The sequence below is a fragment of the Haplochromis burtoni genome, unplaced genomic scaffold (assembly GCF_018398535.1).
Source record: "Haplochromis burtoni strain Fernald_Lab_line unplaced genomic scaffold, NCSU_Asbu1 Contig_158, whole genome shotgun sequence".
NCBI lineage: Eukaryota > Metazoa > Chordata > Actinopteri > Cichliformes > Cichlidae > Haplochromis > Haplochromis burtoni.
Genome location: NW_024582519.1, coordinates 1,203,955 through 1,268,623, shown reverse-complemented (window position 1 = coordinate 1,268,623; position 64,669 = coordinate 1,203,955). Strand labels below are relative to the sequence as shown.

At 40.9% G+C, this 64,669-nt stretch overlaps 1 protein-coding gene across 9 annotated transcripts; it reads left to right on the top strand.

Annotated features, from left to right (window-relative positions):
- Positions 1-4,789: 4,789 nt before the first annotated feature.
- On the top strand, positions 4,790-63,725 carry gab1 (GRB2-associated binding protein 1). Of its 9 annotated transcripts, none has more exons than XM_005932325.3 (13): positions 4,790-5,299; positions 5,434-5,589; positions 44,877-45,005; positions 45,434-45,599; positions 50,046-50,247; positions 51,061-51,743; positions 53,009-53,103; positions 53,194-53,494; positions 55,586-55,669; positions 58,846-58,939; positions 60,428-60,503; positions 61,259-61,387; positions 61,483-63,725. In XM_005932325.3, exons 2-13 carry the CDS (start codon positions 5,518-5,520, stop codon positions 61,639-61,641), a joined length of 2,190 nt encoding a protein of 729 aa, XP_005932387.1. In that variant the 5' UTR covers positions 4,790-5,299; positions 5,434-5,517; the 3' UTR covers positions 61,642-63,725. The 9 variants fall into 9 exon arrangements, 8 of the variants coding, with proteins under 8 accessions (XP_005932387.1, XP_005932386.1, XP_005932388.1 ...); XM_005932324.3 differs by lacking the exon at positions 60,428-60,503 and adding an exon at positions 59,472-59,598 and having other exon boundaries at positions 4,791-5,299; XR_006054899.1 differs by lacking the exon at positions 60,428-60,503.
- Positions 63,726-64,669: the final 944 nt, after the last annotated feature.

The following is a 64,669-nucleotide window of genomic DNA, read 5'->3' as shown; positions in this document are numbered from 1 at the left end:
GTGTGTGTATATGTATGTGTGTAATTATATATGTCGTATATATATATGTTGTTTTTTTTTTTTTTTTTTTTTTTTTTTGCCTGTCCCGTTTGGCTCTTTTGCCATCAGAATTGTTGTCTAAAGGCAAAGAAAGATGCCCAACGGATTTACTTTACCAAATTGACCATCCCAGCCTTGCCGTAATGGTCCATTTGATTCACCTTTTATTGTTTATTTTATTTTCACTTACTGAATACGGGACAGACTTGACTGGGGGAAAGAAGGGGAGAAAGAAAGAGGGAAAGAGAAACAGCTGAGAAGAGGGACGGGGGAGAAGGGCAAAAGACAAAAACCAACAGAATGAGCAGAAAAAAAAGAAATAAAAAATGCATATATCAATCACCTGGATCACCTGCTGAGAAAGAAAAAAGAAAACAAGCAGAAGAGAACAAGAGTAATAGAATAAACAGACATCACAATGATATATGGGAATATGACAGTAAATACTAAATATTAAACATTATTGTGCAGCACATAAGATCAACAGAACACAGTGTGCTTTGAGGTAGGAGCCAAAAAGGGTGTAGTTTGTGGGTGTGATCACCCGTGTGTACACCTGTGAGCATGGACGCGCTTGTTTTTTAAAAGGTTCCTTCATGTAATGATCTGCTAGAGGGTGTGGGGGGGCCACAGCCCCGTCCTCCAGGGCATGAAGCAGGTATGGAGGAGATCAAAACTCCAGACATCCAGAGGCCCCCAGAACACAAGAGACCAAGGAAGACCAACAGAGGGGCAGCCGCGCCACTGTCCCAGAAAGAGCTGAGGAGAGTCCCAGATGAGGGCTCACTCAGCAGCCGCGGAGCAGAAGCCAGGGGGAGTTGCAGTGACGCGCCCGTGAGCTCCGCCGGCAGCCAGCTGTGCCTGAGTGACCGAGCCCCAGGCCGAGAGGCCGGGGGCACCCCACCTCCGAAGTGGCCCGAGCGAGCCCCAGGCTCCAGGCCCCGATAAGCGGCCGCCAAGGAGTGAGCCGGTGTGTACCTGGACGCCCATCCCCGGACACAAAGAACCACCAACGCACCGATGTCTGAGGGAGTCCGCCACTGGCAGGGGAAGTGGTGGTAGGGGGAGATAGGCCTCCAAACCTTGGAGGGCCTAAGATGTCCCCAGAGAGGTGGCGCCTGACACCCAACCTGACATATAGACACAGACATACAGGCACACACATATACAAACATCCATTCCCACCCTCATGCTCTCATATGCACTTACTCCACACTCAACCAACGTGGAGACAGACATAAAGAGACGCTGTACACACGATCACACTCCCCAAGCGTACTCTACAAACCGGGTCTAGGTACCCTTGCCCCTGGAGGGGGGAACTGCACCCAGACCCAGGTGGTGTTACCCTTTTCCCTGCGGTGGGGGGAGGCAGACCGCCCCGACTCCGCAGCAGCAGGGAGGCCCCACACTCCAGACCGCAGTCGGACGGCCAACTCCTCCTCCTAGCCCCCCCGCTCCAGCAGGTCGCAGAGAATGGGGGTGAGAGAAGACTCCAAACCTGCTCACCTCATTGTCCTTAACGTTTCAACAGTACATATAGGTATATACTGATATATATATATATATATATATATATATATATATATATATATATATAGATACTATATTGCGGGATAGTCATCCTGCCTGGGGTGTCTGTATCCAGTAAGGGTCCTAAGGCTAGACCCCCTATGCTAAGCAAGCCTACCGCAGACATGAGCGAGACAGATAAATATGAAGGCATGCCGGCTCGGACGTCGCCCGGATCAACAAGGTCCGCGTCAGGTGTTGAGGAACCAGGGCACCCTGACGAAAAGTGGGCTACTGGAACAAGAAGGCATCGGTGGGCAAGAGACTGAAAACAGGGCGTTGTTGGAATGCTACTACGCAAGTAACCCGGCGGAAGGGGCTACATGAATAGGATGACGGACCTATGGATTCTTCGATGGGGGGGGAGTATATACAGCAGGTAATCATAAAATCTAACTTGGCAGGAAAAGAAAAGATGAAAAGATGATTTTTTTTCTTTAGTCGTCTACGTTTCTTTCTTAAAATACTGTGTGGTTGCACTGAGATTTACCTTCATTTATGCAACACTCTTCTCAGAATTAATAGTATCAGCATTTCCATTGCAAGAAATATACTGACCACTTGGGCATTTAGTTCTGCTGCAAATGTTTGTGGGTGGGTGTGGGTGGTTTTTTGTTTTGTTTTTTTAATTGTATATAGGGGCGGATGTAGACAAATTTTCTTAGGGTGGCATGAGAGTGGCATGGAAGTCAAATGGGCTGGCAAAATCAGAGCCTTTTCTTAAAAAACACATATGCAGGTGTTACATATGGTTATAATGATTCAAATGCAGCAAGTATACACGTTTCATACAAATATAGTATATAACTTAATTATTTTCTTTAGCCTACATAATTCAGTTACATAAAACGTAGGAATTTTGATTCTATGTACTGTATAGCCTGTATAATAAGTATGATATAAAACTAATAATAATAATGAAATAATCAAATTGTTACATGCTTAAGTTTACACAAAATGTCAGAAATCTGCACCGTCATGAACAAAAATTTTATATACACACACATATATATATATATGTATATATAAATATATGTATATAAACTCTGGATTTAGTGGCCTATCAATAAAATTTTAAAACTAGTGTATATTTTTAAGTCCGAACTTTCAACACAAGCTGAAATACACTCAGCATGGCTGCAGCTTGTTGCTATGTCAGCTTTAATGGGTCATGGGATTTGAAGACGCGGCACACAGAAGGTTAATAACACTCACCTTCATTCCATTTCCAGAGTGCAACAACCAACCACCTGTGTGAAATCTGAAATGCCTTTGGTGTTGTTCAAAATGTGCTTTGGGACAAAACAAACAAACAAAAAACAAAACAAACACATATGTGTGTGTGTGTTCGGTTTTATTTTTTTAAGTTGAATAAACTAATCAAAGAGCTCTATGTTGTTGCATAATTGGTCAAAACATGTGATGATTCCTCTTTTCCGTGCTTCGATTGCAAAATCGCTTTGTCAAATGGAGTCTAGTATTGGAAAAGGGAACTGCAGAGTCACATGCCATCACATACTGTTCCCACAGGCAAATTATAGTTGTCTTTTTTTATGCAGAAACACAAAATCATTAGCAAATGTTTACTTTTTACACATTTTTAATTGATGTGGTAAATACACAGTGGCATGTGAGCCTTCAAAGGACATTTGGAAAAGAAAAAATCTCAAGACTCCTTTTTAAGCAAGCAAACCTCCTGTTTGGTGGAATTTTTTGCTTTTTGTGGATGTATTTTCAATATTCTGTATCCATTCAGTAGCCTGTTACTATGTTAGATAATTTGCAGACAATCTAGAGCTCATCTGGAATATACTGACACCATATCTTAGGTCTGTCTTTCTAGGTAATACTGAAAAGCTGGAAACAGATAACATAATACCCACATGAACCTTTAAATCTTAACTCTGGAGACTCTGGGCCTTTGCTTTTTGATGATGTGCACATATGGCTCTCAAAGAGAATTAATTGGGGTTGCTGTGTTGTGTCTGCAGCCTTTAATTGCTCCCTGTTTCTTCATCAGGACTAATGCTGTGGAAACAGGCCATGTGTCAATAGACTGGCAAAGTCATTAATCACAGAATAACAGGGAAACATCCTTTCGGAGAAGCATAACCATACCAATAGGATTCCTCAAATTCCACTCGGATTCCATAGGAAACACGCCTTTGCCAGTAGAAAGGACCAGTTATAGATGGTCTTTTTGGTCCCCCGGGATATTGACATATTTCTAGTGAACCACATCCAGGCTTACAGGAAAAAACATTTTCTAACAGCTTTGGTGCTGGACTGTAGCCTGTGAGGAGATTGCTGGTAGCTTTAGGCTCTGTGGATTTTTAGATTCAAATAAATGGTATGGGAAGTAGATTTAAATTTAGCAGTGACAGAGATGATATAGCTTTGTAAATAAATAGAGACACGGATTCATAGATAAAAACGTTAAAAAACTATCATGTAAATAGACTACTGAGTCTATTTTAACATGATTGTATACAGATTCCTCTCTGGGGACTCCAGCAGCATTGTGGATAGTGTAGTCTAGACATGCAGTGATTTGTTGGGACCCTAGGGGTTGAGGCGGGTCCTTTCATTGTCGCTTTTTTTAAGCTCATTGTCTTCACCAAGAGGTGCATGCTTCTGTATTAACGTTATGCGTCATCTACAAAAAAGCTAAACAACACTTCACTAGTGTTGTTATTTTTTTTAGGAACGGGACACAGAGAACTGTTTGAACTACATGTCCCATGATGGAAGCTCTACAGCTTTCCCTGCACGCCGCCGCCTCTCCAGTTTGTGCTCTGAAGAACCGCATCAAGCAGTCGGAACAAACATCAACTTCCGACTTTGAATTTCAAAATAACATTCTAGAAATTAAACCACGTTGAGTCGTGCCTCGTATGTGCGAATATTACCATGAAGAAATATTCTGGAGTGTAAAAATGAAAATATATTCTATTTTCTTTATAACAATGTAGCCTTTATCAATGTACAGAACTAGCCATAGTACTGCAGTATTGCTTAGATGAGAAAAGGTAGATGTCAACCTGTCAATCAAGACTAAAAATAGCAACTTACACTACTACGTTTCTAAACTAAAGGCAGCTTCAAAGCGTGCTAATATTATTTTGAAAACAAACCAATAACTTCCGGTCCTCTCGCCTATGCGGCTGTTAACTCCATTCAGTAGTGTTCCAGAGGAGGGTGAGTTTAGGGAAAGACGGAGCCACCCTGTCAATCACAATTAAGGAACCATGGGAGTAAACTGGTAGGAAAGCTAGGCGAAACCACCGTGTTTACGGTCGAGCTTGTTTTAATTTGCGTTCAGACGACAACTATGCACCGGTACAGTGTGGGACATGCACACCCGACCTCTCCAGATGGGAATCGCTTCACTTTGACGGGAATTAGCATGAGACGTTAAATATAACAACAACAAAAAAAACTTGCCGACTTTCATTTGTCTGCGCCTGTTTTTTCTTTTCTTTTTTCCTCTTTTTTTTGCCCCCACAGCCTTCCAGTTTGAACAAAATACAAAAGTCACCGCTGATATTTGTTCGAAAGGCGGTGCCGCCGGGGTTTATGTTTACTCCAAGCTAAGGAGACACGTTTATTTGAGTACAACTCGTGGAAATCTGGTCTGTGCATTTCACAGAACTGCCGTGTCGGCGAGTCCACTTTCGGAGGAGTGACGGTTGGTTATTGCGCCTTTAAAAACACACATACACGCACAGCATTTTTTTTAAAACAAACTTTATATTCGAAGTATGTTTTGACTTCACCGTCTTAGCCTCATATTAACTGTTTTATTGTTATTTTTTCCCCCAGGTACAAGAAGACACTCCCGAAAACAACCAGCGCCAAGCGTCAATCCGGGCTCAAACTCCAGAGAGAGCAAGAAAAGGAGCAGAAATGAGCGGGGGAGAGGTGGTGTGCTCGGGGTGGCTGAGAAAGTCTCCTCCTGAAAAAAAGTTGAGACGTTACGTAAGTGCGCTTTATATCCTCTTTGTTACGTTGTAATAAAGTAACCTGTTAGACCAAAGGGAGGAAAAAAACGTGCATGCTTTTCCCTGGAGGCTCTCCCCGGGTGCAGACGATGTGTAGGCCTCATCTTGTGTGCATTGCAACAATCAGCTTTTCTCTCTCCCCCCCTTACCCTTTTTGTTGGTGAACCTGAAAGTGTGCGTTACTTATATAAAGTAAAGTTACTTAAGCGTGACTTAACAGGCTTTGCTCAAGGGCACGTCAGCGGGGCGCATGGCCGTTGTTTGGGAAGCAAACATGAGACTCTGGCGAGCATTATCTCGGGAGAATTTGATTGTCTTTGACCAGTAACGCAGTGCTTTGATTACCTTTTGAAGTCACGCAGTCAAGAGTATCAAAGGTGGTCGCTGAGAGTTAAATGATTTACAAATCAACTGCAAAATCAGAGCTAGTTGTGGCTGTCATTACATCTACTATATCTGCCATTGTTTACATCCCTGTGTTGTCTTATCTGCAGCTCTGTCAGGCTCTACTCACACCTGCTATTCAGTCTTACATACTTTTAAAACGATATGCAATCAGTTATGACATGCCATTGATTTTTTTTTTTCCCCCCCACACTTGAAGTGTAACTGACAGTTGTATGTTCCTATTCTCTCTGTTTAATTAGTGTGCTATTGGAAGAACCTCTCATATAAGGCTAAAGCAAATAACTTGATTAGCTGCTTTGTTAGCCATCAAGCCCATTTGATTTCTTTGTGCACGGCATCTTTATTGATACAAGAGCTGTAAGATCAGAGAAGGGATGTTTTTGCAGAAACCAGAAGTTCAAGAGAGCATAAAATATACACTTAGAAGCAGGGTTCATTGAGTGCCTGCATCACATCTATTACAGAATAGTGTTTTATTTGATGACAGAGGTCACCTTGTTGTACAGTACTTTGTGACAACAGTTTCCAGCTGTTTTTTTTAAAACCAGGACCCTGTTCATATCTGGAGTTGGCCAGGATTTGATCAGGAATGGACAATCCTTCTCCAAGTGAGATCAGGTGCCTTTACTGACCACTCATAATTAAGTGTACCCCACCCATTGCATATGCATGCTCTGACGCAGCATGAGAAAACATGGGGATAGATGCAGAGAAGACAAGAATCCTGTTCGTGCACAAAAAACAGCTAAAGAATGAGGCAATCAAGAAAAACTGGACTTTCCAATGCTTCCAGTGTTTGTTATCTTTAACTGTCTGCGGATATCTTGCAAAACTGTGTGTGAAAAATTTAGTTTATTGAACAGATTCTGGTGCATAAACTGCAAATAAGCAAGGCAGACATGCAAACTATTTTGTCATGGGTACTCATCCAGGAAACCTCTCAGCTGCGAGGGGGAAAAACCCCTGGTCGGTGCAGCTACGCGTGCTGAATAGTCATCGACGAATGCTTTCTTGTAAAACTAGCATAGATTTTATCAGAAGTTTAATAATTTATGAATGTGCTCGAAGCGAATATTTAACCATTTCCTTTTTTTTTTCTTTTTTTTCCAACTAAACCACAGAAATTCAAAGAATGCATACAGTTTGACATCATCAAGTTAAAAATTCATAGGAAAAACCAAAGATTGATGAATGAAATCTGTGTTTTGCTTATTAATGTAGAAGTTTAGAAATTTTGTTTGCAAAGTTTGCATTAAATGGAGGGGTCCAGTTCTGTAAACCTGCATCTTGCCTGTAGCGGCAGGCTTCGGTATCACTGTTGTGTTACCTGCAGTCAGCATCTCGTATGGTCATTACAAAAAAGTCTTTTGTTTAGTTTTTTCAAAGTTGCACTATTTCCCAACAGCCTTGTGCACAACTAATGGCTAATAAATGAATCATGAAGCAACAGCAATATAACTCCTCATATTGATTCCTGACTTACTTTAATCAAACAGAGTCATGGTGCGAGGGAATAATACAATATGGGACGCTTAAAAATATCAATGACTAAAACATGCTATTTCTTTCTTATTTTGAAATGATTTGAAATAACAATAATGTTTGCATCCACAATACAAAAGTTAATATGACCCCAAATGTTAGTTTCTCAGGAGAAAAAAAGAAGTAGGCTACTGGAGGACCTAGTTATTTTCAAATGGTTATGACAACTTGTTGCTCAAGTTGTGTAACTGTTTTAGTGTTTTAAGAACTCTGAGGAAACTCGTGATTTTGTGAGGTAGAAGTTAAGCTGTTTAAAGCTGCGAAATTATAGTTGTTGTTTTTTATATCTGCATAAACTGCATCTTTTTTTCCCTGTTTAATGTTAAGAAAACATTTTTGAGTTAAATGTTGGCCATTGCTTTTATACAAACAAGGAACAAACTGCAAGCTGGTTTCTTTCGTTTTGGGGGGTTTATCAACGCAAATGCCACGTTTTAGTCTTTCTGTCACAGGTAGCGACATAATCCTGTTTGAAAATATATTTCTACACTTTAGATTTCTGTTTGACTTATTGAGGCCATAAGAGTGTAACAGCAGAGTTCAGCTAAATCTTTCGAGAATACAGCTTCAGATTGTGGGTCATGATTCTTCCTCTTCATTGTTCGCTCTTATTAGATTTTCTACGGCTGCTACAGACTGAACTCCTGTGGATAAACTGTACATATCAGAGTTGTTTTTCAGTGACTAATACTCTGATCTAACTTTCAACAATGCCCTCTATAGTAGTGCAGCAATCTAAAATCTAAAAATACTGGGAAACACAGCAGGGTGGTTTGAGCAAGCTCGGTCACATGAAGCTGTGTAATTAGTAGAAGTACTTACAAGTTGTTCAGATTATACTAACTCAAATAAATAGAGAAGTTGATTCTCTCTTGTTTTTCTTTTTCTTTTTTAAATTGAAACAATTCAGCTGGTTATGAAGCATGAGAGCTTTTGTGGGATTAGATGAGACATTCTTGAATTGTTTTACTTCCTTGCTGCTTCTTCTTCCTTTTCTTCTTCTTCTCCTTTTCGGTTACTGCCTTAATGGGTCATCGCAGCAAATCATCACCTTCCCTCTAACCCTATTCGGAGCGTCTTTTGATGTCACACTAGACTTCTGCATGTCCTCCTTCGGGACATCCACAAATCGTCTCTGTGCCTTTCCTCTTTTCCTCCTGCCTGGCAGCTCAATCTTCAACATCTTTTATCTAATATATCCACTATCCTTACTCCTCAGCAAACATCCAAACCATCTCATCCTATCTCTCTTTAACTTTGTCTCCAAACCGCCCAGACTTAGCTGTCCCTCTGATGTACTTCTATCTAATCCTGTTCAGCCCCAACAAAAATGTTAGTGTCTTTTAACTTTGCTGCTTGCAGCTACACCAGCTCTTTTTTTTTTTTTCTTCTTCTTCTTCAGTGCCACTGTCTCCATACCATCACATCCTGTAAAAGTTCCCTTTTAACTCTAGCTGCTATCCTTCTGACACAGCATTTAATGTAATCGACACAAAGGTCAGCGTATGTTTCGAGCTGCAATGGTGCAGGCAAACCTGCAGCTCTCCCCAGGGCTTTTGTAGTTTATTTTTTTCGAAGGTGGATGAGTTTGCTGCTATGTGGGCGGCCCTGACTCTATCTGCAGTTCCCCAAGCCACTTTTTTTTTTTTTAGGTAATTATTTGGTTTTCAGCTGGACTAGGGCTGTTTGATATAACGATATATATCTGATGATAATATAAAAACTTCTATCGTTTCATTTTACGCTATCGTTTCTTTCGTGGTGTCGCAAAATAAACTGTTTACGGCAATATTTTTTTCATCGTTCTGATGGTCACTGTAGTGGCTATATTAATTTCTTAAAGTTCTCTCTTTCTTTATATTTAATATAACCACTCTACGGACGGACAAGCACCTGTTTTTATGCGTTGTCGTTAGCAACAACTACGGTAACACCATCACGTATCTGCTTGTTTATGTTCCACATAAATCTTTCACAATAAAGCTCAAGATCCTGTTGAGACTTTTCAAAATAAACTGAATCACGTGAAAGAGCAGATTATTTATGGATAAGAATTAAAAAAGAGCCACCAGGTGCTAAAAAATAAACCTTAGACTCAAACGTTAGAACAGGCTTTTCCCCGCAGCACGCCGTGTAATAAATACTCACAAAGAAAACGGCGGGCATTACAACTTACGTCTAAAAATGTATCGTTTCATGCATCGGTTAAAACACTCGACTCCAGCTACATGACGCGCAGCTGGAAACACTTCCCGCAAGACGAGCTGCCCGAGATTCACAGAATTTACAGAAAATGTTACATTTTTGTGATTTTTATATCGTAATCGGGACGATAGAATTCTTATATCGGGATATGAGATTTTGGTCATATCGCACAGCCCTAAGTTCGACTGATGTTGGTCTCACTATTTGGCACAATTGAGCAGTCCTAGATTAAATGTGAGTTTGGTGCCACATGCTACATGAGGTTTGCTGGCAAAGTAAGCTAGTGATTACTGACTTTATTTTTTTTGTGGTAAAATCACATTACAGCTACATTGGTGCAAGCATTTTAGTTTGTCAATGTCCTTTGAGAACAGGGACCAGAATAAACTGCTGTCTGTACGCTATTTAGTACCAAACCGATGTGGGCATTTTGTTTTTTGTATCTAAAACTACTCACCTCAGCTTTAAAAAATACAAAATATACCATAGGGTCAGTACAGCCTTGCTCCCTGGGGTTTTCCATTTCATTGGCACTGCATTTTTCCATCCATTTCTCCTTTTTCTCTTTCATTTCTCTTAACTAATGTGCATATTTGTCTCAGTGTCCACTAGTGTAAGCATCCTTAAAGGAACAGCTTTCGAGATGGATGTCTTCAGGACATCTGTTGTGTTGTTACATGGACCCAAGGAGATGCAGAGATTGAGTTGCAAGGTTGCTGTCGTCACTGCTCGGTTAAATGGTGTATCTCAGTTAATTCTGCCACCACATCATGGAGGTGTAGGTGAAAACGGATAAAGGAAATGAATAAGGATAGTTACTGGTAACATTTTATTGATACCGATGCCATTATTTATTCTAGGTCTGTTTTTACGGATTCTCTCATTGATCGGTGATCAATATTTTGCGTTGGGGAAACATGTAGGTCTACAAAGGTTTTCAGCATCAGTGCTGCTGGTTATCATCAGGGTCTGATGTAGGATGTAGAAACCAGATTTAAACAAACAAAAAAACCCCAACAGGTATGTATTTCAGGTGTGGAAAAAGCTCCACTGCCGGGGGTTTGACGTCATGCTTTATTATGTGAAACTGCAAGAAACAAGATGCCAGCACTGATGAAAGCAATTGATAAGCTCGGAGACAGACAATTAATATAAACTGGACAGTTTGGAACCGGTTCTCTGTCGAGAATCTTTAGTTCTCAATCAGCCTCTCTATCTAATCTAGAGTTGATCGAGAGATATGTATATAACTGCTTCAAACGGCTGTTTATGCGTGCCATTTTGAAGCCGCCATGTTTCAATTAAAAGTCATTGTTCGGCTTGTTCATATTACAGTAATACAATTCCTATTGAAAGGAATCCTTAATTTTAGTTCAAAACATTAATTAAACAGCAGCAGTTTTGAAAATTTATGAAATAACTTTCTCCTTGATTTTTAATAATTTTGCTTAGCTCTTAGTTTCTCAGTTCTTGCCTTCCGGTGCACATAGCTTCATAGACCATTGTAGTCCCTGTAGTTTATTGGCATGCACTTTCTGAAAACAGATTAGGATTTTGCTGAACACTTTGTGCAGCCCTTACAAGGGCCTCAGAGCAAGAGCACAGGGCTGCAGGGTAGACCGGATGAAGGAAAATATTGAACCCTGAAGGTCCTCCTCTGGCTCTAAAGGGAGACTGAGGACCTACTCCGTGCTGGTCTTATGGCCTCTTAGCTGGAAAACAAAAAAGCATTTATAGTGTACATCAAAGTGGCTGTTAGCTTTTGTCTGTGGCTGACTGTAAAAAGTTGTCATTTACACACAGTTAAAGAAAACTGTATGCCACCAGTGTGACAACGTGGTCGAACGAAAACAAAGGCATAGCTCTATGATTAAGTAGAGGATTCATTAAATCTGCTTAGCAAGTGGAACAGAGAACAAACGCTCACTTTCTGTTAACCCTCCCCCCGCCCCTCCCTACGTGCTTGAAGAAACAAACAAACAAGCTACCCAAACGGGATGCAACAGAGGGGTACTTGTGCAGCATTAGCCTCTTAGGCTAACAAAGAAAAATTACTGGACTGTGTCCTCATCGCAGCAGCACCAGCAGCACAGCTCTCCATTTGGAGCAAGCAGACTACTGTTGTGTGATCTGCCACAGCTTGGAAATGGGTTGAATATGCCATTAATTATTCAATGCCCATTACAAACAAATAAGCATTAATTATTAATATATGTGCTACTACAGTAGTTGTCTCTTTTATCCCTGACACAGACTATCGTCACTGTGTTATACATAGGCGGTGTCATTTTCATCGTAGCCTAACTGTTGGTACAGCAGTTTAAAGGATAAAAAAAAAAGCTGTGGGAATGAGGGTGGGGGGAAATGTGTAGAATCTGTAATATTCACAACCATTTTCCCCCCAAAGAACTGAAAGCTGTTCTGAGTCCTGTACTGGTGTTTTGGTCTTTTGTTTTAAAACACAATCGAAGTAAACATGAGTGTGGTTGTTCTGCATTTTCTTCTGGGTATTTATAGTCTTAAGCATGAAATCAAGTCATTGCCTCACAAAGAAAAACACAGCCATGAAAACAAAACATTCAGTTGGAGCCAGCCCTTGGGGAAGTTGGCAGCACAGAGCAATTTTTTATTTTTATTTTTTTTTTGGGGGGGGGGTATAGTAAATCACTGTCAAACCTGTCGCAGCATTACTCAAGTGGTAATGTATACAAAAATATGACACTTTTTATTTTCATTTTTTTTCATCGGTGCTTCATGTGACATCAGTTTTGAGAGTGATGACAACACACATGGTGCATGCCAGTCACCTAAAACATAGTCTGTGTTTTTGATCGTCTCCGTGGGATCTTAACAGCAGCGTTTGGTGCTGTCGATCTTTGTGAGCGCATGCTTCATTGTCGATACAGAAGGTCTCTCATCTCTTATGCAGGCGTTTGCAAGCAGCGTCTGATATTATGTGCATGATGACGAAAAAAATGGGTTTAACGCAACAAACGTGAACTTGAGCTAACCTCGAAATCACGTTCTCATATGTATACTATTATGTCCTGTTATGTAAACTAGACACTTGCATGCATAACCTTTCATGCAAATTCTTGAGCGACGCAGCTGCTTTTCAGAGCACAGTAAACCTTTGTTTATACCAGCATGCCACTGCTTCAAAATGAAGCTGAAGTTTAAGATGATTGTTTACGCGTTACAGACTAAACTTTAGTGTGTGCGCTCCAAAAAGAGTGAGAGGTTACAGTGAGTATGTTGCTTGCAAATTTATTTTAAGCTGAAAGGGGATGGAGGATGTAATCGGTTAGGAGTCATTAAGAAAAAGATTTAAGAAGTTCTGCTTTTGAGTGCACGTCAGCGCATAGTTGGTTAGATTTCAGAAAGAAATGTCATTTCTGTATGAGAACAAAGGAAATGTGATCATCATTGTGATCATGTCTGTGTTAGGCTTGTTTTTGATTCATAGGTGGCGCTGTGTGCTGATAATGCTTAGAGTTACCTCCCAAAATCTTAACTTTCACTTGTATTATCATTTGTGTATGCCCCTTTAAACTTAATTTGTTACCTTAGTGCAGAAATGACACCGTTGATTTAATTGGTAGGTCAAGGCTAACATGGAGCATTTTGTAAACAGATGTGGCTCTTTTTGCCTGGCGCAGCTGTTTACTGTGTCATGTGCCAAGTCCGCAAAGCAACTCGTGGAGTGGCTGCAGAAAAGCGGTTCTCATGCAGGCTTGGATTTGCTGTGCGAAACCTGGGAACAGATTCTGAGTTGTGTTTTCTGCTGTAAAATGATCCTTTTATTCCTTTTTTTTGTCACTGCGCCAAGTCGAAGAGTTTCAAGAGAAGCTATTATTAAATGCAGATGACAGAACCCTCAGAGCTTTGCTGCTGGGCTAATTGCACACGTCATCATGCGTCTTATTTTCTGATGACTGACGGTTGTCTCATATGCAAGGAAGTGACACAGGCCGAGGTTAAAGAAAGCTGAACGTTTTTTTTTTTTATCACAATTCTCATTCCTGGTTTTCGTGTTGCGACTTGCCAGCTAATGACACGAGGCGGTAAAAATAGGACGTGTCATAAGGCTGCTTCTATTTCCAGGGTGTAGTTGTAGTCTTGTGTGGAAATAAAACAGTGCTAGTAGGGAGAACACAGAAGGCCCATAGATGGTTTACAGTAAATCAAACACAAAGGCCGAAGGGGTCCCTCTTCCCACCAGATTGGCGCACGTCATTTGAGGGAACGAAAGCTATCGCGAGTCGGGCCAAATGTCTGATTATTTGCATTTTCTGGATTCTTGCAAAGCGCGCAAACATTCTCCAAGATTAAAGGTGAAGGACCATAAATATGTGTGCAGGAAACGACAGGCGGGCAGGCAATAATTTTATTGTCATTGCGGAGGAGAGCAAAGCTTAAAAAAAAAAAAAAGCAATCAAGATGAAAAAGACTGGAGTGCTTCTCAAAGCCCCACCATTAGGCAGCCTCCAGTGAGAGCAGCTCTCTGTTCTCTCCCTCTTTCTTTCCGTTCCCAGTGCTTCTTGGCAGGCTCAGACAGCAGGAATGCGAGGTTGCTCTGTGCTCCTCTTTGCTGGTCTGCAGGGGTGTGAGCGCCTGGTCCCTTGCTGCTGCTGCTGGTGGTGGTGGTGGTGCCGCTGCTGGCTCCTCAGCTGAGGATTGAATGGGCTGGACTACACTACAGTGCACTGCACTGCTCTGCAATGCAATGCGCTGGCTGATTGTTGTTTCTCCAGCACCATGAGGGAAGAGGAGCCGCTCCCTGGCGCCCCAGCAAGGCATGGCTGCTACTTCCTGTGTGTGGTGTGATGGCTACCAGATGGCGAGTGAAGACAGAGGAAGGGTCCCCTGCTCTCTTCTTTTTCTTTCCTTGGCTATAATATTGTTAACTCCTGCATATGTCCTCTGCTGCTCTCTAATATGTTTTATATATATAATATAGCTGCAAATGTTTATGTTAATAACAGATAATGAGAAGATGAATTTGGAACCTAATGTTACCGAGCTGTTTATGTACCTCCGAGTTATACTCACGAAAGACTCCACTGTGACTCACTAGTGATCTGTGACTCACTGAAGAGTTGTATACTTTGAAAAGCCATTCTTGACACACTCTCTTTTAAAAGTCACTGCAGTGTTTTTTGTTTTTTTTTTGTTTTGTTTTATTTTCTTGCACCGTAGAAGCACTCACTGCTGGTGTCTTTGGACACACCTGGAGTACGACAGCACATATTTTCATGGTGGTACATTGAATAGGTAAAACAGAAAATAGGAAGAAAATGTAGCCAATGAAAGCGGGGTGCTTTTTGTTTAAAAATGTCAGTAATATCCTAATTAATTGGCTGCCAAATGCTAGATTATTTTGGCACCTTCAGATGTGTCCTTTTTGCAAGCAACAACTAGTTGTAGTTCTGGTATTTTGAGGTTGTTTTTGGTACTACTACTACTACTACTACTTCATACGGAACAGATTATTATTGAATTTGACTGAATTTTAAATCAGCAGTTGACCCATATATGCAGCCTGAGGCCTGTAAATACCATACAGGAAACAGTATCTGCTAATGTGATGTTTATCGTCACGTTAGCTCGACAAAGAGAAGCTTTTGCTGCCACGTCTTGTGATCTAAGCCTTAAAGAAAAAAAAGGCAACTTCCTCTTCTGTTTTTTTTTCTTTTCCTTTCACAAATGCCAAAGATAAACAAGAAATTTTCCATTGTGTCAAAACTTGTAGTTGCACATCAGATATTCAAATGGCTTACACAAGTGTTACAAATAGGTCCCAGAGGTTCCCGTGGATAATTGGACATGTGCTGTGCGTTTGCAGAATCTCCGAGCTTGTTCCTAAGACTTTTGTTTTATTCCAGAGTTTGCACTAGATAAGATGCTCTGTACTGCAGCTGTGGTTGACCTGTAGGCTACAGCAGTGAGAGTGAGAGCACAAAAATCATGGTTAACCTTGTTCACATTCAACAATGAATGATTTAGTCTACCGCAGCCTGTGTAAGTAGGAGGATGGAGAAGAAGATAAAACGGTATCAAGTCATAACAACCAATTTTGAGCTGTTTTATTTGTATAATAATTGTATTTAGCTTAAAAAATATGCCCAATACAAAGTCCCCCTGGATGGTGAACTTAGGCACCGCTGGGCTTGCAGTATACTCTGTATTGCTCTTCCTGAATTGAGCCCATGGATGAATTTAATACTTGAATATGTTGGATGGTTTGAGGGTTGCTTTGGAAGGTAGAAGTATGTTTGACTGTATCTGTTCCCATTTAACGCTTCACCTGTTGCACACACATACACAGCTGGCACTCGAGTTATGCAGTGCTGTGTGATCTGACCCTAGCCGCTGTGTCTGCAGCCCCTTAATATAGCCCGCTGCTGTCATGGTACTTTTTTTTTTTCTTTGCCCCTCTTCCCTCGCTCTGCGAGCACCAATTTGTGTGCATGTTTGTCCCACTCTTTAGACAGGCTGAGTTAGACATGTGGGTGTTGACAAGTCAGCTTTGAGACTAGATGCGAAATATTCCTACTGACCTGTGTAATTTCCTAACTTACTGTGACTCACAGGCCGCTCTTACAGTGAATCTTATCAACTAATAGTCTCGTTCTTCATTTGGTCTTAAACATCGTATTTAATAAGAAACCAAAACATCAAAAAAAGGGTCTCTTTGGTATTTACTACTGCTGCTGTTTCTTCTACTGTCCATAATTGCGTTAGTTATGATGGTACTACCTAGTATCTTTGCCCTGGCCTCCAGCCAAAGGACGTTGTTAAACCTGTAGTCATGTACACACACACAAACACACCTACACACACACACACATGCGCGCTGAGAGAGACAGAAAAACTCCTGCTCTTGTAGACGATTCACTCGTAGCCTGATTGGAAGCTGAGAGTCTGTAGGTCCTACCTTTCTTGTTTAGCTGTGTGTAAAGTTTCCTGGGCACGCTTCTCTTCCTTTTACTTTTTTTTTTAAAACAAACTTGTGGAATACCTTGACGTTTTTGCTTCCACTCTAAAACGATGGCATTTGGATAACCCAGTCACATTTGATATTCAAGGTTGGTGTATAAGATAAGTTGTTTTCCTTTGAATATAAGCAACTAATGCTTGTAAGCGTTTGCGGTGAGTGAAAATGAAAGTGTTTAAATCCATAAAACTTGATTTGGTGTTGCATTTCTATTTTAAACAGTGTATTTGAAGTTTAAGGTAACCTTTTATGTTGAATTTTGAGCTTTTAAGTCCCGTGTGAAACAAGCACAGTTTTAGTTTCTATTAGTTTTAAAGGATGATAAAAACGAAACATTTGTGTTCCTTATTTTGCTGTTTCTGTCAGATTCCCGTTTGCTTGCACTGCATTGTTTATTTTCGGTCCAGCGAGGGCTGAAAGCTGAATTGTTTGAGCCCGTCTCGTCAGCGGTTAAGAAACGGTATGCTCATGTGAACAGTCTGCTATGCCAAAAGAATGTGTTGAATTCTAACCATGCGGCTTTGACAAGTGCATGTGACTAGAGCAGGGCGATATGGCCAAAAATATTTATCACGATATATATTTGAAAATTTGCGATAACGATATAACTGACGATATAATTGATGCGAGACAAAATACAACTCCACAACATTACTAGCGCAAAAAGACAACCTTCCATCTATTTTCACTTAAACAAGAAGCTGGTTTTTATGTACATTAAAGCTTTATAAAAAATGTAACAGTGCAAATGCAAATTCCTTGAATGAATGTGCAGGTAATCAAAAATGATGAATGTAATGGGTAACCATCTTAAAGTGTCAAGGTTGTGGAGTGGCAAAGTGTGCATACTTTTGACTTTCTGCTTATCTGGGAGGAAAAAGTGAAAAACTGACAGCCAACATGCCAAGGAGATATGGCAGGAATATGATAAACTTGTGTTTTAGGGAGTAATGTGTCCTGAAGTGAGAAGCAGATGTTATCTGTGCTACAGCTTTAGTTCTCATGGCCGAGAATGCTGCCTGCATTCACAAACCACCCTCCCTGTATGAGCAAGGTTATTTCAACACTGAGTCTGGGAATAATTTTCAGCTACCATTCTGATTGGTTATATTTCAGTTGTATTTGGTATCTGTTAGTGACTCAGCAACCATAACCTTTATTAGAGGAACAATTCATCAATTTATTTGGCAATCATGAAAATGATTGGAGGTTATTTTGTCATTTTCAGGCATGATTGTGAAGAACATTTCTGTGGTGTGTCGGCGTGCAGAGTGGGAAAGAAATTAGTTTGAAAAGCTCTGATAATGTTTAAAATGATAACAAAAACCTGGCCTAAAGTGCAATAGATGCACAGTCTGTCTTTCTCATGTCCTGAGCTGTTTTCTTGCTCAGTCGGTAATAGGCATTGATTGCTAACCTGGATTTTGCCCTTTCTACCACAAGCCAGTGTTGATGGTCGTTTACCATGGCAGAGAAGCAATAGTATGAATTACAAGAAAGTGAGAAGGATATTAAAGTAATAGTGAAGATGTCTTTTAATGATTTGGTGAATGCATTTCAAATGCGCCTCCGTTTTCAATTTGAATTTCACAATGGCATATGTAGGTGATACATGTATCTTGAATTTTGACTTTGCATTGTTTGTATACAGGCTTTATTTTTTTATTTTACAATTAGTTTATAAAAATGCATTAGGGACAACTATGGGTTTAGCCTTTCCCAATGATACTTCTGCATGTGGACTGGAGGAGTCGGGGATCGATCCACCAACCTTACACTTATCAAATGACCCCACTCTACCACCTGAGCCACAGTTGCCCAGTTGGACTATTTAAGAAAGACTACAATTTTGCATTAAGAACTTTTTTTCTTCTCTAAGAAGTAATTAGTATTTCCCCACTGGTTGTGAGTGGTTGCTGGAGATTCAAATAAACTACCAAAACCATGAGTCTCACAGTCCTAGAGACTAGTCAGTGACATCCCCCTGTGTATTCCCCAAATAGCTGCCAAGTGACTGCTTGAGGTTGCTTGCTGTCAATGAGTGCAATTGTTTGAGATTTAGGGCGCTGCACTGAAAACCTCCGTGCAATTACTTTAATCTGCAGCTGATGCTATGATCACCCTGTAGTTTGCGTGGAAGACTGTGGACACTCGACAGCTACTCACTAAACCATCGTCAAACTGTGAATAGTGGGACGCATACTTAAAAAGGAGACCATTTGCCCTCAAAGAAAAAGCTGCGTCTTTTGAAAGATGTTGGTTTTAATATTAAGGTACAACTTTTACTTTGAAGGCAAACGTTCTATTTCCAGTTTGTCTCTCAAGTTTCAGTGTGGCTTAGTGGTTGGTTAGTGACTGTTTGCACACAAGTTGGTGTCTTCCATGCAAACGCACAACCAAAGCAATTGTACGGTGGTGCAGCTAAGGATAAGAACAGGTTCTCTAAAATAACCGGTTCTTAGTTGAATTCCTTGGAATTGTTTGTCTGCTTGCCTGTCTATCCCGCTTATCAGTTCTTGTACTTGCGCTACAATCAGCTGATTTCAGTTGTTGGAGGAGGAAATTAGTAGGCATGTTTACAGTGTGGATATGGACATAATTTTTATTTGCATTGCACAAAAGGACAAGAGCGTGATGGTAAAGTGCAAACTGTATCCAGGACAGAAATGGCTGCATCGTGCTGGTAACACAACTTCAGCTCTTTGCAAGTACCTGCACAGACAGCATGCTAATGCTAAGCTAGCCACTTAACCTTATCAGGTAACAAACAGTAAGGCTGAAGCCTCTGTTTCTACCTGTGTTTTTTGTTGTTGTTGTTGTTGTTGTTGTTGTTGTTTAAAAAAAAAAAACAAAAAATTGTGTCCAGTTTCACCTAGTACAGAAAGCAACCTTGAGTGATCGCCAACTGGTCGGGGAATACACGTTTTTCCCCCAACAACTGGTCGTTACCAGGTGGTCGGCACCCTGTCTCTAGGTTTGTGTGACTGAAGCTTCAGCTCATTCAGCTGGATGAGCTGATGAGCTTATGCAATGTAGAGGCATCTGTCCGTCTGACCACAAGTCACAAAATCACTACTCCTCTTGGAGCATTGGAGATTTTAGTAAAACAAGATTATTTTGTCCTGACTATTAGGGATTGTTTTTACAAGGGCGATTTATTTGTTTATTTGCCCATGAGTACGCTTGCTAATAATGATGGAGCTAATAGAAGCAGTCAACATAAAAAAAAAATAATAGCACTGTTTTAACAGCAGCCTCTTTTATCTGTGATCAAATGCTCATGCAAGTTAGTTGTGTTTGACTCCCTTGCTCGCACTATAGGTCTGCACAGGCACCACACCGCTTTGGTTACATCCTTAGGTTTACCTCTTTCATCCAGTTTAAAGCCAAAGAAATCTAGAATTGGCGACTCTTTTTTTTTTTTTTTTTTTTTTTTTTTTTTTTTTTTGGGCATTATTTCATCCATGTTTGGACTCCTTCTGTGTTGTAAACGTGTGAGCCTCCTTCAATTTAATTCTCATTACTTTGTACAATAGAGCCAACCAGTTCTGACTAGAGATGGACCGATCCGATATATACGATCGGTCCGATACTGACCTAAATTACTGGATCGGATATCGGAGAAAAATAAAAAATGTAATCCGATCCATTAAATATCACGAAAGCACCTCACAAAACTTGCAACACGCCGTAACTCACCTCAGAACGTTAGCACGTCGGAGCAGTATGCATCACGTGATAGAGCGGCTGTGGCATGCGGGACCTGTCGGTGGTCTGGATAGCATTTGGAGCTTCGCTAGCAACCCGGCATTTCATCTCCGACAAAGTTATCCCCGAGAGAAGTAAAGCAAGTGTGTAAGTCCATCTCTGAATGTTTGTAAAGCATTCCTGCGTTAAGCTTAACAAGCGACTGCCTCTTCTTGCTGCTACTTCAATCATGAAACTGCTTAATGATCAGCTGATCGGCTTTTCTGTCGCGAGTCCGTCTCTCTTGTTTGTTTTTGGCCCACTTTGCACCAGAAAGAGGAAACCAGCGGCTGAACAACAGCAGCACGTTTAAGCTTGATAAGCTGTTGTTAGAATTTATTTAATATTACTTTCTACACCAGGATCTTTTTCTACGTAGCTGACGGCTGGTAACTGTGCAGGGGCGGATCTAGCAAAGTTTAGCCAGGGGGGCCGATAGGGCATTAACAGGGAAAAGGGGGCACAAAGACATACTTTTCTTTCTTATTCTCATTTAAAATGTCTAGCTTTTAATAAATAATTATCTGACACCCAAAGTTTTAATCTGATGTAAAATGATAGAAGTCAATTACTGTATATAGTAGACTATTAAGTCTAATAATATACCCTAGTAAGCTATAGTACTTTTTCCTTTGGGAAGGTACCATCTGTGCAGTCTGCAATTTTGTTGAAGAAAGATGTTGAATCTATTTAATATTTCTTGAAAAATAATTGATTTCTGTGCATTTTTTTTCACACTGCATCAAATTAAGGTTGATTACGTCGATTAAGCATCATGAGGTGGAGCGTGAGGGGTGGTTCCCTATTTTTTATTTATTTATTTTTGTTGTTGCTGGGAGTTGGAACCCTATTAGTTAGGTTGCTTAATATTTAGCTAAGTACTCTTTAAAATACCAGAATAGGGAGGATGGTGTAGGTTTAAGTTTATTAGATTGATCAGTATTGCTGAACTATGAAATTTTTTGCATACAGGTATAACAGAATAGCTTTAGTGTAGTTGTTGTTTTAAACTTGAGTATGAACTTATACAAAATGCAGCAAGATATTTAAAAAACAGTTTTGTTGATTAAAAAACACTATATCGGATTCATATCGGTATCGGCAGATATCCAAATTTATGATCGTATCGGTATCGGACATAAAAAAGTGGTATCGTGCCATCTCTAGTTGACAACTTAATTTTCTTTATGTACTTCACACAATTCAGTAACCTGTGAATGGTGATGATCGTGATGAATCAGATGAACCACTGTGTATTAAATTCTGTTTGAAACCCCCACCCCCCCCCCCCCCCCCCCCACCCCCCCCCCCAAAGAAAAAAAAAAAAAAATTGATTGAGATCACTGGTCTAAATTAGAATTATTTTAAATGAATAAATATTTTACAACACGGAAAATTTGGAATTTCTGTGAAATCTTAGCTATATTGTGGGAGTGGGAATGTCTCAGGATACTTCATAAGTTAGTCTTACTAATCAGAAACTGTTGACAGCTGTCGGCAAACAGTTGAGATAAATAAATGGAAATAAATGAAAATGGCACTTCAGTCACTTTACTCAGCCGGACATCCTTATATCCGCTCTCAGACACAAGTTTTCCTCGATCTATGACCACGTTCTTGTCAGTCTCATGAATCTTGATCTCGTGGAGTCAGGCCTTGTTGGAGAATCTTCACCATAAGCTCTATACAGTCACGTTCCCCGAGGATCAAAATATGCAGCATCGTTGTTCTGATTTTTATAGTCCAGTCGGTCAGATTTGTGACCTTGCCAGCTCTGGAGTCAATCTTTTCATGCACTTTTAATTACACTTCGGAGATGTGTTCATAATTGTTAGGATGACTGCATTTTCTATGTGCTGTTTTTTATTCTCCTCGTCCCTGAAGTGAAGGTTGTGGAGCCGGTAATAGGCGGCTATCAGTTCTGCTTATGCAATCAATACACTCCCCTGATTATTCTTCCTTCACATGCGATGTGACCATGATTGTCACTAGTATATCTTAAAGTGTAGCTTACTCTGATTGTACTTTTTAAATACTGTGTAATCTTATAGAGTTGCATTAAACATATGAATTTGTAGGAGGGTCATCCTGTCGCCTCACAGCAAAAAAGTGCGTTTTTGCGTGGAGCTTCCACGTTCTGTCTGTGCTTTGGATTCCCACAGTCCAAAGACATGTTTGTTAGGTTAACTGCTGATTCTAAGTTGTCTCGAGGTGTAGATGTGGATTGGAATGGTTGTCTACCCTTTTGCGTCTAACACAGCCAAGTCTAACACAGGACTAACAGGGTGAATCCTGCCTCTTGTCTGAGTGACCGCTAGGATAGTCTCCTGATAAATTGGGCATCTTTTTGTAACCATCATCAGAAGCAGCAAAAATGTTATAGTTTATGAATAAATCCTCATTGTCCTGCAATTTTTTATATTTTTTCATATAAAAAAAGAGGCAGTCTGTGGTCAGGACTATTGAGGTGAATGGTAAATTGTTTATTAAAGGGTATGGGACACCACTTTGTTTTTAATGGAGACAGCTCTTACAAAGGAGTTAATGCATAATTGCGGTTTAAGTGGTGGATCAAACTCTGGCTTTCTCGCTACAGCATGCATTAGATGGCCATAAAACCTTGAAATGCACAAATGCATGGATTTTTTTTTCCCCGTTCCACATTACAGAGCAAGATCTTTATATATAGACTATACGTTTTAGGAAGTTAAACCTTTTGTATAAAAGGTTTAATTTGTAGATAAGTGTCCCATAAGTGAGAATAAGTCAGCAAACATGTAAACGCTTAAAAAAAAAAAAAGCCACATTGTTTTGTGTAATAATTTAGTTGGAAAAATTGTTGGCATTGTTGTCTTTGCCGCTTGTAGTGTGTACAAGAAATTCCACACATTCTTTGGTAAAGGCGAACCAGTGTGTGGGAAGCACACAGCCACTGATGCAGCACACAGCCTCTCAGGTATGTGTTTACAACATACAAATTTGCTTTCAGCTGAAAGTAAAGTAGTATCATCTGAATGTAACAACAGAGAGCAGAGGTGTGTACCAGTTTCAGGGGACTGGTGAATAAAGGAGGTGTGTCTTTACCTTGGCTGAGAAACAAGCCCGGGCATGCTCATCAGCTCTAAGAACAGGACACCAAACACGTTAATGAAAATAAGAATCAACAAGGTGCGCTTCAGATCTGTGAAAGGCAGCTTAGTGAATTATCTTTTGCAGCAGAGTCATTAACTCGTAACTCTGATCTTTATAACACCGAGCTTTTTTTTTAATGTTTTTCCTTCTTCTGTAACCTGGCACCACTTTTTTGAAAGCAACACCACTAGCCACACAGAATTACATATCAGACTCCATTTCCTTATCTCTGCGTTCGGCATCTCAAGCCATTTCCTAGTGGACAGACTCTTCCAAGGGAGCGACTAATTAGATCACGTCTAAGGCAACCTCTCACTGGCCACTAAATCTGATTTGGAATAATTTTCATTGGACTGATTGGATTAGACTGCTACATGGATAAGAACTGGGTTAGATGCACACATGCAGTGGAGTAACACAGTGTCTGTTACCCAGCTTTTCTTTTTTTATACCATTTTTTTAATAGTAATATAAATATCTTTATTTTTTATAGATATCTTGCCGGGGGTTCATTGGTGTATACTTCATTTGAGGGCAAGCATTATTAACATAACAAATAAGCCTAACATTTACACACATACACCCACACAGGCACTCACAGATGCTTTTTAGTCCTGACTGTGGAGAGGTCATTCATCTCACTGTGCAGTGGGGGTGCAGTGGGATCATCATGAGTCTGCAGCACAACCTGCTGTAGTGTGAAACTGAAGACTTGATGTATAAATATACCAGAATATCCACGATATTAATATATAATATCATTGATGTCTCTCTTTGTACTGCAGGAGTGAATAAAAAAAAAAAAAGAAAAAAAAAAGTAGTAGTCATGCTTGGAATGCAAAGTGGGACGGTGCACTTTGTGGCGTGTGGGCACATCTTGTTGAGTAGTGGCTGATATTTTTGGTTCTACCCACCTATCTTGAGCCAGCCTGTTGTAGGTGTTCTGCAGTGTAGAAATTGTGTGCAGTGGGGGGTTTGCGGTGGGCAGTTGTTGCCAGGGGAGGTGGTGTGTTATTTTCAGTCCATTGTGTCTACTTCCTGTGGGTCAGGGGTTATTGGAGCAGGGTGTTGGAGACTTGACAGAGTGAGAGGAGGGGAGGGAAGTCAGTAGGGTAGGCAGGAAAGTGACCAGACTCACTCGACAACAGTGGCTGGTCAGCGGCTTGGTTACCTTGCTTCTCTTGCACCGTTTTTTTCTTTTTTATCTGAGCTAAGCTTGGACTCGTCAGAACCAGGTAAAGATATATTAATTGCTCTTTAGTAACCAGCCAGCTTCTCATTCAGGATTCTGTTTTGTGTCATTGTAGATTTGCTGCTTTGCTTATTTAACAAACAGCAGTAGCTTTGTAACCCTCTGCAGTAGGTCAGAAATAGAGTCAAGTATTTATCAGACATTCAAATTGAAATTTGTACTTGAGGCAAAGTATGCAGGAAATATAGAAGACAGGAAGTGGGTGGAAGTTTTGACGACTCTTAGGTAGCCTAAATCCCACTTTATGGTTGTGTATTTGGACCAAATGGTTGTGACTATCACTGATGGCTACACTTGTACACAAAAATGTGTTGTTACAGCACAATTAATCTTTAAATAAACCATATGTAAACAACTGAGTGTAAATGAACAACCTCAAGTGCGCCTTGTTGAAAAGTTATGAATGAGTATCACAAAAAAGTGCTCCCAAATGAACACAAGGCATTTTCTTTTTTTGTTTTGTTTATCACAGACAGGGCCAGGTGTTCAAAATGGCCACAGTTGTGTTGGAAATTCTTTAAACATAAGCGTGAGCTTTGCCTATGCAAAAGGAAATGACCATCATTGACTGCAGCAACTTCCAGCGAGTGCTGTGACAGCTCTTGTGTGAGAAGAAACTGTCTTTAAGAGCAGTATTGAATGCATTAGAGACACTTTAAAGCCACCTGAAATGGCAAGCACCGTTTATTGGGAAGTAAAAATCCATGACCATGGTGCCATACAATTCACCTGCCATGTCTTTAACTCTAAAATGGTTATTAAACACTTATGTTTTTCCTTGTTTGTGCTTTGGTTCTGGCTGCACACAAGGACATTTTGGTTGTTTTGTTTAACAACTAGAGTAATACTATATGTATACTAAATACAATCTCTCACCCACACATTGGTATCAGGTAACACTGGCTGTGCAAGGTGAGCAAATCCTTGAATTCTCTTATAAAGTTTTCACAGTGCAGATGTGTTACCGTCTCTGCTTCCTCTACCCGCTGCATAGACGTTAATAGCATTTATAGCACAACGTGCACAGGAATCCCCTCAGTGAGTCATTAGCTTCCAAAGAAGACAGTCATCACTGTCAAATTGCATCATTTGGGCCACGTAGTTTTAATGGAGAAGCCGACACATTACCTGTTGCGGTAACAGGTAAATTTTTAGCCGAGGTTCTAAAGTTAGCACCCGACAAAACAGCCCCCAAACACAGCCACGGTGACAAAAGAAGGCAAAACAGGAAATCTTTTTGCCCGGCTTGTGTGTTGGGAACAGATGACCAGGAAGATAAAAAGCGCTTACAAAGTGGAAACTTCCACAAAGGGATGTTATTTTGCTTTGTGTGTGTTTTTTCTCTCCTTTTTGCTGTTTCACAAAGACTCGTGCTTCCTGGAAAACCTAGCAAGAGGTATTTGGTTTAGGTACGATGAGAAAAAAAAAAGTATATCTATGTATATGTAGTTTCCTACATTATAGGAAACTACTGACACTTCTGTGTTCCTTGAGTCATACTGGGATGTGAGACTGTGTTAATATTTAAACCCGCTCCACTGGAGTTAATGCTTTACCTTGTGAGTACGGTTTAAGTCTGAGCCTGTCTGAAAGTGAGGCCGGGGTGACCCACCATTCTCTCAGCTACTCTTCAGAGCTGCTTATCGGTTCTTCTCCTCCTCGCGCTCTCATCTGTTTCATCTCCCCCACCTTCTCCCTCTCACTTTCTCTCTCTCTCGGTCTTTCCCTCCTGCTGTCGGAGCACACTCTAATGAATGATATGGGATGATTGCTTGGCTGAGAGTTCCTGTCTCCGCCCTGCGAGGAAGAGTTAGTGCAGAAACGACAGCAAATGCACAGCTGCCTATCCAAGCCAAAGAAGTAACAGGGATACTGTGGTCCTGGGCTGTATGGACACGAGACGAAGGTCACGCAGTTGGTTTAGGGCACATCCTCAACAAAGCTTCAGAGAACAAACTGCCTGCTGTTGCAAACCTGGGTAAGCATTACCGTTTCAATTGTAGATCTTTTTTTTTTTTTTTCTTCACCCTCGAAGTTCAAGGTCACGCCACACTTTAAAAAAATTACCACCTTTTAGTTGTTTCAGATTGTCCTACTGTGTATTTGAAGTTATGGCTAGGTGGTTGTGGTCTTTGCTTTAAGTTGTAGTAGTTTTTGAGGTAATAGAATTTGAAGAATCATGGTGTTATCCTACTATTAGGTCACCTGTGAAAGCCCATAAATGAAGAACACCTGTTTGCCCTTCAGATGGTCTTTCATCTTTGTGTGCGCTATTTGCAAAGATAGCAGTATGACTACCGGGGTCTGTGTTCTTTGGACCGCTACCGTAGATTGTTGGGGCTGGGGTCAGATGGCGCCTGGCTGGGTGAGAATTTCACAGCTGCACATGAAAGCAAAGTGACCGAAGGATGGTGGATCGAGGGAGGGAATGACTGATTGTGTTGATGGGGAAGGAAGCGAACTGGCATGTTTTGATCCTGCAGTAGATGTTCCTAATGGGTCAGCGCACTGCTGAAGAGCGCACGTTCTGTTTTTACTGTACACAGCAGATGTCTGTTCACCGGTTTATTTCTGGCAAAGCTGGAATGCACAAGTGGTAGCTCCATCATATATGCCCAGTTGCATAAAACAACTGCCATGTCGCCATGTTTGTTTGGTCTTAACAGCCTCTACCCAGGCTGGCTGTAGCTGCTGCACAAGTTTCTGCACAGATCCCCATTAACTTGATATTTGGTTGTGCAATAATGAGATATTATCATTTGTAATTAAACATTTTAAAACTGTTTCTTAAGGACATTCTTATATTGAAATATTGGGCTTCAGAATAATTACATGTGTCTCCAGCCTGTTCTAGTGTGAAATCTCATGTGCTCAACTTATAAAGCTTTATAAACCTCAGAAAGCCATGAAAATTAGTCAACCATTAGTCTTACCATGTGAAATATATAGCATGATAACATCTTTAATAATCTCCATATTGATATTTGAATATTGCAGATCATTCATTCATTCATTGTTGTTTACATTTAGCTGGTATATTTTAGTTTTTCTATGCAAGACCTGCACAGATAAAAGAAAATAATGAATCTACATTGTTTAATATAGGCCCTGTATCTTTTGACTTTAATAGATATGCTACTTAGATAGGTTATTGTTTTATGTTTCGGGCCTATCCCCACCAAATGAAGAAATAACAGGAAATTTTGAATGGGCTTTGTTGAGTAATGTTGAATTTTTTGGCACGACATTCGTGACTCGGATGACGTTTCTGATTCCCTGCATTTCGGGCAACATTATATGATGAGTTTGTGGTATAGGCTCATATTGCAGTAAAAATATCATTGTTGTCTGTACAGAGCTATGTGCAGCCACAGAATGAGCAAGCACAAAATTCATCAATATTACTGCTTTATACCCATCCAGTTTTGTGTCTGCTGTTCGTCATAAAACTTTGCTGAAATATATTAAAAAATGTCTGAAAATGAACACAGGATTTAAAAATAAATAAATAACACAGAGAACTTTAATGCAAGGTTAGTCATTTGCAGTCAATTAAAAGTGAAATGTCTGTTTTCTTGTGAATTGTTGGTCTTGAACTTTGGCTCTTCTGAAAGAATTGAGACTTGGGATTCTCACTGTTGTGTTTTTTGACCTGTGTGGGAAGATGGGGTAGTTGCATACAAAGGAACGATGTGATGGTTCTTGTTTTCTCTTGGAGAAGAGAGAAATGAAGAGGTTGACTCTGAGATGGGAGCATGGCTATGCTGTGGTAACGGTTCATAATTGAGAAGTTAAGAACCAGTTGGGATTTTTTTTTTTTTTTTTGTGGGTGTTTCTAAGATGAACATTTAAAGGTTCAGTGGGACACACACATAAGCTGGTATTGTAGTTACTTCGGTTTGTTTGCCTGGGTGGTCCTATCTTTAGCTCTGTTTTCTATTTCTCTTTGTTAATTTCCTCTCCCGTCCTCTGCAGGTCATTGAATTGTGCATTTCTTATGATATAATTTATTTGGACAATTTAATCTTTCCTGATTGTAATACCTAAAATGACTAGTTAAATACATGATAACTTCAATCACTAGTTAATCATTTTTCCAGTGAAAATGCTAAACACTCTCCAGCGTCTTCCTTTCTGTCATGGCAGCTTGCTTCTTGGAAGTAAATTAAATATCAACCTGTTTCGGGCTGTTGGCTGAACTGAATGCACTTAAATGAAAATATATAAAATATGGTAACGCTAAAACAACTTTTGTCAGTTAAAGAAAAACATAAACTCGACTCTTCTCGTGTATTTTCAGTTCACACCGGATTAAAATTGGGTCAGACTAGCATGCTTTACAACCAGCTTTTACGCTCACAGACATTAGCTCCATATGACTACGGAAGCAGGAGTATCAGCAGCACATGGCTAATTAACATTACATATCCACTTTACCAAAGAGCGATCAGTCCAATCGAATAAAGAAAAACTGGCTAAACAGATGCTCAGATCAATTTTACCAAAAATCTCAGCCGACTCTCGTCCCTGCTCATCCCATCACAAAATATATTAATTGTTATTATTTTAACAAACTAGTGTTTCTGGTGCAGTCTAATGAGAGTGACAGCTTTTATCCATCTAATGTATTGCTCGCATACATCGCTAATGCACTGTGCCGTTGCACTTCGCGTAACCTGCGTAACTTGGCTGTAACCCTTTGGATCAGTCAGTTGTTTAACAGGTGACTCTTAATCTGTTAAGCTACTCATGTACACTCTCACTGTTGTTGCAATGCTTAGAGCTATGTTATTTTAAAGCACAAAAACCACAGCTAAGCATGAGCAAACCTCTCTCACCGTCTGATATCTACAGTAAGGTAATGCTTGTAATAACTCTATATTCATTTTCCTACTGTTGCCTAGCTACCAAGGATGCTTTTACTATTTTTTTTTTAAGTTGCTTTAATTATCATTCATCTTAATATAATTACACTCAGCCTGTTCCACATAGAAAACACATTGGAGTGAGACATCACCCCTTGTTGTCTCTTGACCTCCAGTCACCAACAAGGTATGTTGGCAGCACTGGGAGAAGCATTTGGGGTCTGCCTTCTACTGCGGTAGTGGTTTTGTGAAGGAGGCGAGTACAGAAAGCTATGCACACTGTGGCATCTCTGACCTCTTTTTATTGAGAGTGCAGATGGGAAACCAAATCATAAAGTCTCCACAGGAAGCAGGGGGGAGGCTCAGATCCAGGGAAGAGGATGCAGTCTTCAGATTCTGCCGCAGAAAAAGAAATGCAAAGACTGCAACGTCCGTAGAATTATGAGTTACGGATAGACATTTAATTAGGAATGGAAATTAAGAAATTAATATTTCACTGCTGTAACCTGGGGGAAGAGCTTTATGTGTGAAATCTATCCCAAAAAACAACATGAATCATTGGAAAACATATTTTCATAAATTTATTTAAGCAAGATCCTGGTTAGGAAAAAATGATCTTGAATATCCATCATCACACAGGCGGATAGTCTGGGTAAATGTGCCGTTAAAACTGGCTATAAATCACGTTTTGAAACGTGTGTGTGTGTGTATATATATATATATGTATATATATATATATATATATATATATATATATATATATATATATTATATTATATATATATATATGATGATTATGTATATATATATATTAATAAATATAGTGTTGAAGCCAGTGATCGTCGACACACCTAGCATTCGACGCAGTCATGAGCGCTCAACACAGACAGCATCGTCAGAAGGAAAGTTGATAAAATAAATTACAAATTTTGTATTGTTCGATACATATGCGTACCGAACCGAAAGCACTGTATCGAACGGTTCAATATCGATACGATATCGTTGCACCCCTAATATATATATCTATATATCATTATATCTATATCTATATCTATATATCTATATTATATCTATATCTATATATCTATATATATATATATCTATATATATCTATATCTATATCTATATATAGTTATATATATAGTTAATCTATCTATCTATCAGTGGCGGCTGGCCCATAGGGGGCGCTCGGGCTCCGCCCCCCCAAATGTGGAGGAGTAAAAATATATATTTTTAAAAAATTCATCAATGATAGTTTTACTATGTGTGTGCCCATATACAGCCAGGCGTATTTTAACATTTTCACCAGCTGACTCATTAAAGTTCAACCAACAAACGGTGTTTTTCTTCTTCTGGGGCGCTCGTCAAAGCGCCCTTGATATGCAGCGAAATAGCCTATCATTAAATGGTTGCCAGGGGAAAATAATAAATATTTGACCTATCAGCGTCGCTGAATTAAATGGTTTGGGGGCGCTTAAAATTGCGCCCCTGCAGAAAACGCGCGAAGATTTGCTGTTCTAGAATTTTACCTCAGTCAGTAGCCTAAGTGAGCTATAAGGTCAGAGAGAGACGATGGCAGCGGTATTGTTAACGGTTGAGGCACAGCCTCCCCCAAATTCGGTTAGATCGCTTCTAACCTACCCTTTTGCCAGAAGGACAATGGCAGAAAAACTGCAAGTTAAAGAGTTGGGACCTGACAAGCCCGAAATTCAACTAACCCAGGCAACGAAGGAGAAGTCAAAAGCATACAACAGGACTTTTTGTCGGAGTTGGTTCCAGCGCAAGTCGTGGCTGACAGGCTGTGGAACAGCTAATGCACTTTTTTGTTTCCCGTGCATACTGTTCAAAAGTGACAAGTGTGATTTGACGTGGACACAATCTGGACAAACCGACTTAAAGCACCTCTCCGAACGAATCAAGAAACATGAAAGCTCACGAGTTCATATGGACAACAGTGTAAAGCTAGCTGTGCTAGGGAAAACTAGCATAGCGGCGCAGCTAGATGATGGACATCGGATTGCTTTAAGAAGGCACAACGAAGAGGTAGATAAAAACCGTCATATTTTATCTAAAATCATCGATTGTATTAAGTTTTGTGGTGCTTTTGAGCTAGCAATGCGGGGACATGATGAAAGTGATTCCTCAGACAATCCAGGGATTTTTAGAGGTTTAGTCGACTTGATGGCATCAATTGATCACGACTTGAGGCAACACCTTGAAAATGCTACTGTATTTAAAGGCACCTCGAAAACAGTCCAGAACGAGATCCTGGATTGCATGTTGGCAGTTCTGAGAGAAAGGATCGTGGAAGAAGTAAAGGCAGCGAAGTTTTTAGCCATTCAAGCTGATGAAACCACTGACATTTCTACACACTGTCAGTTAGTCATGGTGCTAAGATACATTGACCAACGAAACCGTATTCAAGAGCGTTTTTTTGAATTCATCAAGCTACCCATCTAGCAACAAATTAAAATTGTGTTGTTTGATGTACTCATTAAATGGGTCATTTTAGTCGATATCATAAAAATTGCCCCCCCTGAGATTTTTTTCAGGAGCCGCCACTGGTGAAGAGACAGCTAGATGAAAAATAAATTCTATATATTTTTTAATTAATAATAACATGTTGAAGCAGAAATTACCCAATAAACAAAGGAGCATAGCAGAATTATACTTTGACTTTAAGGCACACAGTGTGGTGATTGCAGGTAGATGGAACTCTCCAGCAGCACCGTGTCGAACAACTTTTCAGGAGGAAATCGTGCTTTGTGCGCTGCTCAGAAGAGCTGCAGCTACTACAATATTTTTTTTCATAACTGTCACCATCAAGTGTCTTTATTTTTTTAATTAAATATTCAAGTAGATCTAAAAGATATCCTTCGAGTGCTCCCTTTTTTCCCAACGGGTTGTGACAATGGGTTGATTGGGCACAGATTTTACACCGGATGCTCTTCCTGACGGCAATCTTTCTATTTATCCCGGTTTATCCCGGCACTAGGACTGCGCTGCCGTGTGACCACAGAGGCAGGGCTTGTGTGTCCTCCCAGTCTTGGGCTGGGAATCTTCCACATGGAAGGTGAACGCGTTAAACACCAAACCGTGGAGTCACTTTACATATTTCTTTCTTAATATTTGTTTATATAATCAAATTTACGATGTTGATATTGACGTCCCTGTTGGATAATTATTGATATTTTGTCCTAATTATCACTTAAAGGGTTTCATGCAGACACTGAACATATGCAGTGCGTTGCAGCTGAATAACGATAAACTGTAAAAGTAAAAATAGTTACACCGAGATTTATTTATTTATTTGAATATCAAGTGGAATACGTTGTGGTACTTCCATATTTCTGTACGCGTAGCGCTTACTGCAGCTCTCCTGGTCCCACCCCCACTGATTTAGAAGTGGCAACTATGAAGGTCTGGGACAACCTGATTACACTGAAAAGGAAGTCGGAGGAGGGAGAGGTTACAAACTGCAGACCCTCACACACACTGCACCACATGATAAAGGCAAAAGGCGCAAACAACAACAAAAACAGCGCCACACACACTTCACCATCAAGAAATACTGCAGAATACTTCTAAGAAACTTTTGTACTACAGATGTGCAGCTTCCAAGGTAGGGGCACTATTTTTAGCCAGTCATGGACAATCTGTACTTCAAGCTCTGGAATTCTGTATTTTTTTTAATCTTTTTTTTTTCTTCAGTCTTGATGATGATATTTGGGCTAGAAGGTTTGCCATACAGCGTAACTGGAATACCTGAAAATCATCTTTTTCCTTCATATAGCAGTGCTGCAGGAAAATGAGTTTTCATTAGTTCATCAAAGCTTATTTGTAATGCGCAATAACAATCCCTGCTCATTTTATGGATCCATGTATGAAATTGAAGTCATGAAGGAAGAAGAGCTTTCTTCGTGCCTTCTTTTACGCATGCAGTCTGTATAAATTAGAATGAAATACAAAGAAAGAGCTGGTTTTAAAACATTAATTACATCCTTCTTTGGGCTGTCTTTAAAAACAATTTCTCAAGAAGACATTTAGAGAAAATCTCATCATCTGTAATTCACCAAGATCCAACTTGAATGCTGATTTAATCAGAATTTCCGTCCAAACTTAATGTCCTGTCATTCGGTGCTTGTGCTCTGTCAGGTTTAACTGAAATGGCAGCAGATTTTTCATCAAATAAGATTAAATATTAAGACCGAGGCAAAGATGTATTGGTAGATCCTTTGTTAGAAGCTCAACATTAAAGCTAAGAATGTTTTTTAAAATCTTAGTGAAGCAGCCGTGAGACACAAAGAAAGTCTTCTTTAGAATCCAAACTTTTCCTAATCCTAACTTTTCTACTCTCCACTGTCTCTTTGCTATCTGCTAACAGGTGTCATGTTTGAGTGAAATGAATGTTAAGCAAAAATCTTGATAAAGTTGGCAATGCTACTTATTTGATGGCTGAAAAGAATTAAAGAGGCGCCTTTGCGTGTCAGTAATATTAGAAGAAAACACCTATGTACTAGCTCTTTCTGCTCTTTGTGTAGGAAATTGTCTTTTTTTTGTATGGTTTTTATGCTTATGGAGGACTCGCTGTTGCACTGGCCATCTGCTGTGCCAGCTGTTCGCTTTGGGTCATTGCATTAGATTGGTCTAACAATACTCCAGCTTGCATGACCATGATTCACCAGCGTAATCACCAGTGTTTACCTGGAAGTCCGACACTGGTCATAACGTTAGCTGGCTATTAGCAACCGCTCACTGACCGTGGACCTCGGTCATGCACAGCTTTCCAGGAGGTCCCCTCTCTTTCCAGCAGGCGGAGGGGCAGATGACGTTGGCTGAACGGCCTCACTTAGCCAAAGGCCATGCACTCTTACTGGTACGTTAGCTGCCCTCTGCAGTGCTCAGGGATGTAAAAATAGCTGTTTAGCAAGAATCTCAGTCATGTCTCACCAACAAAGACTGATTTATACAAGTTGCAGCACCAAGCATAGAGAAGCTTTTGTCCCTCCCCTCCTACTCCTTTTGCAGACCTCGTCACCAAGGCCGTGAGTGCCAAAATCTCTGACGCTCTTGACACTCTTCTCTTAAAACAGCCTTTGTTCAGCAAAGTATAAAGGACGTGATAGCGAGACTCAGGGAAGCAGTGTGGTCTCTAAAAATTTGCGCATTTGTTTACCGCATTTCAGTAAGATCGCAGTGTCATGGAAATGTTTTGTAGTAGTTTGTTTGCCTTTCTGCGTCAGCGATCGCAATTTCATAATAATCAGGCATTTAACCCAAATAGCTGAAAATGTCACAGGGACTCTGTGAAATTCGCTCCTTCAGTTTTTGTTTCCCCCCAAACTCGATTTGAAAATTGATAACTATTAAAATAAAACTGGCCAGCATTTGGCAGCACAGAGGAAACAGTGTTACTGTTTTGGGGTTGCTGTAGTGTGACCTTTCTCTGACTCCACTTAATCACAAGAATTTCCATATTAGTTATGCATATCAACAGTGGAAGAAATACTCGTTCAGATACGCGACATGCTTAAGTGTTTACACAGGAGCGGCTTTAATTGTTTGGATTGAAGCTAGAATTTGATTAGATCGACATATCCTCTTTTACAGCACTAAGGATTGAATTTCATGTATAATTTTCCTCATGAACACCAAGTAAGATTAGAGCATCTAATACATATAATTTTTTTTCCTCACCTCCCTCCAGGCACCCTTAGAATGAGACAACTCTGAAAAGTACACAAATCAATACAGACACACTGGTTACTGCAGTACATTTAATTTCCTGCTGTGGAAAGATTTATCGTGTGAGTGTGAGGCTAATACAAGGATTTTTTTTTTATATTATATGAAATAACCAATAAGAGATGTGTTTTCTATGTGGTCATAAAAATTGAGTCTGGTGGTGATTTTTGGCAGATAAAAGAGAATCATTTACTTTTTTTTTGTTTGTTTTGTTTTTTCTTCATATTATCACCAAAATCTTGACCTTCTCTCTTTCTCCCTCAGCTTCACCTCGTGCATATCCCGTGCCCCGTCTCTCCATCAGCTCTAAACCTCACACTGTGGTTTTTTTCTTCTTCTTCTTTTTCTGAACAAACAGAGAAGCTGTCTTAGACGAGATGAGTCAGTGCAGCTGGGGTGCAGGTCATTTACCCGCAGCCCACTCAGATGGGACAGATGGCTCAGCCAGTCGCATGCTGCTTGGTGTTAACTGTGCACCCAGAGCTAAGCTAAAGCTAACGCTGAGTGCAAAGGGTTCAGCTAATCACAGATCTATAGGTAAAAGTGAAAAATGCACAGGTGATGACTCAATAGCTCAAGACGGGAGTTCGGTATAACGATAGAATCTACGTTTACTTGTTTACTTGACTGTAGGTTAGTGAGGTACTGAGTTTTCTTTTTACAGCAAAGGTCATGTGTGAAATCCTGACACAGCACGGCTCAGCTATGGTTACATGTTTGAGGCTGAGGCTTAAAATTGACAGAGGGCCAAAAAAAAAAGACCAGGATATAGCTGAATACAAATGTGGCACGGTTTGTGCACAGAACAACCAGGAAGCTGACTTTCAGATTGCATGTGCCACTTTTTTTTTCTTGTTTATTTTACCGTGTCCCTTGTTCTCCAATGTGGTTTGGATCATGACGATGACAAAACAGCCACACGCCAGGACTGAAAGGTTCAGCTTTGCATTGTGATATTAAGGTTAAAGGATATTTCTGGTGTTTCCTGTAAATGTCGCAGTTGTGACTCTGTGAGTCTTTACTTGACATTCTCTGCCTGTGATTCAGAGATTGGGGGGGATCAAGAATTTATGCAAAACACATGATTTTTAACATCACCTTTTTTCCCCGCCACTTGTCTATTGAGTCTGACCTAAAGTAAACACAGTAAGTAGCCACACTGGAAGACACTTTACTGCGAACTGTGTTAGAGATTAAATTTAAAGGCAGCGTCTTATAATAACTGTTCTTAGGATGACATATTAATGCTTACTAACATTTGTGCTGTTTTTCAGCACAGCACAAATACATTTCCTGGATTCTCACAGTCATAATTTATTTAAAACTAGAGTATTCTCCAGCAGCCCCCCTTTTCCTTCAAAACAGGAAAGTGAATGGGATTTGTTTGCATGCTGTCTGTGCAGATGTTTTGATTGTGTGCATATGCAGCACTTTTTCTTTTTTTTCTTCTTTTGACTAGTTGGCAGTTCAACTTTAATGTTACTAGTTGGAGAGCTGCTAATGCTCTGACCCAAAGTTTCTGATGTTTGGGGTCGACGTTTTTCAATTTGTAGTTTTAGGAGTTTGTTTAATTCACAGCAAGTTAATGAAATCTTAACTGCTCTTTCCCTGTGTTCTGTCTTTGTCTGTTTCGCTGAGTCTTTGCAACACTGTTTTTTTTTTTTTTTTTTTTTTTTTTTTTAATAAATCAGCAGTTTGAGGCTTAGGTACGTTATGAGTCATTTGGACTGAAACTTGTCTTTGGTCTGTTGCTTGACTTTAGTAATGTTACCAATCCTGAGGATTAACATTACCTTTACTTGGATTGCTTTTTGCGCTGGTACTTTCAGTTTCTGGTATTTTATTTGTCTTTTGACACCACATATATTCAAGTTTATTTTTCTGCTGGCAATCCAGATTTACATGCCCTCAGGTTCACAACTTTGGAACCATTAAGTTCACCAGCAGTAGTAGTAGTAAGGTATGTTTTGGTCTTTTTTTCCTCTGATTTGAGCGTTTGGCTGCTCTCACTAAAGTAGTGGTAATAAAAGCACTGCTTATTTGTTTCAGTCAGAGGGTGCAGCCCTTCAGCATAGTGTTGTAATCAGTTATTGTAAGTGTCCTTTTGGCCTCCTGACAATTGACTTTGGTACACTGCATTTAATATGCATAGTCACGACTTGTGCTTGCATTACCACTGATCGGCACACATTAAACACTGACAAACTCTCCCTGAAGCAGAAATAACTCTTCACATGTTGTCCAACAGATTTATTAGTGAGACGGCACACCTTACTGTGTCCTGAACAAACGACGTTATGTAACATCCCGACTGCCCATGTGCAACTGTAGATTCACATAGGCCTTCCTCTCTGTCATTTACCATTAGGCATATGGAGGAGTTTAAGTATGCAGCTTAACAGCCTGTGATGAGAGTACATTTGCATTAGCAATTAGGGCACTTAAAGGCCTTTAAAGCTACATTAAGCTATCTAAACCATGAAGCGCAATTAGCCTTTTAAGCGTAGTAAAGCTGGAGTTGCTGGAGCTTGAGTGTTGTTGGCAGGGTGCTTCACTAGCAGCCAGTTTCACAAATTCAGAGTAATAAATTACATCAAATTCTTGTACTCTGAGTACTATTTCAGCATTTAGTCAAGTTTGGCAGCAGCAGCATGGAAAAGCACATAGCTCAGAAGTGTGTATTTATTTAAATCATACTGCATTTGGGAGCTTAGTCTTTAATCAACACACTGTGGTATCATTTTGGTTCAGTCATTTCTTCCTCTGTTATGGACTTTGGCATAACTTGGTAACTAGCAATACTTTCCCCAACTAGCTTATTTCATGTGTTGGCATAGAAGTAAGATACTGAAATGTTACACAAGCAAATGCCAACAAGCTGAAACAGGGGATAGTGTCAGTATTGATACCAATCAATGCCTAAATGGCATAGTTTGTCTAATTGGCTTCCAGTGCAGTGGGAATGTTTCCAGACTCCTTCAAGTTGTTTCACTTTCCACATCAACAAGCTCAAACTGCCCGTGTTGGGTTAACATACTACAAAATAAAAGACTGACATTTCTGAAAAAACAAAAACTGATGAATAAAGCAAAAGCTACAGTTTGTCGTAGGCTGCAGCCTCCACCATCAGAGGTCTGCAGGTGCAGGCTGGTTTCATATATGCTCTCAAAAGACCAGCATGGAGATACAGGTTGAGAGGAAGAGTCCCGGTCCCTTCACAGACCCATCTAACGAATTCCGATTATAGCTTCCTCTAGGTAAATCATGTAGCTCTCTTTCTGTCATCTTGAGATTACGTGTTTAGGTAGGCGCTGCACAATAAATAAAATCTAGGGTAGGCCTACCCTCTGTTGTGATTGATGCTAGAAGATACAGCTAATTTGTCTTTCACCATTTCTCTCTTTGTGGAATTAAATAGGACTGTAACATTTGCAGATTTCCCCCCACTTTATGCTCTTTCCCCACTTCTCTCCCCCACCCTTGCCTCCGTCATTCTCAGTGATGTTGGGTCAGGAGGGCTCTGACGGCAGCGTGACTCCACTCAGTTGGCATCTCTTTTCAAACTTCCCACCCTCCTTTCCTGTGTCACCATCTTAGTGAGCCCCTCAATGCCCCCTCTGTCTGCTCCTAGTAGGCTCCAGGCCCTGGGTGGGCAAATAGAGGGTCTCTTCCTGTGTCCCATCCCATCCTATCAGAAGGCTTACTTGGAGAAAACGGGTTGAGGGATGAACCACGGCTGGCAGGCACAGCTGCCATACCAAGGGAGCCCTCCCCATCCGGATCCAGCATCGTCCCATGCTGTCCCATTCCCAGCCCTGGAGCCACGAACACTAGACTTCTACAAGCTGAAGCGGGCTCTGTGGGTGAACTTCACAGTTCAGACTAGGACAGTGATTTAGAGAATGCTGGAATAGACATGCGTAGACCATGTAGTCATTAGGCACTGCAAGCAGTCTTAGATCAACTTGGATTTAGCCATGAATTGAACACAGCAGCAGCTACAATGGACTATACAAACCACAAAGCAGGACTAAAGACCCCATCATAGTCTTCATCAGCATCCACAGGAGGTGGGTAATAGTGGGCAGCAATCAATTGGCCTTGCACTCTTGTGTTGTTGTGCTTGTGTTGACCATTTTGTCTGTGTACTGTACATGCACTAACGACAAGGATGTGCAGAATTTTTATATATTTTGTTTTCTTTTTCATCTCATATTTTATTGGAGGTAACATAACCCATCCTTTCTCAATTACTTTGGGGCTTAAAAGACTTTTAATTTATCAAAAAAGGCCCAGTTAAATCTCTGCATCACCAAAAGTTAAAAAACAAAAACTGCACCATGCATGTGAAAGGCAAGATGCTTACTTGTAGCATTGTTCTATTCAATTTATATAAAGGTAAATCCAAAGGAAACTCACGGCTAGTGCCTGACTACACTGTCGCTCCCCATGCACTTTTATAAAAGGAACACTTTTTAACACACTTAAATCTTAAATCGTTTCAGTCTGGTAGGAGGTAAATGAGAAATGTGATTACGGACCACTGCATGGTTTTTAACTTCTTTATTGCAGTTCCTGCCAATATATTCCACAGTTCGTTGCACTGATTTGATTTCTACTTCTTTCATGTTGTCTTGTGTGCATAAACATGATTATGCATCCATGCCAGTGACATGAGGTGCAATTTAGGAGCTGTGTGAGGAGCTGGCCATCAGGGATGCTAAGACCCTGGGTGGTGTTTTCATTTGTGTGTTATTAACTATGTAGGTGTTAATTTTTATTCATATGCCTAGGGCTGGCTGGGCAATGCAGATCTTTGGTAAAAAAACAGTGCGAGTGTGTATAATTGTGCATAAGAAAAACTGTGTGAAATCCCACAGATGGAGGAGAGATGCTCTAGCTACCACACAGCTTGTCCTCCTAGAACCACTTCAGTCTGTGACCATGCTAATGTGGCAGTGCAGAAACACTGCGCACGGATTCATGGCAACACTGACTACTGCTTTTAACTGTGGCTGGCCCATAACACAGTATTGCATGTAGGTTTAAAACTGGCTTTTGTGTTTGCATCTGTTGTTACACTGTAAATACATAGTTTGAAATTATTATATTTTAACAATCTGTCCCAGGACTGAATCATCAATATTTTAACTGATATAATAACTCATTATTACATTTTCAGTACTTTTATTCTCTGGACAGGTGCTTTAACATATGTATTATCATTTATTATAATGAATGACTTCAAGTGTGTTTTTCAAACAGAAGGCACATTTTTGTTAAGATTGGTTATCAGTGACATCTCATGCTGTTGTTGTGTATTCAGTTTGAGTCGTCATTGTGCAGGAATTGCAGATGTTGTCTGCTTGTGTGACATATTTGTCTCTTGTTATTATTATAATTTTTTTTTCATGACGTAAATGATCAGTCCTGTGTATATCTTCACCGGGAGGAGGCCCCAGGGCAGACCCAGGACACGCTGGAGAAATGATATCTCTCGGCTGGCCTGGGAACGCCCTGGTGTTCCCCTGGACAAGCTGGAGGAGGTGGCTGGGGAGAGGGAGGTCTGGGCTTCTCTGCTTAGGCTGCTGCCCCCACGACCCGGTCCTGAATACACGGAAGAAGATGGATGGATGGATGGTGTATATTTTTAAAAAGAACTTTGCTCTGTGGCTGTGAAGCAGTTTTGTGGAGCAGGTTTCACTTGCCCGTGTCTTGAGTGTATACGACTTACTCAGTTGTCAACACTCTCTCCCTGGGCGGGCCTGGCCTCGCTGTAACCCAAGCTCTTGGTCCTGCTGTTCCCTGCAGGGTAACCTGACCCAGGATCGCTTTGTCATATGGAAGAGAGAGAGAGAGGTTCCTTCTCCACACCCACCATCTCGGTCAAACCAGCACGGGCACATGAGCCTTGTGTTTTTTGTTTGTGTTTTTTTTCCCTTTCTTTTTTTTCACCACCCAAGCTTTTGTACTTTGATATTTGAAATGTGATATTTAAGTGGGCCTACCTCAAAGGATGTAGGTTTAATAGGTTTAAGCCTCAGTTCGGATTGTGTGGGTGTGTTTGTGATTATATAATGCAGGCCTTTTGAACTAGAGTGTGTGAAACATGGGCTGCATGCATGAGTGCACTATGCAAGTGTGTGATGTGAATGTTCTTTGTTAAACGTTTCAGTCTGTTCTTGTATATCTGTGTGCTTGTAATTGAAAATCCAAGAGCTCTGCAGGTCTGCTTGTTTGCTCATCCTGTTGGTGGAGGGAAAGGTCTGATGCTCTTCATGCCGTCTCAGTGTGGCGCTTGGCCCACTAACAAAGGACACCCTGTGGATGGAAAAACAACAGAGGGATGAAAAAACAAGGCCAGAGCATTGTTAATAGGGTCAAAATCTTATTCCAAAATAGCAACAACAAAGCTTTAGTTTGCATTCCTCACACTCTGCTGGTATGCTTCCTTATCTGTTTGATCTCAGTGGTGGTTGTTTGTCTACTAGATCTCGTGTGCCATTTTAAACTCACATGTCAAATATCGCTCAGAGGTTCTGTTGGGTTGGCCGTTTCCATTTGGTGTTGCAAGACATTTGATAAATCTTTGAAAAAAGAAAAGAAAATCCCTTTTTCCTCGGCCCCTGGCTTTAGCAGTAAAAGGAAGTGAAATATTTTTGGACAAATCCTCTGTCCTCTACAAAATCGCCTTTTCTGTCTTGGGCAATTCTCACTAATAATTTCACAGAGAGCTTATTTTGAGCTCTAAAACAAACATTCATTTCAGCTGCCATGACTCAACAAAAGCAAGAGAGCATGACTTCTTTGACTCAGCATTTATGTGTGTCTGTGTGTTTATTGAATGTTGAATGCAGTGACAAAGCAATCCTTCCTTTGGCTTTGTACACCCAAGTGGGCCCCTGACTCTTAGGCTACGTTCACACTGCAAGCGAAAGCGCATCAAATCTGACTTTTTTTAAACTTTGCGACCCATATCCGATCATGGTGTGACAGTACAAACAGCACAAATTCGATATTTTCACATCTGACCTGGGTCACTTTTGTATGTGGTACTGAATCCGATACATATCTGATGTTTTAGAAAGCGACTGCTGTTTGAATGGTCAGGTCGCATTAAATCCATCTTTTACGTCACTAAGACAAGACGGTTATCAGCGCCAGAGAAGCGCTCGAGAAGACATCGCGAAAGCTTCCTGGCGATCCAGTAAAACTGTTGGGAAGACAACATTGGAGAAACGTGAACATTTTATTTGTACTGTATAATCTGCAGATTCTGACAGAAATCTGCAACTATCCTTTGAAGCACCGCTCCTCTAAAACAGCAATAAGGATAATTATTAGGCCATTTGTAAATAACAAAATAACTTTATACCTTAAAGCAAAATTGGGAAACGTTAAGTCAGAAACAAGTCTTTATATTAAGGGCCATCAGTCAAACCATACTGTCTGGTCTGGATCTAAGCTGAGCGCGTTGTGTGTGACGTCTTCTTTTGCGCATGCGGGCCGCTTTGAGGGTTCACACTAGAACGCGTTTGCTGTCACATTTTATTTGTAGTGTGAACATGTGAACAAGTTCAGAATCTGCAGTAAGAAGAAATATAAAGAAGTAAAACACAAAAGTTTAAAAAAATGGACGGCCCTGCTCCTGCAGCTCTCACCTGTTTGCACTGAAAGGATTCAGCCTCAGATGAGAGCCTTTAACCCGTGTTCTGATTATTATTATGGAACTTTTTTTGTCCAGTTACCCCAAATACTGTTGCTTATCCACCCGAACTTACTATTGGCTTTTCCCATATGGTGCTCTCATGCATCTAAACCTGTTGTCTTGACAAGGGATCCTCTGATACTGGTATCTGCTGATACTGATCCAAACATAGTTTTAACATAATAAGATGAAATCCTAATTTGCTAATTCCTCATGTTTGATGTAAACTGCTTACTCACTTAAAAATAAAATGTAAATAAATAAAATATTTTTATTTTACATTTTTTTTTCTCTTCACAAACACAAGTCACGTGTGGAGCTGCCAAAGAGCCGGAGTGAAATATTATTTAACTGAGTTTAGGACAACATGCTAAGTTACTAAAATAAAAGCTTCGTAACAAACCAACATGTTGGGAGTGAAAGTGGGCGAGAGAGAAAGAAAGCATAGTCGTATTCTGATCTTTTCAGTCATGCCGCTTCACTTTGACGTTACTTTGACAATGTTTTTAATTAACTGCAAACATACAAATAAGAGCTGTCGGTGTACCAGGTGTGGAATACCTCCTAACTGCTGCTGCTATGCTTACCTTAGGTAATCTGATCCAGGCTTTTGGGGTCAGTTTCGGAGCAACACCCTGTCCAAATATCCGTCCTAGTCTTAGTGATTCTGGTGTGAATGAGCACCCTTGGAGTTTGAATGCATGCTGTCATACTAAAGCAGGGGTTAAACTTCCTGTGCCTGATAATGCTGTACTTTGCTCCACTTGGGTATGAATGGCACTGAGTTTTGTCATCGATGAGTGAACGTGAGGCTCCGAGTGGACAGGCGCACACACACAAACAGAGAAAGTCCAGGATGAATGACCCAATCAAAATGTTTGCTGCCACAAGCGTAACAACTCTTGCACGTATTCCAAATATTACAGTTATTATGGCTCGAAGAATAATGTTATAAAAGGCAACCTAGCAGTGAATCACAGTAACTGTCACTTTAACATAGTGATGAAGCTGGCAGTCTTACATATCCTATATCTGAAGAGCTAATCATGATTACAGATGAACTGTACGTGGAATTAGTGGCACAAAGGAATGTTTTCATCACAATTTATTACTGATGCATTAGATTATGGTAAATAGCCTCCCATGGTCCCATTCCATTGTTTCATTAATGTCCTTAATATATTCAAGGATTATATTGCCAGATTGCTTGCTCAACCCTTTATTTACAGTGCTGAGCTCTCGTCTGCTTATGTCTCCCCCCCTCCCTGTGTCTGAGTTTGAACTCTTTTGTCTGCTATGTGATGTCTTTTTCTCACAGACAATAAATTGGATTTGAAAGAGAGGACCCAATTGCCCGTTTCTTATTATAGATTTGGTTGTTCACTGCAGCCAGGGTGCTAGACCAAACTATGTGGCTTTTGTTCTGGTTATCCCAGACACATATTTCTGGTTGCGGGCCTCTTCCCTCTGGCTCTCACTGTTCTTTTAGCAAGGGCAGTGCAGCTGGTGGAGAATGCACACAAAGACACAAGCTATGATAGGACACAGTGGCTAAACTGAAAAAAGTACAGCATTTGGCCAGCCTGTAGTCATCTGGGAACGGAGAAGTCATTGTGAGAACACACATGTAACCTTTGGCCTCATTTCTGTGCTCACCCTGCAGGCATGGAAGAAGCGGTGGTTTGTTCTTCGCAGCGGCCGTCTGACAGGCGACCCAGACGTGTTGGAGTACTACAAGAATGACCATGCCAAGAAGCCCATTCGTGTGATTGACCTCAACTTATGTGAACAGGTATGCTCCCCTTTTACTTCTGCCCTGTAGTTTTATTGCACAAGTTATATAAATTATTACCATCTTGAATAGATCCAGGTTTGCATGATGTCACTTTGATGTATTTGGATGAATATTTGCATAATATCCAAGATGAATTTAATTGTCCTTAAAAATCTGTGTAAAATAATGAAAATGCCCTATACGTGACTGCGGTGTACAAATGTTTTAGCATAATAGTTTAAGTGCTGGGTTCTAGCGCTCCAAATTTCATTTGTTGCTTAGAGAGCAGTTACCTTTTAGATTATTTTTGCAAATTCTCTTAATTAAGAATGATCATTTTAATACATTTTCCCTTTTTTTCGTTTCTTTGGTTAGCTCTATTAGTGATCAGTCTTTCCTTGGCTGATGCCACATTAAGCTAAGCCGTGTCGTTTGCTCTCCCTCAGGTGGACGCCGGTCTGACCTTCAGCAAGAAAGATTTGGAGAACAGCTACATATTCGACATCAAAACCTTTGACCGCATCTTTTATCTGGTGGCTGACACCGAAGACGAGATGAATAAGTGGGTCCGCCACATCTGCGACATTTGTGGTTTTAACCCCACCGATGACGGTAATTACAATTAGCCACACATCACTCTGTTCGGGCACTATTGGCACTGATGTTTTGCGTCACTGTCGAGGTTACACAGTGATATTTATGTTTATATATACTTATATTCTGTGTCTTTCGAGTAGAAAGTTTACTTTGAACTGTTGATATTTGAAATAGGGTGATTTTGTTACATTTGTGGCACAGGCTGTGATTTATTTAAGAACATCAGTAGATCAGAGATAATAACCTGGTTATATGTTTCACCATAATACACAAAATCTCGGTTTGCATGTTTGTGTGTTTCTTTTTCCACAAACTTCCCCTAGACCATCAGGAATTGAGCCACCAAAAGTGGTGCACAGGCACATGTTAGGCTCTCTTATCTGCATCGGATATTTTCACATCATCATGTTGGTTTGCAGCCACCTAGCATCAGGCTAAAGCAACCCATTTTTAGCGTTAATGCACCTGCAACACCTTAGAAAAGCATCCTAATCTCATTACCACAGAATGCATAATGTAACTAGAAGTAGTAACTAGTAACCAGAAGCGTAGTAGCTGTGGACAGCAATGAATATTTTTTAGTGTATGAACAACATCTGCCATCTCTCTCTCTTTTTTTTTTTCTTTTTCTTTTTTTCCTTTTCCTTAAGTGAGATTCAGTATATCATGGCAACAGCATGAACAGGCAAAACGATCCTGTAGCATGGCCATGTAAGTTTCTCCAGGTAAGAACTGCAGCTTTAAGCGATCCAAGGATTCCCCTGTTAGAAGATGACTACAGGAAATCACTATTTGTCCACGCTGGTGTCTCTCAACAAAGCGCTTGGACATGGTGAAGATGCCATGGAGCATCAGGGGATTCTTTTTAGCCATGACACCAGTTTATCACTACAGCTGAGCAATACAGGATAAAAGTAGAGGATAAATGATTTACATTTGATGGGTCTCTTTTGGATATCACTGTTGTACCTCACAGATGTCGGGATCTTTCTTTCTGAAGGAACTAAGGGAACCAGTTAAATGTGTCAAGAGGTCTCTATTCAGCATAGTTCTCAGCCAAGGTCTAATGATCCATGTGTTGAACTTTGTGCAGTATTGAAGCTCACGTTACTCTTTTTTTCCCCCCAGTACTGGATAATAAAAGCATTGTACGCCTGTCACTCTCACTGGCCTTCTTTCGTTCGTTTCCTCTTATCTGGTTTTAATTTCCTCTCCCTTGAACACTCCTCTTTTCCTCTCTTGTCGCTCTGTCTTTGAGACTAATTGTCTAAATGTCTTCTATAGTTTCTTGACCTCATCAGCGAAGCAATGAGCATTTTTAGTGTGGTGAGAACTGGCACAGACGTTGCACATGTTCACTGTTTCACATGCTACACTAGGGCTGGGCTATATCATACCGTTCACGGTAATACCGGTGTAATTTTGGGCAACGATAAGAAAATGAAATATCGCGATAGAATATGGGTAAAACACGCATGCGCAGTGCCTATGTTTACATACGCACATGGCGGCGACGCAGAATGAGAAGAGCGAAAGCGGATCGTTGAATGAAACTGATGAACCAGAATTGGTTTGTAAAAATGCTTCAACTTCAGTGGTGTGGAACTGGTTTGGCTTTCGTCCGTCAGATACACAACAAAGCACTATTTTTGGTAGAGCATGCTAGCGGGCCGTCGTTATTACCGTGTTTTTTTGGAAAATACGGCACACTTAAAATCAATCCTTTGATTTTTCTGAAAATCGACACTACCCCTTATAATCCCGTGTGCCTTATGTATGAATTCTGGTTGTGTTTACTGACCTCGAAACGATTTTATGTACACGGTGCTCGAAAATCTGTCAAATGTTTTAGTACGACTTTGCTAAGCTACAAACCCGCACCGCTTGATGGATTGTCAGAGCATTACGGCTATCGTAGGCAGGAGCCTCGCGGAGTGATACGTACTGTGCTTCAACATAATATTACCGTAATGTGTGTGTATAACCTCTGAATCCGAGATATATCTGATGTTTTAGAAAGCGACTGCTGTTTGAATGGTTATGTCGCATTAAATCCATCTTTTACGTCACTGACACAAGACAGACGCCAATTATCAACAAAGTTTTGTGGATGTTATGCTGAGGATATGTCGGCCAATTTCCACTAGAAATGCCTTTTGGTTAAACTGTCAGCAAGGAATTTGCACTGTTACATTTTTATATAACTTTAATGCACATAAAAAAACAGCTGCTTGTTTAAGTGAAAATATATTGATGTTTGGGGTTTTTTGCACTAATAAAGTTGTGGAGATGTAAAGTATTTTGTCTAGTGTCAATTATATCGTCAGTTATATCGGTATCGCAAATTTTCAAATGTATATCCATCCATTCGCTTCCGCTTCTCCTTTTCAGGGTCGCGGGGGGCGCTGGAGCCTATCTCAACTTTGATAGGGCGAGAGGTGGGGTACACCCTGGACAGGTCGCCAGTCTTTTGCAGGGCCAACACACGGGGACAGACAACCATTTGCGCTCACATTCACTCGCACATTCACACCTAATGGCAATTTGGATTTTCCAGTTAACCTATCCCCACAATGTATATCGTGATAAATATTTTTGGTCATATCGCCCTGCTCTATGCTACACAACTCTGATTCTTGTTGGAGACGAAGGTGCTTTTCAAACCTGGCAACTGAGTCACTGATACTCCTCCAAGGTCATTCTCTCCAAAGTGTGACTATGCCTCCAGCTCTGTTAAATAGCTAGTGTTGCAGGGTAACCATGATAACAACACTGATGGCACCTTTTCTGTAGATGTCAGAGCTGGCTTTGAAAACCCCGATGTACGAACTGATAGTAAGACTGTTAAAGGAGAGCCTGGGTGTAAAAACGGATATCTTTGCAGATACCCTTCACTGCTCAGTACAAAAGAATGTCCCTGGCTCTCTGTTTTGTGCTTGCTTGCACTTCTCTGCATGTGAGACAGAACTCTCACTCCTCTGTCGCGTGTGGGTGTGGCCACAGTAGAGTGCTTCATAGCTGGGCAGGGAACATTAGTAGGGCTAGGGGAATGAAGGCTCTCAGAGCGAGTGTAGGAGGTATAGATTAGTACACGCAGAGGGGATTTTCCCTTTTCCTGTATGAATCAGCACTTAAAGCTTCAACAAACAAATGTCAAAAAAAAGACAAGGACATAGCGGAGGTGATGAGAGGAGCAAATGATGCACGTAAAAGAGAGAAACTGACTTTTAAAAGAAGAGAACTCAGGGACCTTGCATGAGATAAAACCACATCAGTTATAGAAGAGTGTGGGAGGAGAGCTGTGAAAAAGGAGAAAAAAGTAGAGAAATGTGGAATGAAAACACATATACGCATCAGCTATCTTGGCTCTGAGTGCAGTAGAACAATCAGCTTGAGCAGCAGGTTTGTTTAGTAGCTCATCATGTGGGAAAGCAGAGAGACCTTTAAAAATGATGTCTGAGGTGTAGCTTGTTGGAAGGCAAAAAACAGAAAGTAGTCTGTCGACACAAAGCTTTTATTCGGGTGACATGTTATACATGAAATGATGTAGGCTAACGCAGAGTCGCGATATCGGTGACATCCATCTGCTTTACTTTGACATGAGTTGTTTGTGCCAGTGTTCCTGGCCTCATGCTGGGCAGCGTGCTGCATTTGGATTTATTTCCTGTGGGATTTCTCCCCAAGAAGGAAGTGAGGTTATCGTAATTGTAGTAGGTTGTTGTGGCTTGTTGGGTCAGTCAGTAACAGTGTTTTAGCTGCAGGCTAACGACCTTAATTTGAGGTTTGGTTTGATATACACAGTAGAGGGACGCACATCTGTTCGTCAGAATGTGCGTATATACATCAGCTGCTCAAGTTCACACATACAGGCGCAAAGTTGACGTAGTGTCAGCGTGAATGGAAACAATTGAGCGTTACATTGGAATTGGGTTGCTAGGAAACAGCTTGGGTCCAAGTTTACTTTGCTAGAGTTGACATTGGCACATACAGTTTACTTTTTACTTTGTGCTTAATACCATCTCTGGCCTCTCTTTCATTTTCAGTGGGTTTCACAGGGCCACAGTAGGTGCAGCTCCTTGCTCTTCATCAGTGACTGCCAATGCATGTGGAGTCAAAGTTGAATAAACAGCTGGAAATGTAGCAGAAATGCTAATGTGCTCTGCTGGTGTTGCACTTAAAACTGTGAAGCAGGCATTTACTGACATCTGCTGAGCCACATGTGACAGGTCTTATTGGCATTATTTGTGGCTATTTTTTTTAGTTGTGTGATCAGTGTAAGAAATTAATCTTATTCATTCATTAAATTTTCCCTTTGCTGCTTAGACATTAATTCACTGGCAGTGGCCTGAAACCTCTGTGGTCAGTTATGGAGACAGCTTTACTGTATTTCATTCTTGAGTTCTGTGTACTACTCACTAAATAACATGAAGTTTTGACAGCTTTCATTTCTTTGTCCTCCAGATGCAGCAAAAGCTGCTCACCAGTCCGCCATGGGACTGGTGGTGGAAAATGCTCCACACCCAGGTCCAGGAGTGTTTACCAATGTGCCGGCCCCTTACCAGCCAGTCAGTGTGCGACACCTGGACTCACAGTCCAGTTCAGAGGAGCCCCAGGATTACCTGTGGCTTGCTAACTGTGAGAGCAAAAAGCCTGAACCCAGCAGGTGAGACCGTGTCCGAATATGCTTCTTTTATAGGTTCAAGTCTCCATATTCTCTATGTTGGAGTGTCGCATGGTGAGCTAAGCATTTTTCAGTGTGGTTTCCAAGCCATTTATTCTTTTTGTATACTTTCAACTGTACTGCCACTCCTGTCCTTGTCTCTGCCGTATGCTGTGTGTAGCTCAGTGGAGCATCACTCTCTCTTGGAGAGGGACCAGGAGTATTTGCTCCTGGAGGAGTGTGAGAGCAAGACTGTTCCTCCACAGGCTAGCCTGTGAGTGGCCAGCCAATCCAGCTGGAACTGCCTGCTTGTGTGGAGTGTTGCACACGCATAAAATACAGATCTCCAAACACTTGTGAATGTTGTAAATGTAAATGACGGTTATTAAATCTAGGTTGCATTTGTTTAGCAAAAGGCCTTCCTTCTAAACAGAAAAAGACGTGGGTGTTTTGCCTAACAGTGTAATAATTGTGTTATTTCCTGCATGGTTACAAACAGTTACCAAGAACCTCAGTCTTCCACTTTATCCACAAAAGCGTGCTGACATGGCAAGAGTTGGAAAAGTTTAATGATAAAAGCTGTCTGGATATGTAAAGTAAAGAAATGTAAAGTGTGCGTGTTAGTCCCCATAGGGAAATAGTTCCTCTGCATTTAACCCATTCACTCAGTGAAGCAGTGGGCAGCTTAGTTACTTAGTTACTAACATAGCCTTTGTATACTAGTGTTTTTGGCTTGGTGTGACTGTGTGATCTGCAAATCAACGTATTTTACTTTTTGTATTAATTATCTGGTGTTTATGTGTATTGTGTTATCAGAGCTCATGCTGAGTGCTCCAAGTCTACCTCTTCAGAGACAGACCTGAATGACAACCTTCCATCTCACCGCACGCCTACATCCTCCACTTCCTCGGCTAAACACACCTCACACAATGGCTTCTTCCCACCGCACCAGACTCCTGTGTCCGCCCCTTCCATCTATGACTCGCCTCCATCACGCGGTGCCTCCCTCTCAACTGACAGTGGCTTTTATCATCTTCCTCGCAGCTACTCCCAGGACACTGTGCTGCTCCCCAAGTCAGCCTCCTCCCCTCCGGCTCATCCAGACGGCGCGGATGCCTCTGACCTTTATGTCTTCAACACGCCGACACGGAAGCCCTCAGTAGAGACACAGATGCGCAACGTTTCTATCAGTTACGACATCCCGCCCACCCCCGGTGCAAACAGCACCTACCAAGTGCCCCGCACAGTATCGAACACAGGGGTAGGAGGCTCAGAAAGCGGGGGAGATGTAGTGCCCCCTCCCAGACCACCCAAGCCTTCCCTCAGTTCCAGCTCAGGACTCCCGCCGCCTCCTGCTGAGCGCTCACCTACAGACACCTATAGTGTGCCTCGATCAGCCTCAGAGACAGATGGAAACTACTGTGTGCCCACAAGCGCTGGGAGTAAGGCTTTACGCAGCAACACTATTGGCACTGTGGACTGTTCACGCCTCCGCAAAGGTTTGTATTGTATAGGTTTATTTGTTTGTGGTGCCCTTTTCACTTTATTTTAATTTCAAAACCTATTCTCACCTTTACCTTTTGGACAATACGGCACATATATGTGGTAGGCAGGATATTCTATTATTTAATCTTATGAAGATTTGTTGCACCAAAATCTAACAAAAGCAGATAAAAATGTTCTGAGTTTCCTTTTTAATAACAGTTCTTTAATCCATGGCCAACATCCTTTTTACAGAGCCTTAAAATAGTCTGGCAAGAGAAGAGAAACTCATGGTGTCGATTCTTCTTGCTTCTCCCTCTTGTGGTGTCAATCGGAATTGCAAAATAGGTCTTGCTTTATTTCTGTGAAGGTTCTCAGTCATCGAGGTCATCGTAGTCAAAGGTCTTGCTTTATTGTTTTAGATGAGCAGTGGTTATTCCCCCAATAAATTTGGGGCATTTGTGAATTTTTTCCCTTTTATGCTTTGTGTCTTGGTGACAGAGCAGATTATTGTGCCTAGGGCAGGGCTGCACTGTTATGGAAAAAAACACATTTTTTAAATTCGAGCAAATATTATAATTTTTTATAATTTATTTACTTAAGAAACCTCATAAAAGAGTTTTGTTTTTTTTTACACAGGATGTCCTTATTTAGAAAGAACTCCATGGAAAAACAAATAACTGAGTAACAAAAACAAGGTGAACGTGCTGTTCACCTACCACACCACGCCGGTCTCAGGAGCACCGGTCTCTGCTGGCCTGCAGCCTCTGCTGTGAGATGGCTTCGACACAGATTGAGCGAGTTGCAGCAAACTCGAGCAACTTGGGAGACTTGCATGGTAGCCACAGGGGGAGTGATGGAGAGCCAAAACAGTCTCATGTCTCCTTGTAATGTTCGCCCCTCCTTTTTACTCTTCCCCGGAAGAGACTCTCATTTGTCTTCAAAGCTTTTTCTCGCGCTGTTGTGGTTCTTGTGGCCATAAGTGGAATGCATTAGCAACTGCATGAGTACCTGATGACAATAAAATAAAAAAAATACAGTAATTACATGCTGCAAAGTAGAGTGCTTACATGGTGCCTTTGAGCTTTGTCTCACAGACTAAATCTGCAAAGTCATGAAAACACTTAACACACAATAGAGGACAACTGTTATGTGGGAATTGTCCTGTAGCATAAATGGGCCTGAAAGAAGGCTAATAATGTACAGTGCACATCATTTGCTGCTCTCTGTGTAGAGGGGCTGTTTATAAACTGCATTGTAATCATGGTTTTGCTTTTTGTAGACTTTGGATCCCAGGACTGCTATGACATTCCTAGATCATTCCCTTCTGACAAAAGCTGCTCGTTTGACTTCAATGAAAGCTTCAACACCTATTTTGTGAGTATTTCAAGTGTAACTGCTGGATAATCGTTCTGTGGCTTTAGGGAGAAATGTGTATGTTAATCGGTTTTCCCTTGTCACCCTCAGAAAAGCAAAGGAATGATGCCAGTGGGTAGCCATTCTACAGAAGAGGTCGACCAAAACTACGTGCCCATGAGTGCCAACTCACCGTCACATCATCACTCGGGCAGTTTGCCAGAGCCAATGCACGAAACCAACTACGTCCCCATGACCCCAGGTACTATGGAGTTCTCATCCCTGGGAAAACAGGTTCCTCCACCTGCCCACATGGGATTTCGCTCAAGCCCGAAGACCCCTCCCCGCAGGCCGTTGCTTAGTGAGTGCCAGCCCCCACCTGTGGACCGAAATCTCAAACCCGATCGCAAAGGTGAGCGGACAGTAGGTGTGCTTGCATGCATAGCTGTGACTTCATAAGTGATGTGTGTGAGTGTGTGCGTGTGTGTGTGTGGAGTTCTTGCTTCAGGGGTGTGTGTGAGTTTGTTGCTGCTGTGAGCTTAGTTTAGTATGCTCAGCGTTCACTAATGCACCAACTGTACGTGCTTTGTCTCACACTCTGCTGCTATTCCCACAGTGGATGGCTCATGGTCATAAAGCCATCTGTACAAAATTTCATTCTCAGAGCGGTGTCGTTTTTCATCCTGCTTTAGTTGTTGTCATAATTAATGTGGAAAAATGTTTCTCTCATTTTGTCTTCTTTGGTCTGTCTGGTGTATTAAATACCACCGTCTTCCTCTGCGCCCGTCCTTGACCAGCTTATTTCACCTCTTGATGAATTAGTTTATTTCCTTACATTTGATTACATCCAACACAGTTAGTTCCTTGTCAAAACCGCGTTTGCCTCCAGCTCCCGTGAGGCTCTGCTAGCCATTTCGGAGGGGTCTGCTGTCTGTGCCACGGAGTCATTGAGGCCTTAATTGGTCACCTCCATCCTGTTTGTTCCCAGCATCTGAATGGAGCCTTTTGACTGAAAGAGAGTTGAAGAATGATGGGAAATAATCACAGAGGCACACCAAAAGCCGGTACTGTTACTGTCACTGTCGAAAACGGAGCAGTTTTCTGGAGTTTTACATTTCCAGATTGGGAATTCTCCCTTTCACGTGGCCCTTGAGTCAGTCAGCTCCAAGTTTGGCTTTGGTCATTGCTGAACTGCTGTGTCTAAATAAAAAAATCATATCAAGTAGCTGCTTTTCAAGCAACCGCTTTGAAGTGATTATTATTTCTCACACACGCACACACACACAGTCCTAATCCTCACTGCTAATAAAACTTGGTTTTACACTTTTGAATATCTTTGGCAGCAGACGAATAAAAATGCTAATTGTAAATGTTTGTAGTCTAGTTTGAGTTTTGTATTATTGTTTAAGCCCAAATCTTTTTGCTTTTTTTTTTTTAATTTTTTTTTTTTAAGGATTGTTTTATCTCATTCACTTTTTATTTTTTTAGCTAATATTAAAATTCTCATTAAAATATATTTATCCAGTGTTCAATCCCATTGCTCCTGGCATAAATTTACTCTACTTGGATTGCAGGTTTTAGATATTTGGATCTGTGCACAGCTGCTTTTTGTGTTAGAAAATGCCACATAGACATGAATAAGAATATAAACTCGTATTTTTTAACTGATATCCTTAAATGGTATTATATTAATGTTAGTGATGTTGCTTTTTAGGAGCATCATTATGTGCTGATTGTCTTTTGGACCTTAGCTTTTTAAAGTAGAGACCATTGGTGTATTCATTGTTATGCATGGGTAGGATGTCGCATCACTTTTAAACAGCTCTGTGATGTTTTTCATTTCTATATTTAAAATGAGCCATCCACTTCTTCCATTTTCTAGACTAATCTGAATCTCTGCAACCTCTGTTCATCTTCCGTGCACTTTTCTCTCCGCTTTGGATGTCTGAGCCGTATGTTGCAAACACTTTGACTAGTGTATTCAAAGCAAACGGCATCTTATTTCCACTATACGTGGATCCATTAAAATTAATTATCTTTGTCTGCAATCGCAGCGCATTTCTGACACCACTGCAGAAAAATGTTGTGATCAGTGTGCAAAGGAGCAGTGCGTGTCATCCTCAAGTTGCTCTGTTCTGCAGATTGGTCCGAGCTCTCGTCAACATGACATGATTTCTCAGTGTTCTCTCAGCGCTTATACACAGCTCGTCGTGCATGCACAGCTGTGATGTCAGTCTTTGTGTGGGAAGTCGTGGTGCATGGAGTGAGGTGCATGTTGGGCAGTATGGGTCTTCTGTTGTCATGACAATCATCCTCTTGAAGTGTGCTGTGCAAAAAAAAAAAAAAAAGGTAAATTGGTGTACGTGAGGTTGCAGTTTTGCTCTTCTTCATCAAAGTCTCGTCTCTTTCGCTTTGCATGGCAGAGCAGTTGTTACAGTAGGGCTGAACTGTTGTGATCACCAAAAAGATGTTGTAATCAGCAAAGTCTTCTTTCACCAATCAGGTCACAGTCCTAAAATAATAAGAGCGGGTTTAGAGCGAACTGACTCTCAAACCGTAGGTGAATTCCCAAGTCGACGACGCAAGGGTAGGTACACCACACTGAACTGCTGTGCATCTGAATACTTTTCATTCTGTGACCTTTTCACACTCTACTTCATCTTGATTCTCTGCATGCTGTAAGTAAATGTACTGTGGGGATTTTTACAATTTTTGTTCTTCAGGGGTGTGTGTGTGTGTGTGTGTGTGTGTGTGTGTGTGTTTGTGTGTGTGTTCTAAAAATATGAAGTGTCAGAGGTGTTGCATTAATCCAGTCTAATCATTTTAAATCCCAGCAGGGGATGGATGAGTGTGTACCTCACGCATGGTGGATTACACTTGTTACATCTTCGAAGCTCATTAAGAGTCATAACACGCCTTTCAAAATAAACCATTTCTACCATCTTAACCTAAATATTTCCTCACTTTCAATGTGATGTTTTTTTCTTCCGTGGAGCCAAATGACTCACTAACGTTTCTCTGCTCAAACATTTGTGTCTGTGTTTTTGTTTGCAGTTCAACACATTTTACTTTCATAGCACATTGGGATGTAACAGCCAGAACACACTTATTGTCAGAGAAGCATTCACACAGGGCTTTGGAAAAGAGTAGACTTCTCTTCAGGAGGAAATTGAACAACGATATTATCTAATAAAAGCGATATCGCTTGCTTCCGTACATACAGATGATGTTTGGGGAAAATCCCAAAGCTCTTGACCATCTGCAGTGAAGGGATCATGCAACTCTTTTGTACTGTGCAGGGCATTATGCACAGGTTTAGTGCACGTGTAACTTTGACTCTTCTTGCACAGTTTCTGTCCTGAAGTGTTGTCTTATAGGAGGAAAGCATCTTACCCTTAGGGCATGAGGGGACTGATACAATCACCAAGTAATTGAGTCCATTTTAATGTCTATGGGAGGCTCAGGCTGGCTTCAGACAGCACTCCCCGTAAACACCGTCAAGACACCAAATAAGAAAAAAAAAAATGAAGTTCATCTCATCAGAAGACTTCCAGAAACTCTGAGAACCAGTGCTATACTGCAAGGTTGCCCACTACCATAATAAGACACTTTATATAGTTTTTTCCTCACTTTTCTCACCCACTGCCTGCTTAAAGCATTTAGTCCAGTCCCTTTATAAGAAGCTTTGGGAAATCATCCATCCCTGGCTAACATCTAAACAGAGTTGCACATTGGGCACTTATCACAATACAAGCAGCACATGGCTCATCGTTCTCAGGTTTACATCTGAAATATTCCAACACCGTTTCATAAAAGCAAAAAATAAGTTCTGGTTTGGTTAAGGATAGTTTCGAGTGCAATCACATGAAGAAATATGAATGAGATGTTAAATAACACTAACTTATATTTGTGTTATTGAGCATTTTACAATCAAACTTTTAATTTTTAACATTTTTAGTTCTAATGTTGGTTTGATTAGATTTGAATATGGTTTTGTCATTTAAAAGTGCATTTTAATACACACACAGATCTCCAAAATATAAACATTTATGCTGCTCTTGACCTCTGTCAGTCTTTATGTACAGGGTGGGCCATTTATATGGATACACCGTAATAACATGGGAATGGTTGGTGATATTAAAGTCCTGTTTGTGGCACATTAGTATATGTGAGGGGGCAAACTCCTCAAGATGGGTGGTGACCATGGTGGCCATTTAGAAGTCGGCCATCTTGGATACAACTTTTGTTTTTTCAATAGGAAGAGGGCCATGTGACACATCAAACTTATTGGTAATGTCACAAGAAAAACAATGGTGTGCTTGGTTTCAACGTAACTTTATTCTTTCATGAGTTATTTACAAGTTTCTGACCACTTATAAAATGTGTTCAATGTGCTGCCCATTGTGTTGGATTGTCAATGCAACCCTCTTCTCCCACTCTTCACACACTGATAGCAACACCGCAGGAGAAATGCCAGCACAGGCATCCAGTATCCGTAGTTTCAGGTGCTGCACATCTCGTATCTTCACACCATAGACAATTGCCTTCAGATGACCCCAAAGATAAAAGTCTAAGGGGGTCAGATCGGGAGACCTTGGGGGCCATTCAACTGGCCCACGACGACCAATCCACTTTCCAGGAAACTGTTCATCTAGGAATGCTCGGACCTGGCACCCATAATGTGGTGGTGCACCATCTTGCTGGAAAAACTCAGGGAACGTGCCAGCTTCAGTGCATAAAGAGGGAAACACATCATCATGTAGCAATTTCAAATATCCAGTGGCCTTGAGGTTTCCATTGATGAAGAATGGACCCACTATCGTACCACACCAAACCATCACTTTTGTTGTTCCAACAGTCTTGGAGGGATCCATCCAATGTGGGTTAGTGTCAGACCAATAGCGGTGGTTTTGTTTGTTAACTTCACCATTCACATAAAAGTTTGCCTCATCACTGAACAAAATCTTCTGCGTGAACTGAGGGTCCTGTTCCAATTTTTGTTTTGCCCATTCTGCAAATTCTGTGCGCCGATCTGGGTCATCCTCGTTGAGATGCTGCAGTAGCTGGAGTTTGTAAGGGTGCCATTTGTGAGTAGCTAATATCGCCGAAGGGATGTTCGACTAATGCCACTCTCCAGTGACATGCGGCGAGTGCTACGCTGTGGGCTCTTGCTGAATGAAGCTAGGACAGCCACTGATGTTTCTTCATTAGTGACAGTTTTCTTGCGTCCACATTTTGGCAAATCCAACACTGAACCAGTTTCATCGAAACTTAGCAAGCAGTTTGCTAACTGTAGCATGGGAGATGGGTGGTCTCGTAGGGTGTCTTGCATTGAAATCTGCTGCAATGACCCGGTTACTGCGTTCACCAGATATCAACACAATTTCGATCCGCTCCTCACATGTTAACCTCTTCGACATGTCAATGGCTGTGAACAAAGAGAAACTTGTAAATAACTCATGAAAGAATAAAGTTACGTTGAAACCAAGCACACCATTGTTTTTCTTGTGACATTACCAATAAGTTTGATGTGTCACATGGCCGTCTTCCTATTGAAAAAACAAAAAAACACAAAAGTTGTATCCAAGATGGCCGACTTCTAAATGGCCACCATGGTCACCACCCATCTTGAGGAGTTTGCCCCCCTCACATATCACCAACCATTCCCATTTTATTACGGTGTATCCATATAAATGGCCCACCCTGTACAGTTTAAGGATGCTTTTCGAGCAGTGGCTGACTGCTGTGTGTTCCTTCCTGCAGTAAAACCTGCTCCACTAGAGATCAAACCAGTGCCAGAATGGGATGAGCCAAGCACACCTGTCCGCTCACCTGTGACACGGTCGTTCGCTCGAGAGTAAGTACCTAAGACGTTCCTCAGCTTTTCTATAGTTCAGTGTTTGGCTAACAAATAAGGGCATGTTCACACAGCTCTTTGCAGCAAGATCATTGTCCCAGAAGACACACCGTCCCTCGCTCCCTGTTAACCTTAAAGATACTGCATGTGTATAGCAGCTAATGTTAAGTCTGGATTGTCCTGTTTTTTTTTTACTCTCTGCCACAACATGCAGTGAAAGTTTATTTTTCTTTTGGTGTGAACGTGCCCTTTTGTAGTAGATCCAGTTAACTAAAGATGTAGGCACTAATACTTCATGCTTTACTGTAGTCACTCTGTGACCAAAGTAGCACTGCTCATAAAACAGGATTCTGTATTATACTGAAGGAAGTCTGTTGGCTTATCTGAGACGAGGTAATTTGTGTGCTTTCGTGCTGTAGGGACTCTTCTGGCTGCAGTGGGTTTGGGCTGTTATGTCTGTATTATATTTTGTGCTCACCAGAGACTGCAATTTCTGGGAAGTCAGTGTGTAAACATTGTGAATGCTGCTTAGTCCTTCTAGGTTTCCAATGCCAACGAGACCCCCGTCAGTGCATAGCACGGCCTCCAGCACTGACTCCGAGGACTCTACTGAACCGAATTACGTAGCCATGAACCCTAATATGTCCACAGATGAAGCAGTATGTAACACACAACTATACTCTGATACAGAGATTACTTTTCTCCTTTCTTTTTCTATTCACAGATAATCAAAGCTGATAATCTGATAAATGTCTTCTTTTTTTTGTGGTGTCTGCAATCAGTTTCATCTCGTTTAAATTAAATCTGCAAACACACAAATAAACACAGCAGAAGCTTTAGTTTAAGGCAGACAGTTTGGAGGATCATACACCATGCAACTTGCAATTTTGAGCTGTAATTGCTTACTGAAACTATTAAGAAATCCCATTTCCAGTGCTCTTCTCCCTAAGCCACACATTAGTGCGGACAAATTACTGGCTGCTGCAGATGGACTCCTCGCCACTTCAACCCGTTTCTTTGCAGTTCTGCTTTTGCCCTGCTGCTCTGCTTTCTTTATGCTCCTTCTTTCTCTTCATTTACTTTTCAGGTGTTGTCTTAAATCGGAATATTGGCTATTAAGAAATGAAGTTAACGTGTCTCATTTAAAATTGACTGCTCTTTCTGAAGAATGATACTATTATATGAGCTGACTTTTCTACCTACCGGGATACTTTCTCTTACACTTTGGGTAATCGATTCACAGTTTTCCTTTTTTTTCCTTTCTTTTTTTTGCTGTTAATTTTTTTTTTTTACTTTCTTCCAACGTTTGCTTTACTATCGTCTGCTGACCTCCTGAACTTTTATCAGTCTTTTTTAATTTCTTGCTTTCTCCCTAGTTTCTCATTTCTCTACCATCGTCATCCTTATTCCTGCATTTTGTTCTTAACCACCTGCTGTTTTCTCCTCCTTTTTTCTTTCATCCTTTGCAACTTTCTTCTTACTGTGTAGAGAGGAGTCCTTCTACTGCACAGTCCCCATCACCCCTGTAAAGAGGGAGGTGGAGGAACTTGACACCATAGAGGAGGTGAGCAGGGTTGCCAGGTTAGACGTGCATAGCCCGCCCTGTCATTTTTGGGTGCTATTGTGAGATGAGAAAGTACGAAGACTTTGCTGTGCAAAAACCACCTACAAGCTGTGGCTTGAATATAAAGGTTGCAGTGGATTTTCAGACGTTATCTACCATCACTTTCCTTACAGTTAGAATTTCTTAGTTTTGTGTCACCATCCTAATTCGAATTAATCTCTCCATCGTACCTGTATTTCATAATTAACACTAATTACAGGCCCAAGTTGTTGTCACTATGCCTAAAGTAGAAATTTTCTTTGTTTTAAAGGTTTGAAACTATTATTAGTAATGGGACAAATTACGTGAAAAGATGGTCACTGATTGAATATGTTCATTCCTCTACAATTGCAGTCTTTTTTAAAAAATACATATATTTTGGGGGCTTTTTTGCCTCTATTTTGACAGCCTTGCAGGAAAGAGTAAATAGTAAATTGAGGGAGAGTGAGCGGCCGCAAGGCATATGAGCACCTGCTCACCCAGTGGGGTAAACTGGTGCCCAACAGTTGCACTTTTTATGACGAGTTTTTGTAACCCTACGTGCACAAACACCCTCTAAAGATAGATTAGGGCTCTCAGACCTGAACCCATTTGCATGAATATTTTAGACATTGTGACAACACATTGGTGCATTTGCGTATGAGCTGTGTTTCTCTGTGACTCTGCTATCAATTAAAAAATAAAATAAAAATAAATCCCTTTTCTGACTTACGCAGATCACGAAGCTCGCTCCGCCCATGAATGCTGACGGTGGGAGTAGCCCTGTGGTAAAACCAAAGGGAGACAAGCAGGTAGAATACCTGGACTTGGATCTCGATTCCGGCAAGTCTACCCCACCTAGGAAGGTAGGAATTTACCAGCGCCCATACTCCAAACCAAACGTTCTAAATTAGAGGAAATTTATGGCCAAACTTTTAAGACTGACCTCATCTCTCCTCAGATGAAAAGCAACGGAACTGGCATCACAGCATCAGACGAGCGTGTCGACTATGTAGTTGTGGACCAGCAACGAACACAGGCCCTTAAGAGCACCCGGGAGGCCTGGAGCGATGGCCGCCAATTGACAGAGACAGACACCCCTTCCAAAGGACCCAAGTGACCCTGTTGTCCCAACAACACAACCCCACCACCCAACCCACTCTAAACTACCAAAACGCCACAGCTTCCACACTAATGCTGGTTCTGGTTTTCGCTTTGGAACGATCCAGCTGTCTCGTTCCAACCTAACAAGATCCCTAGTGTGTAAGAGCCAGTGGAGCGTCATAGCCACTCAACGTTGTTTAGTTTACACTGCTGTCGGGCTTAAAGGAGCGCTGTGTGTACAGCTGTAGAAAGGGGCGTGGTCCAGGAATAAGCTGTATGCAGTTTAAGAGCATGAGGAAAGACTGGACTTGTTTGCAGGATTTGACCTGAGCAGACTCACCAACTTTGAACATTCACTGCCTTCTTTCTGGATTAGTTATGTCGTCGTTCACCTTTCAGCGGCCTGTGGGCTGATCCAGAGTTAACATTTCCTAAAAATTGTAATGCTGTTTGATGTCGTTTTGAAGTGCAAGTGAGAACACTTTATAACATGATCACAGCTCGGTCAGCGCAACACTAAACGTTAGCATAGCACGTTAACGGTGTTGTGTTTTTGTTTTATGTTTTTGTTTTCCTGCTGTTTGAGCAGGGTGAAGTTACCATGGACACTGTTAGCAGCTCAGGAAACTGACCCCGAACTGTGTCTAAGGCGAACTTCAAACTGGAAAGCCAGTACGACAAAATTTCAGAGAAGCATTACTTTAGATTTTTCTTCCACTTGCGTAGGCACCTGTACTAAAATTCAAGCTTCGGATTCACTTGAGGTTTTTAATCCACTGAACATGATTCGATTTCCATTTATTCAGTAAGTGGAGATGCTTCGATCTGTTGTAATGGAAGTGCAAAGACTGTACAATAGTGTTATGTATATAAACAGGAAAAGTGTCCTTTATTTGTATGGAATATCCAGCATGTTTGACTCTAAGGTATATGGATTCTGCAGGGTAGAATCCCGTACCTGACTCGATGGTATCAGCACTTGTGATAAATGAATGAATTACTGTGAGTTTTTAAAAGAACGTGACAGGTTTTCTCTAAGTTATGCAAAGGTATCAAAGCGAGAGAGAGAGAGAAAGAGAGAGAGAAAAATCAGGTACTCTTTATGAATGCATATTAATGCAACTTTCCATTTCTAATTTATTTCTCGAGTTATTGTATCAGGTGGATGTCTTGTCCATTTTTTCTCCTTTTTTTTTTTTTTAGCTCAGTATTGATTGATATGGAGGAACATTTGCTAAAGTCTGCTAAAATGCTTCGTTTGACAAGCGGTCAATTAGCTTCACAGGTTCATTTCTCCTTTCTCTTCCTCATTTCTCTCTCCACTTAGGTTTAATTTATTTTAAATTGAACTGGCATACAGTTTTGGGAAATTGACTGCCTCGTGCAGTCAACTTGATGCATATTTTAGAGACGGAAAGTCTTTGCCTACATACATCCCTGCTTTACTTGACTTGACTGTCGGCTCTCCCGCAGAAATCCCAAGCATGTGCTACCACGTGATTTAAAAAACAAAAACAAAAAAACAACTCATAGCTGTACATATTTTGCCATCAATTAGATTTAACATGTATCGTTTGAAAGATGTGCCTACTAAGTCATCTTCCTCCTACTTCACTCTTTCCTTTATTGCAGTCTCTTCGTGAAATGGACTGCAAAGCTGATAATGCTTTATCTTTTTTAATGAATCTCAAGAGAAATGTACATTTTAAAAGTGGACTAAATAAAATCCAGCCTCAAACCCATCTACAAGTGACCTGCTTGTTTTCTGGAGTTTCTTTTTATGTTCTTTGCACTTCTTTCTGTAATTTTTCCAGTCGTAGAATAATTAAAGAAATAATTTCTTTTACACTTAACCTGGGACCTACATATATTCTCCAGCTATGCCCTCCAAGTATGTTTAATCATTGGGATTTCTGATAAGGAAATAACACCAAGGCAGTCCTCGGTCATCTGAAACGGACACATCTCAAAACTGTCAAAACATTTTCTATCCAGTTGTGACAGTTGAAGACTTTTGAACTACTTTAAAACATAAGTAAAGCTAATCGTACATGGCAGCTGTAAAACATTTGGACTAATAAAAATTACATTCAAAGCAGAGCACTACAACTTCCTTAATTCTTTGTGGCATAAATCCAACAAAGTGCTAGAATCACTCCTCAGTGATTTTTGTGCCATCATCACACAGTTCCTGCACGTCCATGATGTCAATCTCCCGTTCCACCACGAGGTGCTCTACTGGATTGACATCTGATGACTGTGAAGGCCGTTTGAGTACAGAGAGCTCGCTGTCGTCTTCAAGAACCAGTTGTGACGCTTCTTGTGACCAACAAGGCGTTTCCGAGAACTGCAGCTCACTGGGTATTGTCTCCTTTTCAGACCATTCTCTTTAAACCAAAAACATGGTTGTATGGGGAAAATCTGTCTGACACCAACATCTGTGGCATCCTTAAATGACCTAAACTATATATAGATATAATAATTGTATGACAGAGTCAAGTTTCATATCACTTGTGCATCTTTGATTTGTGGACTGCTAAAACATTTAAACCACAACTGAGAGATTCTGTTTATTCATGGCAAACCTTGGTTTAAAACTCATAAAGATGTTTAACTAAGACAGAGAACCGGCATCCTAATTGTAATCCAGGTTTTATAATCTGCTTTAAAGGATAATTAAGTCCATTTGCACTCTCGTTCTTACTATTCTCACTTTTCACTGCAGTGTTTTTAAACCACAGAGCTTTGACAGTATTATAAGATATAGCCTCAAATCAAGTTCTTACACAAGCTCCTACAAAGGGAGCGGTACGTAATTCTTAGCAAGAGTCACTGCTCAACCAAAATTTAAGGAATACCCCTGTTTTTATTTTATCTGTGCTGACCACTAGATGGAGATGTTGTTTGAAAGACTACATGGCGGCTCTTCTTTGCCTTCATGCTTTCCCTCAGTCCACACCCCTCCAGTGCAGTCTCTTCCCCTGATCTCCTGTTTGAGGCTCTGCAGTGCTGTGGCAGCCAAAATTACATAAACAGCTGCTTCA

Bases quoted from the DNA above. Each gene is read 5' to 3' on its own strand.
- gab1 (XM_005932324.3), top strand. From the start codon at position 5,518: ATGAGCGGGGGAGAGGTGGTGTGCTCGGGGTGGCTGAGAAAGTCTCCT. The intron at 53,104-53,193 runs GTGAGTATTTCA...TGTCACCCTCAG, and splicing joins AAAGCTTCAACACCTATTTT to AAAAGCAAAGGAATGATGCC. The intron at 61,388-61,482 runs GTAGGAATTTAC...ATCTCTCCTCAG, and splicing joins AGTCTACCCCACCTAGGAAG to ATGAAAAGCAACGGAACTGG.